At 40.3% G+C, this 72,089-nt stretch overlaps 2 protein-coding genes across 3 annotated transcripts; one reads left to right on the top strand and one right to left on the bottom strand.

Moving 5' to 3' along the window:
- Positions 1–34,551: 34,551 nt before the first annotated feature.
- Positions 34,552–42,206, bottom strand: LOC105032546 (uncharacterized). Of its 2 annotated transcripts, none has more exons than XM_073246323.1 (4): positions 41,223–42,206; positions 38,391–39,024; positions 36,814–37,508; positions 34,552–34,752 (listed from the first exon to the last, which is right to left on the bottom strand). In XM_073246323.1, exons 2-3 carry the CDS (start codon positions 38,996–38,998, stop codon positions 36,818–36,820), a joined length of 1,299 nt encoding a protein of 432 aa, XP_073102424.1. In that variant the 5' UTR covers positions 38,999–39,024; positions 41,223–42,206; the 3' UTR covers positions 34,552–34,752; positions 36,814–36,817. The 2 variants fall into 2 exon arrangements, with proteins under 2 accessions (XP_073102424.1, XP_073102423.1); XM_073246322.1 differs by having other exon boundaries at positions 38,391–39,050; positions 41,223–42,205.
- On the top strand, positions 40,330–41,048 carry LOC105032545 (NDR1/HIN1-like protein 12). Its single transcript, XM_029261048.2, has one exon. The coding sequence runs from the start codon at positions 40,351–40,353 to the stop codon at positions 40,954–40,956; it is 606 nt and encodes a 201-aa protein (XP_029116881.1). The 5' UTR covers positions 40,330–40,350; the 3' UTR covers positions 40,957–41,048.
- Positions 42,207–72,089: the final 29,883 nt, after the last annotated feature.

Genomic DNA, 72,089 nt, shown 5'->3' with positions numbered 1-72,089 from the left:
GAATTTTTTTTTAAAAAAAATGTGCCTTACTGCTAACAAACACCTTTTGTTCAGTAGATAGATAAAAGTAATATCCTTTCATTTTCTTGGGGTATCTTACATAATTACACTTATCGGACCTAGAACATAGCTTGTCAATTTGTAATCATTTAACATAAGCCGAACACCCTCAGACCCTAAAGTAAGAGAGGTTCGGCCTATATCCTGATCATATCTCATATGGTGTCTTACTAACTGATTTGCTCGAAATATTATTAAGCACAAGATAGACTGTTTCAAATGCATATCCCCAAAAAGAGATCGGCAGAATTACAAACCTCATCATAAATCGAACCATATCCAACAAGATTCGATTCCTTCTTTCTGAAACGTCATTATGCTATGGTGTCCTTAAAGGGATCCATTAAGAGAGAATCCCATTCTCTCCTATATATGTCAAAAATTCACTAGAAAGATATTCACCTCCTCGATCAAATCAAAGAGTTTTAATATTTTCTTCAGTTTGTTTCTCTACTTTATTACAGAACCATTTGAATATTTCAAACGATTCAAATTTATATTTCATCAAGTAGACATATCCATATCTAGATAGGTCATCTGTGAATGTAATGAAATAGTTATACTCTCCTCTGGCACATTTGCTCATGGGTCCACATATATCAGCATATATCAGACCCAGCACATCACTGACTCGTTCACCTTTTTCAGTAAAAGATAACTTGATCATCTTTCTAAGTAAATAAGACTCACAGATAGGTAACGATTCATAATCGTCTTTATGAAGAATTTCTTCTTGAGCTAATCTATTCATTCTGTTCTTGTTGATATGACCTAGCCTACAATATCAAAGGTAAGCATTCATGACATCATCTATTCTAAGGTATTTATTTTAATGTACATTATATTAGGCCTAGATACAATATAGATACTATTGTTCAACTGTCTACGTAAAATTGTAACACCATTCAAAATGATATCATAAAAAAAATTTTTATTGATATTTCATAATCGGAATTGATCAAAAGACCTACAAAAATAACATTTAAAAGAAAACTAAGACAGTAATAACACTTATTAAGAACAATGTACTGAGACTCGAATACAAGCTTAATGATTCCTAAAGCTAGAATTGGAACTGATCTTCCATCTCCAACATTCAGAAATCTCTCACCTTCTCAAAATCTCCTAGTGATCTGAAGATCCTGCAAATATGAATAGGGCTTCTAGTATCCAATACCCAGATCATTGTATCTATAAGAATGAAGTTATAAGATGTTATCACATAAGTACTTTGTCCAATAACTGATTGCTTCTTCTTCTTTGGCCTGTTTGGATCAAGAGAAGTGATATATTGAGAACAATTCCTCTTCCAGTGACCCTGCTTCTTGTAAAAAAATCACTCTGTCTAACTTTGATTAGCCTTGAACTTAGATTTCTGAAACTGACTCCCAACACCAGGCACCTTCTTATTTTTCTTCTTTTTTTCTTTCTTAAAAGGACGACGACTGTCTAAAGAAGATCCTCCCACCAAATTCATCGTCTTCTTGTGAAGTTTGTGATCCTTCTCAAAAGTCTGTAGCAATTCCAACAAACCGTGGTAGTTGTCTACCAGCTTCATCATTTCGATGATCGAGGAATGACGGATAGGACTTGAGTAGAGAGTTCAGGATCGCATCCTTGCTCAGCTGTTTGTGCAAGAAAAAGCTGAGTTTGCTCAATTCTTCAATCTGCTCGATCATATACAATACATGATCAGTAACAGATGCACCCTCCCTCAATCGGACATTAAAAATAGTGTAACTAATTTTGTACTACTCAACATCATCAAGAGTACCAAAAAAATCTCTCAACACTTGAAATATTTCTTCTGATTGAGCTTCTTCAAACTTCCAAATGAACTCGTCGTTCATGGAAGCCCGTATGATACAATGAACTATGGTGCGATCATTGAGCCACTTTAAATAAGTATCTCGGACCGCTCCTCAGGTGTTAGGAGTAAGTTCCTTAGGTGTCAGATTCATTATCACATAAAGAATTCGCTCGTGCTCCAAGATAATTTTTAACTTTCGATATCAATTATCAAAATTTGATCCGATAAGCTTCTCACTGTCTAACAGTGATCTGAGTGACAAGTTTGAGCTATATCTGTACACACAAGAAAAATACAAAGCCTAATTAGTATATAAATTTATTAATCCTAAAGACTTAGATTTTAGTCTAAAGATCTTCCTACTATTTTATACGAATTGGTAGTCTCTACCTCCAGTTCGAGAAATTACCTTAATTATTGCCCAGCTATGCAACCCAAAAGGGGAGGTTGAATTAGATTTTTAAAATTTTAACATTAATTTAGAACTATGAGGATTAAATAACAATGAACAGGATATATGTAGAGAGTGATTTAAGCAAGGTCTAAAAAATAAATACAAGAATGCAAGAAGATAAAAAAATTTAGAAAGAGAGAGCAAGTAAGCACAATACAAATAAATAAGATTTATAGTGGTTCGATGCCAACCTTGCACCTACATCTACTCCCCAAGCTCCTACTTGGAAATTCAAATCCACTAAACTGTATTCAACAAGAATACAATGTCAATACCTCCGACTCTAGCTATCCCAAGCTAGAACACTTATTTTTCGGATACAAGCCAACCCAATACAATCCGATTCAAGATTCGGACCAATCTTTCTAAGTTTTGGAATCCTTTTAAAACTAAAGATCAAGACAAAACAGAGTATGTAAGTTAATCATACGAAAATATAAATTTAGCTCCTTTAATGAGCAAACAAAACTTTAAATGCACTTTACACAATAAGAAGGAAGTTTTTCTGATTTTTTTCAAAGTGATTGAAGACTTGAATGAGCTCTTGAGGGGTTAGTAAACTTGAAATGAAAGCTTTTTTAACTTCAAGAGGGCTCTTTGCTTAGGGCTGAAATGAATGCTTGAAGAACCTTCTTTATTCCCTCCTTTAAGTGCCTTTTATAGCTTCAAATGATGGTAGAGAGTGATCTGGATAGTTTTAGAGCTGTTGGAGATCATTAAATGAGCATTAAATGCACCAAAACGAGCTGAAAAACTAGCCGTTACGAAATTTTTCCATCGCAGGGATCGATTAATACACATAAGTCGACTCATGGGGTCGACTTCTGTGGCACAGAATAGAAAATGATTGTTTTATAATTTTGGCGTGCACAGCAACAGAGGTCGACTCATGCACAGGGGTCGACTCATGGGGTCGACTCAATGGGATGTGCCAGCCAAAAAATAGCGTGCCGTTCAGCCCCATTTGACATGAGTCGACTCATGGAGTCGACTCAATTTTATAAATATTATTTTTTTTTTCAAAATATACATCCAAAAAGTATGAAATTTTTTCCAATAGATCACTAATCTTCTGTTCTTGTTCTTGAGACTTTCGAATTAGGACTTGATGAAATTACGATTTTATTTCTGAAAAATAATAAATCTTTTTTCAAGCCAAAATCATTAGTAACCTCCTCAAATGCTTTATAATCATCAAAATCAATTCAATGAGCAACAATCTTCCTCTTTTTGATGATGATAAAATACTTGAGCAAAAGCAGAGTATAACATATATAAGGTATTGAATATGAATTTTAAATTTATGAAAATACATCACTTAAACATCATAGCCAGTTATTTGAATGAAATGCATCATGAGTAGTTTGAAATCAATTTAAAATTTACTTATAAGATCATTTGCTTTGAAGATTAAATTAAAAATTACTGACAATTTTGGTTCTTTGACACATTAGCTTTGACAATTTTGCTTATTGCTCTCGATTCTATTTCTCTATTGCTTATTGCTCGATCTCGATTTTTGATTCTCTACTCCCCCTTTTTGACAGCATCAATTAAGATCTTAAGATATTTTAAAGAGAGAAAAAAAAAGGATAACAAAATGGACATATTTTCTCTACTCCCCCTTTTTGATACTATATTTTATTTCTTTACTCTCCCTCTTTGATTGTTTATTTCTCTACTCCCCCTCACTGTAACAATTATAAAAGATATATCAATTTACTCATTTAGAAGATATTGCTATTCAAGATATTTCATCACACATATATGAGTCATTTTTCATATCTTATAATTAAAATATTTTAATTGATCCCATTCATAAACATTAATCCAAAGATATTCATTGAAATTCAAAACTTAAAAAATGTATATATCAAAATGTGACTGAATACATTAAGTCAAAATACATAGATCATACAAAAGTCATGTATAACAACTATCCAAGAGTCAATCAGCCAACAAAATACAAAGGCCATAAGATAGATCCTAGATAAAAATAAAAAAAAAGATTAACTATTCTATATCTATTAGATATCATAGCTAGAGGGATCAGAATCTGAAGAGTCAAAGATATGATGAAAAGATGTAAGATCAAATCCACGGGTACGACCTCGACCACATCTGTCTCGACCACAGGTAGAAGTACCGACACGAGTAAAGGGGCGAGAAGATCTTGGAGCCTGAGAAGCTATGGACTGTGCTAGAAAAAAAAGTCTGATGGTGTCCAAAAGATCCAAGGCTCTCGATACAAACTGCATCAAGGTACTAAACTGAGTAGAGACAGTCTCACTGGAGCCCCTGATCTCTCTCCTCAAAAAGTCAAATCCACTCTCTAAAACTCCTCGAAGTCTAGCCACCTCTGCAGATAGATTGGATACCTCTGTGATGTCCTCATGCGGCTGAGAATGGGCTAAAGCTAATACTTGCCTCTGCAAATCTAGAACTCTGTCCGTCAGTCTCAAAACACATCCCTCAAGCTTCTCAAGTCGTATGGACTGAGATATGAGCATCTGAAAAATAGTAGAGATATGAGGGATCAAAGTCTGATCTGAGTCATCCTAAGATGTCGACCTCTGAGCAAAACCTGAGGTGGCAAACTGCTAAGATAAAATGGAGGCAACACGCTGGGACATCATCTCAATCTGATCGTCTGCCAGACTGATCTCTGAATGATCTACTCTGCTCCCAGACTGCGATATAGAAACATGCCTCCTCACAGACTCTAAAGGACCAGCCTCGTGATCAGACACGAACTGAATATCTGGAGATACTTTATGATCACAAGGAGGTGAAAACAGTCTCTCCTCCACTGCTCTCTCCTCAGCTGGCTCCTCTGCTCTTTCCTCGACACCTTTTGACCAACCGCCATCAGTCTTTGAAAAACCCATGTGGTACAGTGTGTGGCAGTTGATGGTGTCAGAATGAGATAACCTAGTAACTGTCTCTCCCTCAAAACTGACTCCGAACCTCCTAAGACCAGGATGAGTGCCATACCAAAAGGCAAGTGAGCCTTAGACCTATTTAGGATCTCTCTCATGGCCTCAATCATCAGAAAAAAAAGGTTCAAGGGGGTCTCAGTGATCACATGATACATGAAACAAATATCTCTACCGGATAAGAGGTCATGCCTGCCACTCCTAGGGACAAAAAGCTTGATCACCATGTGATGTAAAAGCCTTATTTCTACTGAAAGTATCTAGGCTTCTAATTTATTTAAACTATCAGTAAAAGTTCTACCTAAGATAGCTTTAATTCCTTCTTCTTTAATTGGGAGCTCCATATTAGTATAGCCTTCACAAGGCAAGTGCAGAATTTGTCCTAAATACAAAGGATCAAGAATAATATCAACACCTTTCACTATAGACTTTACTGTTCCATTGAAGTAACTTAAATTTAAATAAAATTATCTGACCAGATCAACATAAGTATTTTCTTTTAATAGACAGTAAAACTCCCATCCTTGATTTTTAATCTTTGATCCAATAGAGAACCTTTCTTTTTCAAAAAATTTGAAATCTATATTCTTCTCGGATTCCACTTTTCGATCAGAGAGAGATACCTTGCTTGGACTGATTGGGGACTATGTAGAAACTGAAGCAAGACCTGGAGCTGGGATTGGAGCAAGAGAGGGCTCGGCTGCTATTCTTTTCCTGTGCACACTCCCTTCCAACCTGCGAACAGATTTTTTTCTTTGCAGTAGCTTCATTTTGGGAGTCATTTGGACAAAAGAGACTTGCAAGGAGCTTAGAAGACTAAATGAGAGGTAGAGAGGAAAGGATTTTAGAAAAAAAAGCAAGAATTTTGGAGAGATAAATCACCAGTTTGGAGAAGAGGGGTAGAATCTAGGGCATGCTCGAATCATCCAAATAAGAAAGAGGAGAGGAAGTTGGTTCCTAAACGGGTGATTTGAAGGATGAAAATCAGTGGAAAGAGAGATTTGAGAGAAATCTTCGATTTGAGGGAGAAGAGAGGGAGAGCTTTTGGTTCAGTGGGAGGAAGAAGAAGAAGGGTTGAGTCGGCTCAAAAAAAATTTTTCAATAAAAAAAGAGTGCCCGAAGGATTTTGACAGAATTACAAGTTTACCCTAGGGTCGACCTTGGGGGTCGACTCATGGCATAGAAAATTTCATAAGAATGATGAAAAAATTTGAAAAAATCTAAAACTTTGAGGGAAAAGTATCTACCTAGAGATTGATCATGTGAAGTACAGTTTTGAGCTTTTAAGAGAAAAGAAGAGATAAGAATTGAGCTCAACAAATTTGGTTCAATGAATTTTTTGGTATTAAGAACTTGAAATTAGAGAGATACTTAAGCTGATGGATCAAGGATTCCTAGTTCTCTTCTAATTTCATAAAATCTATCTTCACTTAAGGCCTTGGTAAAAATGTCAGTCAATTGTTTCTCAGTACATACATAGTCAAGAATTATATTATTGTTTTGAACATATTCTCTTATAAAATGATGTCTAATTTCAATATGTTTTGATCTAGAGTACTGAATTGGATTTGTAGTTAGATTGATAACACTAGTGTTATCACATCTTATGGGAGTTTTATTGAGTTTGATGCCAAAGTTTTCAAGTTGTTGCTTAATCCACAAAATTTGAGCATAACAACTTCCGACTGCAATGTATTCAGCCTCGACCGTAGACAGTGCTACCAAATTTTACTTCTTGTTAAACCAAGAGATTAAGTTAACTCCAAGAAATTGGCAAGTTCCACTAGTACTTTTTCTATCTAATCTACATCTAGCAAAATCGACATCTGAATATCCTATTAAGTCAATTGATGAGTTCTTAGAATATCATAGTCATAGAGTTTGTGTACCATTTAAATATCTAAAGATTTTTTTAACTGCATTCAAGTGTGATTCTTTTGGATTTGATTGAAAGCGAGCATAAAGATATACACTAAACATAATATCTGATCTACTAGCAGTTAAATACAATAGAGAACCAATTATACCTTTATAAAATTTTAAGTCTACATTTTTACCTCCTTCATCCTTGTCAAGCTTACATGATGGGCTCATGGGTGTACCAATTACTTTGGAACCCTCCATTCTAAATCTTTTGAGTAGTTCTCTTGTATATTTGCTTTGAGTGATGGAGATTTCTTCTTTTGTTTGTTTAATTTAGAGTCCGAGGAAGAATGTAAGTTCTTCCATCATGTTCATCTCAAACTCCCCCTGCATGAGCTTAGCAAAATCTTGACAAAGAGTTTCATTAGTAGATCCAAAAATAATGTCATCAATATATATTTGTATAACTAAGATATCATCTTGATTTCTTTTAATGAAAAAGGTTGTGCCTACATTTTCTCTTGAAAAATCATTATTAAGTAGAAATTTACTTAACCTTTCATACCAAGCCCTAGGTGCTTATTTCAAATCATATAATGCTTTGTTTAATTTAAAAATATGATTAGAAAAAGCATGATTTTCAAAATCGGAAGGTTGTTCTACATAAACTTCTTCAGCAATATATCCATTTAGAAAAGCACTTTTGACATCCATTTGGAATAACTTAAAATTCATAAAGTAAGCATATGCAAGTAAAAGTCCAATTGCTTCTAATCTAGCAACAGGTGCAAAGGTCTCATCAAAATTAATTCTCTCTTTTTAATTATAACCCTTTGCAATCAATCTTGCTTTATTCCTAATTATATTTCTATGTTCATCCAGTTTATTTCTATATACCTATTTTGTGCCAATTACTGGATAATTTTTAGGTCTTGATACTAAAGTCTATATATTATTTCTTTCGAATTGATTAAGTTCTTCTTGCATTGCATTTATCCAATTATAATCTTTTTCAGCTTCATCTATGATTTTATGTTCAAAATGAGAAACAAATACAAAATGATTGTATGCATCTCTAAGAGAGGAACGAGTTTTTACTCCATGTGTAGGATCACTAATGATCAATTCTTTGGGGTGATTGTGATCATACCTCCATTCTTTAAGTAGATTATTTGAGCCTTGAGATTGTTCTTATTGTTCTTCACCTTCATCCTCTTGTTTGTTTTCATGTTCTTCTTCATTTTAAATTGTTGAGTCTTTTAGGATGATCTCCTTCATCCCTTCTATAAGAGGATCTGCATCATCAATACCTTCATTCTTCCTTAAAGGAAGATCGTTAGTTTCATCAAAAACAACATGTATTGACTCCTCTACTACTAAAATTCTTTTGTTGAAAACTCTAAAAGCTTTACTCAAAAAGGAGTAACTAAGAAAAATAGCTTCATCGAATTTTGTATCAAATTTTTTTAGTCTTTCTTTACCATTATTCAAAATAAAATATCGACAACCAAAAATATGAAAATATACAATATTTGATTTTCTTCTTTTCCAAAGCTCATAGAGAGTTTTCTTTAAAATTGATCTAATTAAAGCACGGTTTAATATGTAATATACCGTGTTAATTACTTCTGCCCAAAAATATCTTGGGAGGTTGCTTTTACATAGCATGGTACGGGCCATTTCTTCGAGGGTTCTATTTTTTCTTTCTACTATCCTATTTTATTGAGGTGTCCTAGGTGCTAAAAAGTTATGGTCAATACCATTTTCATCACAAAATTTTTCAAAATCTTGATTTTCAAATTCAGTTCCATGATCACTTCGAATATTTTGAATTGAAAAATCTTTTTCATTAGTGACTTTTCGATAAAATTTTGAGAACACATGAAAAATTTCATCCTTATGTGCCAAAAAGAAGATCTATGTAAAATGAGAGAAATCATCAATAATCACAAAGCCATATTGTTTTTCACCTAGACTAGTAGTTCTAGTGGGTCCAAATAAATTCATGTGCAATAATTCTAATGGCCTAAAAGTTGAAACAATATTTTTAGATTTGAATGATACTTTTATTTATTTTCCTAGTTGATATGTATCACAAATTCTATCCTTTTCAAAATTCAATTTAGATAAATGAGTAATCAATTCCTTTTTAATAAGTTTTGAAAGTGAATGCATGCTAATGTGTGCAAGCCTACAGTGCCAAAGCCAACTAGTCTCATTAATTTTGGCATTCAAGGCTACTAGGCATTGTATGTTTATCTTGAAAAAATCATTCAAATCTACCATATAAACATTACCATGTCTATGCCCAACAAATTTAGTGCCTTCTTCATTGGGATTAGTTACTATGCATAATGAAGATTCAAAAATGACTTTGTACCTTTTATCACAAAATTGACTAATGCTCAATAGATTATGTTTCAAACCATCTACTAACAAAATATTTTCAATATACTTGGAGGGAGTGATACCAATGTTACCTATACCGATGATTTTTTTTTACTATTGTCTCCAAAGATGACCATCCCTCCATCTTTTATATCAAGTGTGATGAATTGAAATTCATCATCGATCATGTGTCTTGAGCACCCACTATCAAGATACCATTTCTGATTTGTTCTTTGGGATGCAAGATACACCTGCATGCAAAAATCAAGTTTTCACTTTAGGTACCCAAGTTTTCTTGAGTCCTCTTTGGTTAGTCACAATGACTCTTTTTGGAATCTATATTTTCTTCACATTAGAATTTTCAGATTTGTTAGAGAAACAAGTATAGGATTTGTGTCCTACTATACCATATTTAAAACAAGTAGTATTTGAAAACTTGTTGCCTGATGAGTTCGCATAGATATTTTTCAAGAATTTTTATTTTTTTAAAGGGTTGTAGTCAAGACCGACTTTATCATAAATGGCCTTTTGATTGTCAAGTATTATTTGAAGTTTATTTAAACTTAAAGTAAACTTTTCAACCATTGAATTTAACTTGACAGTCTCATTTTTTAAGTTCAGATTTTTTTGAGACAATATTAATTTTTTATTTAAAATAATCTCATTTTCTTTTAGTAAAGATTAATTCTTTGATTTCAATTATTTGTTCTTTACCCCTAGCTTCTTTAGTTCATCAATTAGATCATAAAACGCTTCATGAAGTTCTTCAAAGATAAAGTCATTAGGAGTTTCAGTATTTACCTCATTTTTATGTGCCATAAAGCACAAGTTAGCTTGTTCATTTAAATCTTCTTCTTCGGAGCTTGACTCATCACTTTCGCTCCATGTAGCCATCATAGCTTTCTTCTTATACTTCTTGGAATCTTTCTTAAGTTGTAGACATTCAGACTTAAAGTGTTCCGACTTCTTACATTCATAACAAATAAGAGATTACTCCTTATCCTTCTCTTTGCTATATTCTCCTTTTGTAGGTGGCCTCTTCCTCATTCCTTGTCTTATTTTCTTCAAAAACTTCTTAAATTTTTTAGTAATGAGAGCTATTTCTTCATCCTACTCTTCATTTTTCGTATCATCGAATTCCTCATCAAGTTGAGCAGTGGATTTGAGGACGATTGTCCTCTTCTTTTTAACATCTTCTTCTTGATGTTGTTTCATGCTTAACACATGTGTCATTAGCGATCCTAGAAGCTCCTCCAAGAGTAAGATATTCAGATCTTTGGCTTCTTGAATTGTGGTCACTTTGACCTCCCAAGTCCTTGGTAAAGACCTAAGAATTTTTCTCACGAGATCACTGTTAGAATAAGACTTATCAAGACTTTTTAAATCATTAATAATATCAGTAAAATGAGTAAATATTTTAGTTATGGATTCATCATGTTCCATTTTAAAGAGTTCATATTTATGCACATGCATGTTAATTTTTGATTCATTCACTTGATTAGTTCCTTCATGAGTTCCTTCTAATCTATCCCATATTTTCTTAACTGACATACATGTTGAAATACGATTGAATTCATTAGCATCTAGAGCATAATATAAAACATTCATGACTTTTGCATTAAGTTGAACCATTTTCTTGTCATCCTCATCCCATTCTTTTTCGAATTTGGTTGATTCCACACCATCAATTATTTTAGTGGATGTATGTGGTCCATTTACTATGATACTCCATATATCATAGTCAAGTGCTTGAATAAAAATTTTCATCTGAGCTTTTCAATAGGTATAATTTGATCTATTGAAAAGTGAAGGTCGGTTTGTGGACTGCCCCTCGGCTAGTGAAGTACCAACTTGAGTTGCTATAGATCTTTAGCTCTTTGATAGTTAAATCAAAGTAGGGCTAGAGCACCGGACTCTGATACCACTTGTTGTCCAGCTATGCAACCCAAGAGACGGAGTGAATTAAATTTTTAAAATTTTAACGTTAATTTAGAACTATGAAGATTAAATAACAATGAGCAGGATATATGTAGAAAGTGATTTAAGCAGGGTCTAAAAAATAGATGCAAGAATGCAAGAAGATAAAAAAATTTAGAAAGAGAAAGCAAGTAAGCACAACACAAACAAATAAGATTTATAGTGGTTCGGTGCCAACCTTACACCTACATCCACTCCCCAAGCTCCTACTTGGAAATTCAAATCCACTAAACTGTATTCAACAAGAATATAACGTCGGTACCTCCGACTCTAGCTATCCCAAGTTAGAATACTTATTTTTCGAGTACAAGCCAATCCAATACAATCTGATTCAAGGTTCGGACTAACCTTTCTAAGTTTTGGAATCCTTCCAAAATTAAAGATCAAGATAAAACAGAGTATGTGAGTTAATCACATGAAAATATAAATTTAGCTCCTTTAATGAGCAAATAAAATTTTAAATGCACTTTACACAATAAGAAGGAAGCTTTTCTGATTTCTCTCAAAGTGGTTGAAGATTTGAATGAGCTCTTAAAGGGTTGGTGAACTTGAAATGAAAGCTTCTTTGACTGCAAGAGGGCTCTTTGCTTAAGGCTGAAATGAATGCCTGAAGAACCTTCTTTATTCCCTCCTTTAAGTGCCTTTTATAGCTTCAAATGATGGTGGAGAGTGATCTGGATAGTTTTAGAGCTGTTGGAGATCATTAAATGAGCATTAAATACACCAAAACGAGCTGAAAAACTAGTCGTTACGGAGTTTTTTCGTCACAGGGGTCGACTCATAGGGTCGACTCATACATATGAGTTGACTCATGGGGTCGACTTCTGTGGTATAGAATAGAAAATGATTGTTCTGTAATTTTAACATACACAGCAACAGAGGTCGACTCATAGGATCGACTCATACACAGAGGTCGACTCATGGGGTCGACTCAATTGGGTGTGCCAGCCAAAAAACAGCGTGTCGTTCAGCCCCATTTGACATGAGTCGACTTATGGGGTCGACTTAATTTTATAAATATTATTTTCTTTCAAAATATACATCCAAAAAGTGCAAAATTTTCTCCAATAGATCACAAATCTTCTATTCTTGCTCTTGAGGCTTTCGAGTTAGGACTTGATAAAATTATGATTTTGCCCCTAAAAAACAATATATTTTTTTTCAAGTCAAAATCATTAGTAACCTCCTTAAATACTTTATAATCATCAAAATCAATTCAAGGAGCAACACTAATTCCTTAGCAGGTACTGAAATCCACACAAACTATATATAGGCTCGAGGATGGCTCGGTTAACTCATATGCACCTATACGTAGGTTCTCAACTAATTATTTCTTCAAACAACTTCTAGTATTTAATTTAGCCCCAGATTTTATTTCAGTAGGCGATGGGCCTCCACTGAAAGTTCTGATTAGATCAAACCATTAACATGAACTTACTTAGTGATTCTACTTAATGAGTGATCAGGTCCGAGGATGACTTGATCGATCCAACCATCATCAGATAGTTCAACAGAGTCATCATATGATGAATGATAATTCCATCATTCACAAAGAACACTAGATGGATGGTGCCTGCAATATCAATCAAAAATAATAGATCCATTATCACTCACCTTAATAGGAAACTATGATCTAGTTATCACCATAACCAGCTCATTTTAGGAACCTAATAATTTAGAGAATTTAATCAATTTAGAGAAAAGAGATGAGAAAAAAAGATCAATCAGTAGACCACAATCCTCTCACTGACTTCTCCAAGTCACTAAATTGAGTTAGGTCATGCTGATTAAACTGATATCTAGATCAGTCACATTGATCAACCTTAATGATATGGGCTAACTTGAATCACTTAACGATCTAATCAAAATCTAGTTCACCAAATTGGTCAGATAAGTGAGATCAATGGGAGCGTCTGCTAAACTTGTCTTAGACACCATCGAAATGACCAGATAAGCTGCTCCCAATTAAAAACCATCGATCGAAATACCAAACTTACCTTAGACACCAATTGGTTAACTAGTTTTGATTTGACCAATCTAATGATTTCGGTTCAACCACTGAGCTACAATCAAGGTCCATTTGGTCTAATTAAAGACATAAATTTGACCATCTATAACTATTGTACTAAAAAAATTCTGATTAATCTAATTCAACATTTGGTTAGATTTAATCAATTTATCTACATGGTCAATCAATTCTTTGATTCTAACCTTAGGTCTAACCCAATTAAAGAGAAGGATCTGATTTGAGCTAACCCATGCCCCATATTTTATGCTATATCATTAGATCTAAATCATAATTCTAAATCTAATCAGCTTGATACTTAATTCTCAATTAAGTTTTGCATCAATATGGTTAAGATTTTGAAAATAATTTTTCATGTAAATTTTTTACATCAGATCATAAAATTTTTTAGATCAAATCTAAATTTTTATAATTTTAAATTAAAATAATTTTGATTAAATAAGATTAGATGTAACTAACCATCTTCGTAACTTGCATCATATACAACAACACCTAAAGTTTCAAGATCTAAGATTTTGCAAGAAAGTAAGTTTTTCTCTTTTTGCTTTCTTCTTCATGGGACCTCACAGTAGCATCCCTACACGCCATAAGAGTATCCTATTGAATAAGAAGAGATGATCATGAAATTTTACTTGCTCCTATGACCGGACGACCTGGTAATTATCCAATCTAAGTACTTTACTACTCAGAGCATCTAATCTAAAAATTAGATCTGAAAATAAATTAATTTAGATCTAATTTAAATTATAAATAATCAGATCTAATAACAAAAAAATCAGATCTAAAGTCATATTATTTTATATCAAAATAATCTGACTCTGATACTAGTTGAAGAAAATATGCGGTAGTACAGTACATGTAATTTTAAAAAAATTATGCAATAAAACTAAAAGATTAAATAATTTAATCCTAATCATATGTATAAGATCTAATCTTAGACTACCACGTCATGATTTTTGATATAAAAATATATGCTTTAGATCTGAAAATAAAAATTATATCAATTTCATCGATGCTGAAATTCAAGATCTAATTATTAGATCTACTATAGGAATCAAAATAAATTACAGATCATTACCAAATAAATTTTGATCTTGATCTTCTCTGATCCAATGATTGGAGAGGGTGTTCCTCAGATTGCTCGCAACGACACAAAGTCGTCTGGCCTCTATAGGCAAATCCATACAAAGACTGGTGCAGATCAGGGGCTCGGAGATGCTAGTCTGCGAATAACTTTGATAGCTGATCTCTTCTTTCTTCTACAAGCATCTTGGACACTCCAAAGTGGTAGGAGATCTGGAGGAAGAAGAAAGGAGGAGGAGAAAAAGCTCTAAAAATCAAAAAAGAAGCAAGAGAATTGATCATGGGACGTCCAAGAGAGGGGATCCCTTCTTATAGACTAGAAATTAGAATTTTTCAAGAAAAGGTGCAAAAAGTCCATGCCAAAACCTCATTTTGGCATCCCAAAAAATTCCAAAAAAAATATTAGGATATGGAGAAGGATTCAGGAGTCTCACATGTCAAAGGATTCTTTAAAAAAATAAATAAAAAAATAATATGGCACCATCAATATACCATATATGAAAATTTTCTTTTCTAGTCTGCATCTTATCTCTAATTCGGATCACATTCGAATTAGGCAAGAGATAATATTATGGCTCATCAGCTATTGCTACCTACCCTTATTGAATCCTTTCTCATGATGTCAAAAATCACAACCCAAATCTATTTAGGCGTGGAGAAATTGGCATGGATCCAGATATGGTGCAAAAGATAAGGATAGAGTCCTAATTTGACTTGGACTCTTCATTTCTAATTCAATTCTAATCCAAATCAAATTTGGATTAAACCCACTAATAGAAATGAACCTAATCCAATTAGAAATCTAAATATCTCACCAAATTTTTAATCTAATTAAGAATTAACCGAGTCTAAACCATGATCGAATCAGGATTAAAATTCTCTTGTAATCGAATTTGACCATATCAATTCCAATCTAAGTCGAACTGAATCTAATTCAATTAGACTTATTCCAAAACTCTTTACTCAATCAAATTAAATCATTTAGTAATCTAATTACTAATTAATTCTCTATAAATAATAGAGTCTCAGTCCCAGTGGGACTCTCCCACAGTGTCCTAGTCCAAGTAAGACTCTTCATCAGAGTCACAATCCAATTAGACTCGTCAGCCATCAGATCTGATCAAATCTTCTAATACGTATAATCTCATAGATTTGAACCTAAGTCGGTAGCATAGGAATAATTTTCTATACCAATCGATGTAACCATCTAGCAATGATGATCCAACGACCAGATAGATCGAAGTATTGCAAAACAATCTTCTAGAACCTACTGACGTATGGTTACTGTATAATTCATCCCTTTAATCCAAATGCTCAAGATGATCTAGAGTTTAACTGTCAACCCTAATTAAGTCGATCACATTGTATTTTAATCTTTCAAATCCATCTCATAGATTATCCTGATCCAGATTTTGCTAAATTGAAAGACACTGATGCATATCTCCTACCAATTTAGAAGGATCAATTCCATCTTATAACACACACCGACTTCATAAGTACTTGACTGCATCTAGTATCCTTCCATCACTGAATTAAAAACTCAGATAGTTTGGTATTAAAGTACAGTGAGTTACTTATAAGTCACCGTAGTGGTCTCAAATCGGAGGGACACTTATATCCATACCTTTCACGAGCTACTCTTGACAGCAAAGTGCTCGACACATGATCACGTTCGATGCGAATGTATTCCTACATTCCATCTGTATGTCATAACAGTGTCTCCACACTCCTTGGTTAAGAGGACAACTAACTCATATGGCACATAACGACCTACACTTGATATCACTATCGTTCTAGTAATAGCATATCATTTGGTCATGAATATTTTTAAGGACTTAACGATAAATCCTCCTTTATCGATTAATAATAGTCCTAAGAACTCATTACAATACAAGAGTTCAAAGATGGTCAATTTGTAATGAAAATATCAAATATTTTTTATAATAAAAATTCATGTACAATTTACAAGATGAGCACAATCGTCTAATGATTGGCTTTGAAACATATTTTCCAATAGGTTTGGCTTACATCCTAACCATATCTTATATGGTATTTTACTAACTGACTTGTACAGAATATTATTGAGTATAAAACAGGCTGTCTCAAGTGCATATCCTCAAAAGGAGATCGATAGACTTACAAACCCCATTATAGACCGAACTATGTCCAACAAAATTCGATTCCTCCTTTTTGAGACACCATTATGTTGTGGCATCCCTGGAGGAATCTATTATGAGAGAATCTCATTCTCTTCAAGATATGTCAGAAATTTATAGGAAAGATATTTACCCCTTCGGTCAGACTAAAGAGTCTTAATATTTTTTTCAGTTTGTTTCTCTACTTCATTATGAGATCATTTGAATATTTCAAATGATTCAAACTTGTGTTTCATCAAGTAGACATATCCGTACATAGATAGGTCGTCTATGAATGTAATGAAATAGCTATACCCTCCTCTGACACTAATATTCATAGGTCCACAAACATCACTATGTATTAGACCTAGAATTTCACTAGCTTGTTCATCTTTTTCAGTAAAAGGTGACTTAATCATCTTTTTAAGAAGACAAGACTCACAAATCGATAATGATTCACAATCATTGATACTGACGATACCCTCTTGTGCTAACCTGTATATCCTGCTTTTGTTAATATGATCGAGCTTGTAATGCCATGGGTAAGCATCTGTGACATTATTTAACTTTAGGCATTTATTTGGAGTGTATATTACACTCACAAGTTGTGACAAAATATAGATGCAATTTTTTGATTATTCTCGTATTATTGTAATATCATTCATAATGATATCATAATAATAATTCTTTATTGATAAACTATAATCATCTTTGACCAAAAGACCAATAGAGATTATATTATCAAGAGATATGGACAATAATGATAATCACTTAAAATGACACTATTAGATTTGAAAATAAGCTCGACGACTCCTAAAGTCCGAATTGAAATTTGACTTTCATCTTCCATATTTAGTAATCTCTCATCGTTTTCAAATTTTCTACTAACTTGAAATCCTTACAATGAATTGCATATGTGAACTGCACTTCTGATATCCTATACCTAGATAGTAATGTCACATATAGAGAAATTACAAGATGTTATCATATAAGCACATTGACCAGTAACTAATTGCTTGTTTATCTTTAACCTATTTGGATCATAGTCTGCTTAACTTGATTCAGTCCTAAATATTTTAGCTAGATTGGGCTCAAGACAAATATTCAACTTCTGATACTGGTTATCAAAGTTGGATCCAATAAGCTCATTATTGTCAAACAATGAGTAGAGCGACAAATTACTAGCCATTTTTGAAAAAAAAAATATAGACCTAATTAGTATATGAATTAATCAAACTTAAAGATATGGACTTTAATCTAAAGATTTTTTTACTATTTTATACGAATTGATAGCCTCAACCTTCAATTCAAAAAATTATTTTAATTCCTTAGTAGGTACTAGAATTTACACAGGCTACATATAAGCTCGAGTATGGCTCGATCAATCCATATGCATCTACTAGTAGGTTCTCAACCAATTATTTTTCAAAATAATTTTTAATAATTAATTTTATCTTAAATTTTATTTTAATAGGTGATAGGCCTTCATTGAAAGTCCTGATTAGGTCTAACCATTAACATGAACCTACTCAATAATTCTAACTAATGAATAATCATATTCGAATATGGCTCGGCCAACCCAACCATCCATCAGATAGTACAATAAAGTTATCATATGATGAATAATAATACCATCATTCACAGAAACACCAGACAAATGGCGCCTGCAATGTCAATCAAAAATAATGGATCCAATACTATTCACCTTAATGGGAGGCTATGATCTAATTATCACCATAACTAGCTCATTTTATGGATCTAATAATTTAAAAAATTTGATTAATATAATTTAACAAAATTAAATGCACAGACCAGCTAATCTCAATCCTCTCACTGACTTCACCAAGTCAGATCAGAGTGGACTAAAAATAAGTCGATCCAACTGACAAATTGTCAATCCTCCTACTGACTTCACTAAGTCATGTCGAGGATAAAGACAAATCGAACTAAAAGCACCTAAATCAGTCAATTGATTTTCTAGTAAGCATGGATCAATCCTAATCATTAAGTGATCTGATCAAAATTTGATTCACCATGTTGGCCAAGTAAGTGAGATTGGTGGGAAGGATATGCCATTACTCGTCATAGACTCAATCTATGTGAGTAGCTCCTAATTAAAAATCATCGATGAAGACTGCCAAACTTACCTTAGATACTAACTGATTAATCAGTTTCAATTGGATCAACTTATGGATTTGGGTTTAACTGCTGAGCTCAAGATCAAAGTTCATTTGGATCTAATCAAAGACATAGACTCGATCAATTACAACTATTGTATTGGCTCTAGAAAAATCCTGATTTAATCTAATTTCTCTCCTTAGTCTATTTAATCTTTGATTCTAACCCTAAGGTCTAATCCAGTTAGGAGGATCTAATCAAGCTAACCCATAAACCCATCACCTAAATTTTATGTGAATGATATTAGACCTTTAATTCATAATTTTAGATCTAATAAGTTCAACTTAATTCTTAATTAAGTTTGAGACTGTAGATAAGGATTTGATATTTAAAAATAATTTTAAATTTTATAAAATATTTTTATAATTAATTTTTATACATAATTATTTAGGTCTGAAACTTAAATCGGCTTATTCTTGGATTGAGCCGATTCATCATAATAGGTCGACTAAATTTTGAGACTTAGTTGACTCATTGATGTTGCATTATTAATCATAATTCTTAACCTATTTTATGGAGTCAACTCAATAGAAATTAAGCTAACTAATCAAAATCCTAAGTTGATCCAAACAATATTGAGTCGACTCAACAAGCAAACTACAACAATTGTATTAATTTTAGATCAAAATAATTCTATATAAACAGTAATAAAATTAATCATAAATTATTTTAGAATAATTCTAAATATGTTTATGATTCTAGATTTTATTTACAAAGATTAGATGCAACTATTTTTCATACAATGTATCACATACACAATCCTAAGATTTTGCAGAAAAATAAAGTTTTCTTTTCGTATTCATCTTCATGGGATAAAGTCATAATCGCATCCCTACACATCATAAGAGGATCCAATTGAATGAAAAAAAAAAATCTAATCTCTATTACCTCCTATGACCGAACGACCTAGTGACAAATCTGATCTGATTACTTTGCTACTCAAATCATCTAATCTAAATAATTTAGATCTAATCTAAATTATTTTAGATCTAATTATTACATTTTGATCATATCAAAATTAGATAATAATCATCATAAATAAAAATCATATATTTCAATTTAAAATCAGATTTTATAAGGATCAGCATAAACTAGGACAATCTTTATATTGTAAGGGATAAACCTTACAGCAGAACAACCTTATATCAGTTTGTACGATCAGATCTATAATTAATTTTAGATATAAATATCATATATTAGATCTAATCTAAATTAAATTATAGATTTAAATGTATATAATATCATGTCATATCAAACTGTGGCTCTGATACCACTATTGGAATGCACAGGAGTTTCATACATGCATTTCAAAAAAATTTATAGTGAAAAATATTAGATTAAACTATTTAATTTATAAATATATACATAAGATCTAATCTTAAAATTCTTACAAATAGATCTATGAATTTATATGCATAAAAATCTAAATTTAAAATAATAAGAATATGAATCAAAAATTAGTATTTAAAAACAAATCTGATCTACTGCTATTAGGGTTTCGAACCCAATATCTGAGTATGGATAGTCGAACTCCATGATCGAGAACATAGATCTAGAAGTCCTCTCTGATCGCTCATAGTTGCACAAGCATCTGACCTTTACAGATGGTCCACACGAAGTCCTATGATCGATCAGCCCTCTACGAGAGTGCTAGCTCGCACAGTCAGCTTCTGATGGCATATCTGATTTGATCTCCTTCTTTGACCGCCTCGAATCTTTCTGATGTCGAAGATGGATCAGAAGAGGATGCCGGATAGTGAAGAAAAAATAGACAAAGATACTCTTCTCTTTGATTTTTTCTCACCCAGAAACCCTAGAATAGTTTTAGGTTTCTCACTCGAGAGGAAATAGATCTTCTCCTTTATTCACACTAAAGAAGATAGAAGCCCATCCAAAACTCACACCCCAAAGAAGGTATTCAGCCCCTCTTTCCCTCTGATGTTTCACAGCAAAAATTAAAGAGTGGTTGGTACACAAAAATGTGAGCTTTTTATGGTTATTGCACAAATCGATTAGATAGGATAAGAGCTGAAGTTTGTTGCAATTCAAATCATTTTGAATTTCAATTTAACTTCAACTTTTTTTCACTCTTATCTGATTTAAAAAAGGACTTACCAGAGAGTTTTGGGCATAGAAAACAATCAAGAATACTTCCTTTTGATCGTACATAATAGGTGCCTTCATAAGGAGCCAACGTGTGGAAAGATAGGAATAGAAGTTTAAATTTAATTCAAACCATTTTGAATTCAATTTAAAACCAACAAAATCATATCCCTAATGGGTGACAAAAGAAGATTTTTGGTATAGATTTTTCAGCACACAAATCAATTTGTGCAAAAAAAAGGCGTAGAGAGAAAGGAAGGTGCAAGGGAAAGAGTTCCATTCATTTGAGACTCTAAAATTTAGCCAATTCAATTTCTTTCAAATCCAATCCAATTAAACCAACATAAAACATGATGAATCTAATCTGATTAGACTCCCATAACCTCAATTAAATCTAATTACATCAGTGAATTAATTGAGCCATAGACCCGATCAAATTAGGATCATTTCTCCCTTACCGATTAAGTCATCTCATAACCACCTGACCTGATTGAATCCAATTCAATCAGACTTGATCCAAACTTTAATGCTTAATCAAATTGAGCTAATTAGTGATCTAATTGTTGGGAAATATGACCCAAAAAGCCAATCATCAAGCTATTGACGGTTGAGCAACCAAGTATTGTAATTGATTTGTTAATAAATAAAATATATTTGGCATCTTCATCATAAGCTTTCATCTTCTAATGAACTCTGTTGTTATGATGAAGTCCTTAGGACTATTTAAGTTCGATAAAGAGAGAATTTATCGATTAGTCCTTAAAACTGTTCACGACCAAATGATAAGCTGTTAATAAGGACGACAGCTTCTATCGAGCATAGGTCGCTGTAGGCCATATGGGTTGGTTGTCCTCTTAACCAAGGAGTGTGGAGATACTGGTATGGCATACAGGTGAGATGTAAAGGTACATCATCATTGAACGTGACCAACTCTAGAGTATTCTGCTGTCAAGAATGTCTCTGATGGGATATAGGTATAAGTGTCCCTTAGACTTGAGATTGCCTCAGTGACTTGCAAGCAACTCACTGTGCTTTGGTACTAGACTAACTGAATTTCTAATTCAGGGATGGAAGGCTTCTAGGCACAGTTAAGTACTTGCAAAGTCAGAGTGTGATCGAGATGAGATTGACCACTCCAAGAGTTGGAGAAGAATGAGTCGCTGTATTTCAATTTAGCAAAACCTTGGCCAGAATAATCCATCAGATGGATTTGATATTTTGAAATACAATGTGGACAACCTGATCAGAGTTGACAGTTGAACTCTGGGCTGTCCTATGATCATTTTGGTCAAAGAGATGAATTATATGAAAACTATATCCGCATAGGTTCTAAGGATGTTGTTCTATACATTCGACCTATCCGGTCGTCGGGTACCATTGCTAGATGGTCACTTCGATTGGTACAGAAATTTATTTCTGTGCTACCGACTTAGGTTCGGACCTATGAGATCACACACATTAGAGTTCATGATCTGATCGGATGGTTGATCAACGATTAAGAATCGTTCTAGGGTTAAATGATCAATATGATTGACATTTAACCCAGTGCAAGTGTTGCAGGAGGATCGATTAGCAATTCGATTGCTAATTGGCTTAATTTGATTAAGCCAATGGACTAAGATTAAGTCTAATTAAATATGATTTAATTAGATTTGATTTGGACTTGATTGGATCAAGTCCAATTGGTTTATTGGATAAGCCAAGTACAAGAAAAAACTAGTCCTAGTTCAACTAAGACTTGGGTCAATCTAATTTCTAATTTGATTAGAAAATTAAATCAGGTTTAAATCTAATTTAATCTGATTAAATTAGGTTCTTAATTGGGTTAAGACCTATTTTAATTGGGTTGATCTAATTTTGGTTTGATTTGGTTTGAGAAACCAAATTAAAACAAGTCATAAGATAGAATCCTAGTAAGACTAGGATTCCACCTTGCACCACATAAGCCTTCCCCACGCCCTCTCTCTCATTCAACGCCAATCTCCTCTTATTTTGTGCGACAAAAGCCCTCTCCCAGGTCTCTCCCATGTTCACAAAAGGTCTCCTCTCTTCTTTCTTACATGGAAGGTGGTTTGGATCAAATCAAAAAGGAATAAGTTTGGATTTCGAATTCTATGAGATAGAGTTTTAGAAATCCAAAACTCTTTCAATTTTGCACCGAATTTATCCATTTTTTTTTTGAAATTTTCATGATTTTTAGGGTATACATTGTGCACCCTTTGCTGGTGATCCATGCATGAAAATAAGGAGAAGGTGCTCAAGAGTTGGGCGCCCCTTATCTTGCCATGTTTGGATAAGCCTTGACTAGGTATTTGACCTAGACAAGGACTCTATCATATCTCTCTATATAAAACGAGTTTCTTCATAAAACTTTTAAAAAAGATAGAGATTTGAGAGATCTTTGGGCCATCCAAAACTTAGAGAGAAAGAACTTTGGGTCGTGGAGATATAAAAGACACAAGTTAGGGTGTCTAGAGAGAAAAATGAGAAGAAGAAGAGGATCTTCTTCTAGGGTTATTTATTTTCATATCTTTCCTCCCTCCATCTTGAGTTTTCTGAGAGCGTCTCAGATCTGAAACTCCTCCTTCTACTTTTCATCTTTGGAAGAGTCCAAATCAAGAAGAAGGAGGCACCTGATCAACCATCAAAGAAGAATCAGCGTAGTACTAGCATACTGTGCTGATTTCCTGAAGCAGGATTTCTGATCGAGATTCGTGGGCTCGTGTGGATGACTCCTAGAGGCTGGACGCGTGTGTGGCTTGCAACATCATCCTCAAGCCTGGATCAGCGAGGTTAGAACGTCTAACTTGCAAGGTAATATATCTGATCTATTGTTTAATATATACATTAGATGTAGTATAGAAACATGTTGATATGATCAACATGTAGTTCATGCTATATTTATATATTTTAATTTCTGATTTAATGCTATGTAATAATCATATAATAGGATCTTAGATCTAGGGATTCTCTGATTTTAAAAAATAAATTTTAATTTATTTTAGTCTTTCGCTGTATGATCTTGAAAAAATTTCAAGATCTAACCCTGAAACCCTAGATCTGGTTCCTACAATTAGTATCAGAGCCTAGGTTCTTTATTACATGATTATTTATACATGCTTAGATTATTTCTTAGATTAGATCTAATTTATAATCTGATTATTAAATCTAAAATTAAAATTTTAGATCAATCACGAACTGCAAGGTTGTCCTGCTGTAAGGTTTACCCCTTACAGTGCAAAGGTTGTCCTGATTTGTGTAGATCTATCTTTTATCATAAATTTGTTAGATATGATCTAGATTAAATTTATAATTTATTAGATTTAAAAGATATTTAAATCTGAAATAAAATCTCTTTGTTAATAATTTTTGTGCAAAGAAATTGTTTAAAGTTGAAACTGTTTCAATTACATGAACCTGTTTAGATTAGATCTAAAGTAGTTTCATGTTTGTTTCACTTGTATCTTGATTATGAATCAAATATGCAATATGGTTGGTAGAATCATATTGTAAAATTATTTTACAAATATGAAAATTATTTTTTGAAAATCCGAACCCAACCCTCAGCCCAAAACTTAATTAAGAATTAAGAAGTTGTTTGATTAGGTTCTAGAATTGTGAATTGAAGAACCTAAGACACAAACCATAACACATTGGGTTAATGGGTTAGTGGGAATTAGGTCCATTAATTGGGTTAGACCTATGGTTAGATTAAAGATGGACTTAATTAGAGAATTGACTAAATCTAATCAATTGTTGTCTTAGATTAGGTCAAGGATTCTCTAGATCAATTACAATAGTTGTAGTTGGTCAAGTCCATGTCTTTAACGAGAACCAAATGGACTTGATTCTTGGCTAAGCGGTCTAGCATGAACTGTTAGGTTGATCTAATCGAAACTAATTAAACCAGTTGGTGTCTAAGGTAAACCAGACTGGTGGTTTTTAATTGGGAGCCCGCTTACCTGGCCATTTCTAATGGTGTCTAAGGCAAGCTTTGGCAGACCCTCCCACTGATCGAACTTACCTGACCTCTTGGTGAAATTATGTTTTGATCGGATCACTTGACTATTCGAGCTAACCCATGTCAGCTAGGTAAATCAGTGTGACTGATTTAGGTGCTCCTAGACCAGCCCTTTTAATGGTCTCCCTTAAGCTGACTTGGTGAAGCCAGTGGGAGGATCATGATAAGCTGGTTCATCTGACCTCATCCTCTATATTATTTAAATCTTCTAAAATTATTAGGTCCTTAAAATGACAAAGTTATGGAGATAACTGAGTCATAGCCTCCCATTAAGGTGTTTGATAATGAGTCCATTAACTCAATAATCATTGCAGACCCAAAGGCCTGGTGCTTGTTGACTAATAGAATTATCACTCATCATATGACGACTTGGAAGTGTCTCTCTAATGGTGGTTAGGTGAGCCAACCAAAGTTGGGCTTAATCATTCGTTGGTTAGATACACCAAGTATGATCATGTTAATGGTTGGACCTAACCGGATCCTTACAGTGGAGGCCAAAGCCTACTGATTAGGTTTCTAAGGCAAAATTAAAATTACTAAAAATTATTTAGAGAAATAATTGGTTATGAACCTACCCTTAGATATACATGGGTTGGCCAACCAAAGTTGGACTTGTGTGCAGTCTAAGTGGATTCTAGTACCCACTAAGGAATTAGGGTAATTCCTCGAATTGGAGGTAGAGGCTATCAATTCGAATAAAATAGTGGGAGAAACCTTTTGATTAAAGTCCAAATCTTTAGGTTTAATGAATCAATTACTAATTAGGTTATGGTTCTCCTTTGTGCAAATATGGCCACTTCCCTATCGCTCCGATCATTGTTGGACAATGATAAGTTGGTGGGACCTAACTTCGGTAGCTGGTACCGAAAGTTGAAGATAGTCCTGAAGCATGAACGGATCCTATATGTGATAATGGATCCTGCACCTGAGGAGCCAGCTGTCAATGCACGTGGAACAGTCAGAGACACTTACCAGAAGTGGCTCAGTGACCGGACCATGGTGCGCTGTATCATGCTGGCTACCATGAGCGACGAGTTCAGTCGCAGATTCGAGACAGCTCAGCCAAAGGACATGCTTCAAGTGTTGGAGGATGCCTTTGGCACATCCGATGACGTCGAGAGGCACAAGACTAGTTGTGCCATCTTCAACGCCAAAATGCGGGATGGTGCCTCTGTCACTGATTATGTATTGTACATGATCGAGCTGATGGAATGATTGAGCAAGCTCGGCTTTCCCTTGCATGAGCAGCTTGGGAAAGATGTATTACTGAACTCGCTGTCCAAGTTTTATCTCCCATTCCTCACTCATTATAGAATGACAAAGTCTGAAGTAAACTACCACGGATTACTGGGGTTGCTTCAGAACTTTGAGAAAGATCACCAACTCCATAAGGAGTCGGTGAACTTAGTGGGAGGTTCATCTTCTGGTTCTCAACCCTTTAAGAAAGGAAGAAGAACAAGAAGAAGAAAGTGAAGAAGGTACAAATTCAGGCTGGGACATCAGTGCAGAGCCAGACCAAAAAGATCAAGCCCGATAAGAGTCTATTCAACTGGCAAGCACCCTAGATTAGATAGTGTGTCAGATATCTACTTATGGCACTGTAGGCTAGGTCATATAAACAAGAACAGAATAAACAGGTTGACTCAAGAGGAAATCTTCGAAATCACTACTTCGAAGTCAGTGATTGTGAATCACTTCCAACCTATGAGTCCTGTCTTCTTGGTAAAATGATCAAGTCACCTTTTACTGGAAAAGGTGAGAGAGCTACTGAGCTCTTGGGCCTAATACATACTGATGTATGCGGGCCCATGAGCACAAGTGCTAGAGGTGGATATTTCTACTTCATAACTTTCACGGATGATCTATCCAGATATGGATATGTCTATCTGATGAAACATAAGTCGGATAAATTTGAAATGTTCAAACGATTTCGAAATGAAGTAGAAAATTAAACTGGGAAGAGTATTAAAACTCTTCGATCTGATCGAGGAGGAGAATACCTTTCTAGTAAGTTTCCCACATATCTAGGAGAGAATAGGATTCTCTCCCAATGGACTCCTCCAGGAACACCACAGCATAATGGTGTGTCTAAAAGGAGGAATCGGACTCTGTTAGACATGGTCCGATCCATGATGGATTTTGCTAGCTTGCCGATATCCTTCTGGGGATATGCACTCGAATCGGCCTGTTATCTGTTAAATAAGGTTCCAAGTAAGTCTGTAATTAAGACTCCATATGAGATATGGATGGGATGTAAGCCAGCACTTTCACACCTTAGGGTTTGGGGGTGCCCAGCCTATGTCAAACGATTAGTCACAGACAAACTTGGACCTAGGTCTGACAAATGCTCATTTATAGGGTACCCCAAAGAGACAAAAGGATATTTTTTCTACCATGCTAATGAACAAAAGGTGTTCGTCAGCCTTAAGGCAATCTTTTTAGAAAAAGAGTTCCTTGGTGAAGGAACCGTTGCCTCTAAGGTTGAACTTGATGAAGTTCAACAGGTAGAAGGAATGACACCCATAGCTGAACCTGAGTCAGATATGATTAGATCAGATCCGGAGCCTAATGTACCTGCACCATTAAGACGATCCGGTAGAGTACCACGTCAGCCGGACAGATACTACAGTTTCTTGGTCCGGGACGGTGATCCCATCGAACTTGATGAGAATAATGAGGATCCGATCACCTATATGGATGCAATACAGAGACCTGATTCCGAGAAATGGCTTGAAGCCATGAAATCCGAAATGGAGTCCATGAAGGTCAACGATGTATGGACATTGGTTGACCCACCTGAAAGGGTTAAACCCATTAGGTGTAAATGGGTCTTCAAAAGGAAGAGAGGCACAGACGGAAAGGTGGAGACCTATAAAGCCTGTCTGGTCGCCAAGGGGTATCGTCAACATTATGGTATTGACTATGACGAGACATTTTTCGCTGTGGCAATGCTCAAATCCATTCGGATAATGCTTGCAATAGCTGCCCATCTGGATTATGAGATCTGGCAGATGGATGTAAAGACAGCTTTCTTGAATGGAAAGCTGACCGAAGAGGTGTATATGATACAACCTGAGGGGTTTACATCCACAGATGAATCCAAGGTGTGCAAGCTTCAGAGATCCATTTATGGATTGAAGCAAGCTTCTCGGAGTTGGAACATGCGTTTTGATAAGGTGATCAAAATGTATGGCTTCATTAAGAATGGAGAAGAGCCCTGCATCTATAAATGGGCAAATGATCCAGTTGTGGTATTCCTTGTCTTGTATGTGGATGACATTCTCTTAATTGGGAATGACATCCCCGCACTACAGGGAATAAAAGTTTGGTTGTCATCACAGTTCTCCAAGAAGGACTTGGGTGAAGCATCCTACATCCTAGGGCTGAAGATCTATAGGGATAGATCTAAAAGGATGCTTGGGTTATCCCAGTCCATGTACATAGACACTGTGCTGAAGAGGTTCAGCATGGAGAATTCCAAGAAGGGCTATCTACCGATAGGCCAAAAAATTTCTCTCTCTAAAAAGGATTGTCCGACAACTCCTGAAGAGAGAGAGCGTATGAGTAGAGTCCCATATGCTTCAGCCGTGGGATCTATCATGTACGCCATGACATGTACAAGAGCAGATGTGGCATACTCACTAGTAGTGAGTAGATACCAATCTGATCCTGGAGAAAATCATTGGAAAGTGGTTAAAGCCATCCATAAGTATTTGAGAAATACTAAAGACCAATGGTTGGTTTATGGCGAGTCAGATCTGAAACTTGTGGGGTTCACAGACTCTAGCTTTCAATCTGACCATGATGACAGCATGAGTGTGTCGGGTTATATCTTTACTCTGAATGGTGGAGCCATCTGTTGGAAAAGTTCCAAGCAACATACTATGGCAGACTCTGTTTGTGAAGCGGAGTACATCGCAGCATCAGATGCTGTGAAGAAAGCTGTGTGGCTGAGAAAATTCATCAACGAGCTCGGAGTAGCACCCTCCCTCGATGGTCCAGTCCTGCTCTACTGCGACAACACTGGTGCTATAGCTCAAGTGAAGGAACCCAAAGCATATCAGCAGACGAAGCACATCTTGCACCGCTTCCACCTGGTCTGAGAGATCGTGGATCGAGGTAACGTCGACCTTCAGAAGATCGACGGAAAGGAGAACCTAGCCGACCCCTTCACTAAAGCCTTGACGATAAAGGAGTTCGACAACCACAAGTCGAAGATGGGTATTAGATACTGTGCCGAGTGGCTTTGGGACAAGTGGGAGTTGTTAAAAAATGTGTCCCAAAAAGTCAATCGTCAAGCTGTTGACGGTTGAGCAATCAAGTATTATAATTGATTTGTTAATAAATAAAATATATTTGGCATCTTCATCATAAGCTTTCATCTTCTAATGAACTCCGTTGTTATGATGAAGTCCTTAGAACTATTTAAGTTCGATAAAGAGAGGATTTATCGATTAGTCCTTAAAACTGTTCACGACCAAATGATAGGCTGTTAATAAGGACGACAGCTTCTATCGAGCATAGATTGCTGTAGGCCATATGGGTTGGTTGTCCTCTTAACCAAGGAGTGTGGAGATACTGGTATGGCATACAGGTGAGATGTAAGAGTACATCGTCATTGAACGTGACCAACTCTAGAGTATTCTGCTGTCGAGAATGTCTCTGATGGGATATAGGTATAAGTGTCCCTTAGACTTGAGATCGCCTCAGTGACTTGCAAGCAACTCACTGTGCTTTGGTACTGGACTAACTGAATTTTTAATTCAGGGATGGAAGGCTTCTGGGCACAGACAAGTACTTGCGAAGTCAGAGTGTGATCGAGATGGGATTGACCACTCCAAGAGTTGGAGAAGAATGAGTCGCTGTATTTCAATTTAGCAAAACCTTGACCAGGGTAATCCATCAGATGGATTTGATATTTTGAAATACAATGTGGACAACCTAATCAGAGTTGACAGTTGAACTCTGGGGTGTCCTATGATCATTTTGGTCAAGGGGATGAATTATATGAAAACTATATCCGCATGGGTTCTAAGGATGTTGTTCTATACATTCGACCTATCCGGTCGTCGGGTACCATTGCTAGATGGTCACTTCAATTGGTACAGAAATTTATTTTTGTGCTACCAGCTTAGGTTCGGACCTATGAGGTCACACACATTAGAGTTCATTATCCGATCGGATGGTTGATCAACGATTAAGAATCGTTCTAGGGTTAAATGATCAATACGATTGACATTTAACCCAATGCAAGTGTTGCAGGAGGATCGATTAGCAATTCGATTGCTAATTGGCTTAATTTGATTAAGCCAATAGACTGAGATTAAGTTTAATTAAATATGATTTAATTAGATTTGGTTTGGGTTTGATTGGATCAAGTCCAATTGGTTTATTGGATAAGCCAAGTGCAAGGAAAAACTAGTCCTAGTTCAACTAGGACTTGGATCAATCTAATTTCTAATTTGATTAGAAAATTAAATTAGGTTTAAATCTAATTTAATCTGATTAAATTAGGTTCTTAATTGGGTTAAGACCTATTTTAATTGGGTTGATCTAATTTTGGTTTGATTTGGTTTGAGAAACCAAATTAAAACAAGTCATAAGATAGAATCCTAGTAAGACTAGGATTCCACCTTGCACCACATAAGCCTTTCCCACGCCCTCTCTCTCATTCAACGCCAATCTCCTCTTATTTTGTGCGACAAAAGCCTTCTCCCAGATCTCTCCCACGTTCAAAAAAGGTCTCCTCTCTTCTTTCTTACATGGAAGGTGGTTTGGATCAAATCAAAAAGGAATAAGTTTGGATTTCGAATTCTATGAGATAAAGTTTTAGAAATCCAAAACTCTTTCAATTTTGCACCGAATTTATCCAAATTTTTTTTGAAATTTTTATGAATTTTAGGGTATACATTGTGCACCCTTTGTTGGTGATCCATGCACGAAAATAAGGAGAAGGTGCTCAAGAGTTGGGCACCCCTTATCTTGCCATGTTTGGATAAGCCTTGACTAGGTATTTGACCTAGACAAGGACTCTATCATATCTCTCTATATAAAATGAGTTTCTTTATGAAAATTTTGGAGAAGACAGAGATTTGAGAGACCTTTGGGCCATCCAAAAATCAGAGAGAAAGACCTTTGGGTCGTGGAGATATAAAAGACACAAGTTAGGGTGTCTAGAGAGAAAAATGAGAAGAAAAAGAGGGTCTTCTTCTAGGGTTATTTGTTTTCATATCTTTCCTCCCTCCATCTTGAGTTTTCTGAGAGCGTCTCAGATCTGAAACTCCTCCTTCTACTTTCCATCTTTGGAAGAGTCCAAATCAAAAGGAAGGAGGCACCTGATCAACCATCAAAGAAGGATCAGCGCAGTACTAGCATACTGTGCTGATTTCCTGAAGCAGGACTTCTGATCGAGATTCGGAGGCTCGTGTGGACGACTCCTAGAGGCCGGACGCGTGTGCGGCTTGCAATATCATCCTCAAGCCCGGATCAGCGAGATTAGAACGTCTAACTTGCAAGGTAACAGATCTGATCTATTGTTTAATACATACATTAGATGTAGTATAGAAACATGTTGATATGATCAACATGTAGTTCATGCTATATTTATATATTTTAATTTCTGATTTAATGCTATGTAATAATCATGTAATAGAATCTTAAATCTAGGGATTCTCTGATTTTAGAAAATAAATTTTGATTTATTTTAGTCTTCCGCTGTATGATCTTGAAAAAGTTTCAAGATCTAACCCTGAAACCCTAGATCTGGTTCCTACACTAATAACTAATTAATCCTTCATTAATAATAGAGTTTCAGTCCAGTGGGACTCTTCACCAGAGTCTCTGTCTAATGGGACTCTTCAATAGAGTCTCCATCCAATGGAACTCTTCATCATAGTCCCAATCCACTGAGACTCTTCAGATTAGCCATATGATCAGAGAGAAACTTCTAATGTGTGTGACCCCATAGATTCAAACCTAAGCTGGTAGCACAAAAATAAATTTCTGTACCAATCGAAGTAACCATCTAGCAATGATACCCGACATCCGGATAGGCTGAATATATGCAAAACAGCACTCAAAAATCTACTTGAATATAGTTACCATATAATTCATCCGTTTGACCCTTGATGCTAGGATAACTTAGAATTTAAACTATCAACTCTTAACAATACATCCATTATGTGTCTCAACTTAATAAATCCTATGACTCTTTATAAGGACTGCCTTGACCAAGATCTTACTAAATTGAAATGCAAAACATTCTCTCCAATCTTTTAGAATAGTTAATTCCATCTTAACTCACGCATAGACTTCACAGGTACTTGACTGTGCTCAGAAACCTTTTGATCCTGAATTAGAAATTCAGATAGTTTAGCACCAAAGCACAATGAGTTGCTTGCAAATCACCGTGGTGATCTCAGATCGGAGGAACACTTATACCCATATTCCTTTGAAGTGACTCTTGACAGCAGAATGCTTCAGAGTTGGTCGCATTCAGTGAAATATACTCTACATTTTACCTACATGCCATACCAATGTCTCTACACTCCTTGCTTAAGAAAACAACCAACTTATATGACACACAATGACCTATACTTGATATGTCTATCGTCCTACTAATAGCATATCATTTGATCGCGAATATATTTAAGGACTAAATGATAAATCCTCCTTTATCCATTTAAAATAGTCCTAAAAACTTTTATTATAACACAAAAGTTCAATATAGAAGATATATAAACCTACAATGTAAATTACTCAATAAATATTTTATTAATTAATTTATATATAATTATATCAATTAGTACAACCGTCAACAGACTGACGATTGACTTTAAGATACATTTTTCAACAACTATTACTCTATTTAATTATTCTTTTAAAAATTATTAGAATTTATAATTTCTAATCAAAATAAGAGCCAAACTTCTATCCACATGGTACTCTATTTAAAATTTTTTTTGATGTTTTCTTAATGCGTAGAGAAGGATATGAAAAATTATGTGGGAAAAAAGAGAATAGAGTAATTATTTGTATGCTAGAGACTTTTTCGTAAGACATCTTTGTGACATTTTGATATTTATTTTTTTTTAATAAATTTATTTTTCTTTCTTTTTTTCTTCCATACTTTTTTTTTTTTTTGCTCGTTTTAGATCTTAAGTCAACATGATTAATCTACTCTATGTAGCTTGCCATCCTACAAAAGATGAGTTGTATTAGATTCTTCCTCACTCTAATAATTATAGAATATATTATTTAAAAATTTTACTTGACTTTTAACTAGAGATTTTGTAATATCTTAAAATTTCAACAATATTAAATGTGAGAGAAATGGATGGTTTAATTGGTAGGTTATAAAAAAAGAGAGTGAAAATGAATTTTGGTTAAGCAATTTGTGGATTTGTTTTTAATGAAGTTTTAACGTTTTTATGCTCCTCTTGTTTCCCTTCTTTTTTTGTTTTACTTAATTAGTTCGTAAGTAAAAATTACCCATTTTAAACATCTTAATATTTCTTTACCAAAACAAAAACATCCTAACATTTTTATTTATTTATTTTGTACGTCAACGAATGAAGTGGTTTTATGATTGATGGTTTATAGAAGGATACTCTTTATTCCATGGATATGTGAAGGATTTGAGCGAATAATGAATGTCCCTTTTAGGACAATATGTTAACAGCCGAATAGCACTTCCATTGAATCATTTTTCTCTTTTACTACAAACAAAAAAATCTTAATTTTGATAACCTTTTTCCTTTCTATTTTTGGTACACTGTTTTCCTCATAAAATACTATTATAATGCAAAGTGACATATACCACAATGCTATAGCATCATCAATTCCACATTTTCTTTTTAAAGCATGAACTGCTGAATTGATCAAGGACACTACTCTAATGACTTATTGTGAGTGTTCATTTATATATTAATATCCTAAATTGTTGGCAACATTGAAAAGGATTAAGGTAAAGAGAAGGGGAGGAAGAAGAAATCCTAATTTCTTAATAATAGGATTAATTACACGAGAGTTCTCTCCCAATATTTTATACATGATTCTATAGAATCAAAATCAACATCCCATCAAAAAATCTTATATTAAGAACATTATAAATCCTAGACAGCCCTGAGATCGAGAAACATCCCAACCATAAAGAAGGTGAGATTTCCCTGATCACAATCCAATAGACCAGATCTACTCCATTCAAATACATAAAGAGTAGAAGTCCGACGGATCAAGATTATAGACAGTTGATTGCCAACATAAAGTTTGTCTGCATTGGCCTTTTATAACATTATCTTTTTTACTTTGAATAAAAAAAGTTATCCATCATATCAACAAGATATTCTGACAAACTTGTGATAAGATCCTCACCACGCCACCTGATACTGATTACGTGGCGATAGTATGATACAAGCACAGGAAGTATAATTGCGGCTTGCACATTACTAATACGGTTGTAATGAGTTTCCTAGAATTTTTTTAGTAAAAAAGTTGCAAAAAGTAGCGAAACCAGAGAGAGAGAGAGAGCGCAGAACCATTTTATTCACAAAGGAGTTACATAAGCACAGATGCCCGCAATTGAACTCAAAATAAAGAGGCCTGATGACAGTCAACAGCAGAACCCCAAAAGTAAGCTGTGCTTAAAGCAATTAAAGGGATACATGGCAACCATGGAGTACAATAATTTCAATGTGTAGAACTGCCAATAGTCGCTATCCTGCAAAATTGTCACACTACCGCTGTGAGGGATGGTACTTTCGGCCTTTAATCGTAGCAAAGCTATAGGATAAGCTTCCAGATTTTTCAAATAGTGATTATGAATAACGTAACTTGTAATTAGGCATCGTTCACTAAGCGGAAGGAAGATTTCAGAATTCAAATCAAAGAAACAGAAACAAAAGAATATTTGGATTCGACCAAATGCCACCAAATACTTCCATATTATTAAAAAAGCAAGGATGAGAACAGAATGTTTTAGATAGCACTGCAACAAAAGATTACGTGCCTTGGCTCAAACATATTAAATTCTCAAATTTCAATATTCCAAACTGCAAGTAGGAACGGTAACGGGCAGGATACCCGCAAAACTTGCCCTACTATATCCAAATTTGTTTAAAATTTTACCACCCAAACCCATCCTACACCTGATTACAAAATTATCCAAAAATTCCGAACCTACCCCATTAAAAATTAGTAAACTTATCGGATACCCAAACCCATCCGATTAACCTTCATTCAGTTCAAGTTATTCTGATACCTGAACCCACCTGATCAATTGAAATATCATGTAAATTAATAGCTAGAAGCAGTCTAATCCAAGACGTCACAAGTTATTCGAGAACAATTCAACAAGGTTTTCCATTGATTATCAAGAAAATAAATCCAAGAAAGGAATGCTTCAAACAGAAATAAATTAATCCAAGCAATGCTTAGACATTCTAAAGATATGGAGTTCGAACCCTCCCATCCATCGATTATGGATATATTTTTATAAAAAATTATATATATATATATATATATATATATAGAGAGAGAGAGAGAGAGAGAGAGAGAGAGAGAGCACACTTCAAATTTGATCAGGTAAAAACTCTATGATAGGAATCCTATATCAATGATCCAAACCATTGAATATGATCTATTACCTCAAAACTAATTGCATACCAAAAATTATATAATTTGTAAATCCCTAACTTATGCATCAAATAGTTAAAAATTGGACAGTCTAAATAAAATTGAATTTAGACGTATTTTTTGATCACTTGATACATAGGTTATGAATCTTCACATCGTATAATTTTTTGTATGCCTATAATTTTGAGATAGTAGACCACATCCAACGGTTTAAATCATCTATGTAAGATTTTCATTATCCAATTTTGACCTGACCGCATGTGAACCCAAATTCGATCAATCTTACCCAAGTCTGCTTCTATATATATATATATATAAAGAGAGAGAGAGAGAGAGAGAGTATTGCCAAATATATCCTATTAGGATTCTGGACAACTCAACTACCCAAAAAAAACCTGCCAAACTGGATCCCTAGCTACAACCCACTCCCAAAGCCCTAATAATAATTAACAATGCCAAAGAAATTGTTCATCATGCACTCCATCCAATCATGGATTAAAATAGATTAGATAATATCCATCTAGATCCATTTTCTAATCTGAATCTATCCAATTGTCGAAACAAGTTTTAGCATCTAATTAATATCCATATCCGTATTCGTCTTAAAAATGTGGATATAGACATAGACAATCCATTATCTGATCCATATCTAGACATCCATATTGTCAACATCAAATTTGTACCTATGCCCATTTTAAACAAACATGGATACGAGTTTGAGAATCTGATTTAAATCCATTCCCCCAATCCTCCAGAACCAACTGGCATCGGATCACTGACTTATTAGAATAAGAAAAATGCATTGCAGAATCCCTAGGCATGATGTAGACATTTTCAATAAGTTCGTGCAACTAAAAACAGTTAGTGTGAAAATCTATATCATTTTCACGCCTTAAAACTTTTGGAGTGCATATTTGAAATCGTTTGACCAGACCAATTCAAATCTAGATAAAAGGCCTGATATCAGCAATAAGGATAGATGTGGTAAGGCAGCTTTTGTAGCTTTTGCAGCTAGTTGTTGTCAATGATGATCTACCTAAAAGTCACGCTACAGCTCTCTCCCTTTGTTATTTCTGGACGCGTATGCATCCATGTGTGTTGCATTTGTGTATTTAACATTAAATAGCATTAATAAGATGCGATATACCTTGTTATGTTAGGAAAGAATGACGAAACCCTTTCCTGGCATTCCTCCTGAATGGCCTGCAAGCCTTGATGCTCAGGTCCGCTGCAGCTGCAAGAGCCATGAAGATAGCAGCATCCTCCACACATGTCACATGTCGCATGGCAAGCTGCACTGATGGCTTGCTGATCTTCCCTTCACCCTGCACCCTGCAGTTCATCACAAATCCACCGGCCAGGGATCCTGCAAGGGATGTTGTGAAGTAGTCCCCTGTACCGCCTTGTGAGCTTGGCACTGGAGTCCCTACTGGCGTCTGCCTGTCCATATCTATATAAAACTCCCCTCCCTTTTCGCTACTAATCAGTACTTCTGAAACAAGGACACCAGCTTCCTGGCCATCAGGAAGCAGGTGAAGGCGGAGGCAAACAAAGTCACGGGACCCAGTTTCTCGCCATGCCTCAAGCCGGCCCCATGGATACCAGCCAGAGGAGCCTGCAGCGTCAGGACGCAGGATGAGCCAAGCACCAGGGTTGGAGCGGGCAACTCGGTCACAGCCCATTGAGGGAACAAATGGGGTTGCCATGAAAGCAGCAGCAACAGCTGAGCCAGAGAGGTCATGAATCATTATTTTCCAGCCTTTCCTCTCCCTCCTGTCAGCATCTTGATCTTCACGATTGGAACTCAACCAGTAGTTGCCCACTGTGTCAAGCTGAGATGCCCTGTGATAGTTATAACAACAAAACCACCTAACTCAGCATCCAAAATCCATCACAACAAGAAATCCAAAACTAGATAAAATAAGACCCCCTGGTAGATGGTTAGTAAGGTGCTGTCTTAAATGACACACAAGCGCATGCGTCAAGAAAATTTATCAGGCAAAAGCTATGATGATTGTGAGCACAGAGCATATTAAAAAAGCATAATGGGTGAAAATCACCAATAGAATCTCAATTTAAACTTGGGGGGTAGATTAAATTTCCCTGTCTGTTTATATCACACTATTATCAAAAATATTCATAAGGGAAACTTCTTTTGCTTTTAGAAGCAAAGTAGATACCACATTGAAATTAATGATAAAATATGGGACTAAGGGAATCAGGAATCTGCATAAAGCACAAGGCGGCTAGAAGTCGGCACTCTAGAATTGAATTCAAGCAAGGAAGATTATCGCACTTAGTCTCTCTCTCTCTCTCTCTCTAGACAGACAGACATATATATATATATATATATATATATATATATATATATATATATATATAGATGGATTGATCTTCTCAAATACTAAAATAATAGATTCACAGAGAACAGAGCCGCAAATGGGACTTCAGCAAAGAATTATTAACCCACCAGCGCATCATAGTACATATAACATCAAGAAAACCGCATCCCTGCACTTTGAAAGAATTAGGACTTCAACGACACTGCAACAAAAAAAAATTCTGAAGAGCTATGACCATAGTTTGAAAAAGAGATAATGTAATTTCTTATGGCTCTAGTCTGGTCGAGAAATGGACAGCATTGTCCATATCAACTTAGAAGTATAAAACAAAAACAAGAATGGAGATTTAACCAAACAAGAGAGAGAAGATTGCACTTCTTACCGCCTGTCTCTGCTAAACTTGCAACTGAATATAGGCTGCTTAATAGTTCCCTGAAGCTGCACTATTTGTGGACTCAATGCGGTCTCATCTTGGAACTGGAAAACATATCTTGGATCTGGATCCAGCTTCACCCTTAAATGCAGCTCAGGTCCTGGTTTGCCTGCATCTTGTTTGTTCTTCCCAATCCCAATCCATCCATTGTGAAGCAATGCAGACTTCCCTTCACCCCACTCAGGCCCTACCACCACCCTGAATGTCCCGATCTGCTGCTTCCTGCCAGTGACACCACAATGGGACCCTTGCCTCCCCATGAAGACCACGATTTCAAGGTATGCTTGAGGTGGTTGGAAACATCCTGGGGCCATCAATGCCTTGACATCAGACTTTTCAAGATAAAAAACTGTATCATTGCCGTGCGGATCAGGACTGGCTTCAGGGGTGGATATTAAAGGGACTGATGCTGTCTGAACAGGGAAGCCTCGGAGTCGGATCTCACACAAGCATTGAGAAGATGAATGGGTTACCCCTCGCAGAGCCTTTGAAGCTTCCACTGGGATTCTCAGTCCCAGAGACCCAATTGACAGTCTGACAAATGCTTGGGGATCCATTGGTGTCACAAGCAGTTCTTCATGTTCTGGAGACTTAGCTGGTCAGATAATCCTATTTGAAAAGGCATAATAATCAGCAGGAAAAACAAAGGGGGGGAAGGAGCTGAGAGACAACATTTGGAGTTTGTTCCTTGATAAGGGCATAAGAACCACAAAAGAAAATAAGCATTTTACTTCCACTAGCATTTTACCAAAATGAACACTGATAATGGATGAAATGTTAGTCTTGTGCTAGGAATTATCAAGCTTTTCTTCCTATTGCTTCAGAAGTACTTGACAAGATTATCAATGATCTTTCGAAACAAAACAAGATATAGTAGAATTATATGCAAGATCTTTTCTACCAAAAATAAAGCACAATAAAGGTAAATAAACTGCATTTTATCAGCAATTATTTGCAAGTACTCCAAGTATCTAACAATGATGAAAATGAACCATTTACATGTAAATCATCCATATATTCATCACAAACATAGTTGCAAGATGAATCTGAATTCAGCCCTTTAGACTTGTAGCATCAGTTCCATTCCATTGGAAAAGCAATGAGGTAAGTAGCAGACAGAATTCTTTAGAGGACAATTTTCAGAATAATATAACTCAAACAGAAATTCAACTGAGAAGTGAGGTTTGTCAGAATAAACCAAGCTTCTCTATATGCTTTTCTATTTCGTCACTGATGGATAAGTGCCACCACCTCATAGCATCATGTACCACAATCAATGAATTAACTGAAAACCACATTAGACACCAAGGTGAGCAATGAGGACTGATTCTATAGAAAGACTCTAGAGATTGCATATGTGCCTGAGTGGGTTGTTCTTTAGAATCCCAGTGAACTGCTTGGCAACAGCAGTAGGATCAAGACGCAACAGTCAAAAGAAGATGGGTTAAAAGGTTCTAACAGTGAACAATGGGTCATCCGAGGACCAAATTAGTGGAAGTGGTTTCCAGAAAGTGGTGATGTCGAGGTAGGAGAAAGGAAGACCTACAGAGCCAAAAGGCTCTCCAGACCTACAGCCAAAAGGCTCAGCTCTGTTATGTTGGAGGAAGAGCTGTTGATGATACCTCAAAAGTGAAAGGCAGAACTGGGGCACAACAATGCAAGTATGGTATCTCCTTTACCAAATAGTAAAGCTACCGAGATTCCAAAACAATCACTTTCCTGGTAGAAAACCAATAGCCCTTCATCCGGGCAAAGAAGATACCAAACCTCAGCCCATTAACCCAGAGCCAGGCAGAGCCTCCTCCCTACACCCAAGGCATCGAGACACCTACGGCCCGATCCTGCAACATAAGACACAGAAAAGGGCAGCGGCTAACATCTCCCCTGATGCTGTTTCTGGAAACCCCTCATGACAAGGCCAATGCTCCCCAGCTCACCGCGGCGCACCAGTTTGTGGGGCTGGGCAGCTGCAACCGTGTGTGCCATCCTGGCCATCTCGGTGATCATCACAGGCATCGTCGTCTTTGCGATCTACATGATCTACAAGCCTAAGATGCCCTACATCAAGGTGGCCGATGCGCACCTCAACGCTCTGGGCTACGACCAGTCCGGGCTGCTCAACATCGAGATGGCCCTCACCATCCTGGCAGAGAACGACAACTTCAAGGCCCATGCGAGCTTCTCCGATGCCAGCTTCAACCTCAGGTTCCATGGGATAAAGATTGCGGTGCTGCAGGCTGCCCCATTCGACGTGCCCAAGAACAGCTCGTTCCCGATCTACTACCTTGTGTCATCCTCATCAATCCCTCTGGACCAAGGGGGGATGGAGGCGATGGACATGGCCTTGAAGCAGGGCATCGTGCCATTCCGCTTCGATGGGCAGATGCGGACCCGTTGGAAGGTGGGAATTTTTGTGTCGGTGAGGTTCTGGACCCATCTCACGTGCGAGCTCCGATTCTTCTGGCCGAGCGGAACCGCCATGAACCCGTTGAGTTGCACCTCTAAATCCCACTGACTTCCATTACTTCCTAATTCATGTCATGGTGCTGGTGCTATTTCCACAGAATTTTTTTTTCCCCCCCTAAGTTTTTCGTTATCTAGCTTAGTTCTTTTCTTCTTGTTGTTTTTTTTCTTCTTTTGGTATAGTTCTATTAAATTCTTATGCGTACATTCCTCTGATCATATTGATGATTTTGAGACGTTCAATTTAGATATCAAAGAGATATGGAAAGGAAGAAAATCCAATATCTAGAACTGATAACAGTATAGAGGCATACTTACTTGTTTCTACAATTTTTTTTGGGCAGGACTCTCTTGCTTTCTCCAAAATGGCTCCCGTCGCCAGAACTCGAACCTCTCCAAAGGGAAGAAGATTTTTAATAGAACAGGCCCTTTCCCTTGGAACGGTAAAAAAAAAAACTTTTTTTTTTCCCACCGCCTTCTTTCTTTCGACCGGAGGGTTCCCTTCTTTTCTCCTGAATAGCTCAAATCCCTATAACACCCAATCTCTCCATCGGAGAAACCTCAGAATAGAGACATTTCGAGGCATGATACCCTTTAAAATATTTTTACCTCCTTCTTCGTTTCTTTCTTCTTCGACCAGGCTCTGTTCCTTCCTCCGGGACAGCTCAGATCCCCAGAACCCAACCCAGCCTCACCTCTCTCTCACACGGTAAGTATTTTAAAAAGACTCTGTCACCCCTCTATGAGAGGCAAATAAAAAGATCTATCTTCCACTTTCGCAATTCAGCTTTCATCGCCTCCACAGAAAAAAAAAAAAAAAAAAAACAGCTCCAATCTCTGCGACCCCGAAGCAGAGGCTGAGGCCTTGGCTAAAGAAACCCCTTCGAAGCACGAACGCCTAGACAACAAGCCCCAAGCGGAAAAGGTGGTAAAAACTGCATCTTTTCTCTGCAGGAAACCCCCTCCGTACCGTAATCCGCGAGAACTAAACGTTTTCCACTCGATCGAGTGCAGTATTTCCGAGAGCGAGGAGGAGGGGGAAAACTGAAGACTTTGTGCCTTCGGCGGCTCTTTCTTATTCTCGTGGAACGGACGGGGAAACAACCGCCAAACTCCGGACAGCCGTGAAGCCCCTCCGATCGGGGGAGAGAGCCCGGAATTCCAGCTCGGATCCGGACACAAACCCTAGAGCTCCGCCGCCGGAGGACCGAGCGAAGAGCCGGGGGGAGGACTAAAGAGAGCGAAGGAAGACGAGGAGGAGAGAAGAGCTGGAAGGGCCGAAATGATATTTACTACCATTATTCATTCTATAAAAAATTCAAACAGTAAATAAAAAAATAGTATAAAAACGGATATAAAATAGTATAAAAACGGATATAAAATGGAGTTGGAATTGGAGACAGCTGTAATCGAGCTTCGGCAGTTCGCTATCGGACAGGCAATGCGAGAGCGATAGGCATAGCCCCTTCCCGTTTTATTAATTCTTATTACTGCCTCCCTTCTCTCTTATATATATATATATAATAATAACCCGTCGACAAGACCCCCGGCCCCGGGACTCTTCTCACAGGTCCCTAAGGCTACGGTCAGCCCTATGCTTGACGATAAACGCTATTAGCGGGATAATCAAAGGGTTATCCGGAAGGAAAAGATTATTTCAGTGCGGCCCGGAGCAGGTACCCAAAGCGACCTTATTCTGGCATGGCACGGCGTGATTTTTTTTTTTGGATATTAACAGATAACTTGGCACGGCGTGATTGCAACGATTCGTGAGACCAATGTGGTCGATGCAGGATTGACCTTTCCATGTGAAGAAATTATATCGTACGTCACGTGCATATAGTGGTGCATCAGATCAACCACAACCGTGGATTTCTATACATCTCATTCATCAAATATTCATCTCAACGATTCGCCTTTGATGGAGGGGTTTGGATATACCAACTTGTTTTTATTTATTTATTTTTTTTAACGCATTTAAATGAATACACCACCTTTTTCAACAACCCCCAAAGTAGGCTCATATGACCAATGTGAGGCTCCCCTTTTTCTTTTTTTGGACTCTACATGTCATCAAAGCATCAGACTTGCTCGGATGGGTTATATGCTGCATGTGGCCCGGACCATCGGAAAAATTCTATTAAGTATGAAAAAATTATTTGCTATATTTCAAGTTCTTATCATCCAAAAGAAATAAAGGCACTTGAAAATTTTGCACTAACGTTGTATCTCATAAATTTTTGAAATATGTGGAGTATATAAAAGTCTTTGTTGTTTCTAAATTATGAAGGTATATGTTCTTGTCATTTGTGAGTTCAAAGAAAATGACGATGGTTGAAGCCTATTCTGCCCTTCACAAAAGACTTACCATCTTGTTGTCTCTTCCTTTGCTGCAACAAGCAGGGAGACAATAACGAAATAAGAAGAAAAAAAAAAAAACAAACGCACGTATAATATTTATATAATCTAATCTATTGAGCTATGTTTATAAGTAAAGGCAATGCAAAAGCTTCATCATTAAAAAACAAAAAAAAAGAGATTACAAAATATAAAATTACTTTACAAACTCTAGCCCTAATGCACTAGATCTCTGAGATACTCATTTGCATTCTTTTTTTTTAGGATTATAAGGAATACATATATAACTGAGTATGATAATTTAGACTCAAACTGTTATTTTTACAATAATCAACTAGATCAATATATAATCATTGTCCTAAATTGATATGGATTTGACCCGCCGCCGACTTTCTATAATTGATAGGGACTTGACCTCCTGGGACTTATAAATTTAAGAATTACTCAATAAATTTCTATCTTTGCTTCAAGTTTATTGAGTTAAATATATCAAAACATTGCTCATCATCTTTTCCACACTTGCTCCTAAGGGTATCTACTTTTATAAAGATGAATCAAGTCCAAACAATGTTCAAACTTGTCAATTGGAAGTAGTCTATATAACATATTAGCTTGATTTTTTGTGGTGGTTATTTTTTGGACTGTAAAAATATTATTATTGATGATCTTCTAAACAAAGTGATATCTGACATCAATATGCATTGTGTTGGATATAAAATAATCCCAGTCGAAGTTCGTAAGAGGCCAACCCTCCAAGGGCTCTTCTGGCTTCCGACCTTGTGCGGCATCTTTCTGAACTTTTCCGACCGTCCGAGCTTCCACAGTACCGTCCGAACTCCTCTAGCAGTCAGCCTTCCACAGTGTCCTCCAAATTCCTCCAACAGATGAACTCATATCGTGCCATCCGAACTTCTTCAATAATTGAGCTCCTTCATTCATCCACCGAACTGCTCCAAATACTCTCTGGGCTTCACTATCAGCTGATCTTCTACAGTAATCGACTACTCTCCGAATCTCTTCCAGACTTTCTCCTGTCACGATCGACTTTACTCCGAGCTTCTTCCAAACTTCGTCAATGTCTGAGCTTCTCCAGCAGTAGGACTTCTACAATAACCGAACTCCATCCAAGTTTCTACGGCGGTCGACTGCTTTCCGAATTTCATCCGAGCTTCTACAATAAGAAGTCTCCATCCGAGCTTCCACGGCAACTGATCTTCGTCCGAGCTTCTACAGTAAGCAGCCTTCTTCCGAACTTCTACAAGAACCGGACTCCATCCGAACTTCTACAATAGAGTTGAATTCCAGACTCCTCCATCAGCAGACCTCCCACAATGTCCTCAAGACTCCTCCAGCGGATGAACTTTCACAATGCCTTCTGAATTTCGCTACCGGTCGACCTTCTATCAGATTCCTCATGCAACCGGACCTCTCCAGCGGACAGTCTTCAGACGAGCTTCTACATCTGACAAATTTCAGACAGACCTCTCTAGCAATCAGACTCCAACCGAATTTCTCCAATAGAAAGTTTCTATCCGGGCTTCTACAGCAGATGACCTCTGTCTGCAACACCAACAGCATCCAACCACAGTTAACCCATCTGCAAGCTTGGAGACATCCGACCTTCTCTTAAATTGCTGAGACAGAGAGATATTTCGCTCCATACCAGACGTCCTAACTAAGCTTCAGCCGTCCGATCCAAACTCTCCAGCAAGTCACGACAGTGGACACCACTCTCTGTAACAGACACCACGTGGCCCCACCACTCTCCGACAAATCACGACAACATACACCACTCCACTCTCTGTAACAGACTCTACGTGGCCCTGAACGGCCCACTACTAGGCAGTTACAGATGTCGCTGTCAATCAGTTACGCTCTCCCGTCTATAAAAAAGACCCCCCAGATACGTTCTTCTCTAAGATCAAAACTCTATCTCGAAACTCTGCTAAAATTTCATTCGAGTGCTCCATTTCTGTTGAAACAGAATACTGACTTGAGCGTCGGAGGGTCTTGCCAGAGCACCCCCAACTCCGGTTTAGACTTTCTTTGCAGGTCCCGACGGCGGTCGCGATCCCCTCGACTCTAGCTTCTCCGGCATCGACAGAATTCTGCACCAACAGAATTGGTGCTAGAGGAAGGGCGTGTGTCTTCGCAGGACCCTTGTTCTTAAAGGAGTACTCAACGGGACTATCTCCGATCATCTTCTTCGACATCTTCTTCTTCTTCTCTGACCATATCCCAACCTGATGCCTCCCCGAAAGGCATCCACCAGGCTATCTACGGCCTCCGTGGCCAGATCTCAACGAGATCCGCAAGCTCTAGCTCCATCTCTAGTTTTTCAGACTCCTCCTCCTCCGACAACGGCAGTCGGCATGGAGCAGTTTGACCTACTGGTTCAGCAGGTCAAGGGCCTCACCGAAGCGGTACAGGCCATGCAGCAGCAGCAGCCGCAGGTATCTGTGCGGTTGGAAAGAGCATCGTCGAAGTTTCAGAATCCAGCGATCGGGCAGCACAGTTGGGCCAGTCGCCCTGTGTTCCTCGAAAAGGGGAAGCAGAGGGCGGAGAGCCCTCTGTCTGATCATGACTCCACCCTCGGAGGGTCCCTATCTCCGTTCTGCCAGAAGATCCTCGAGACTCGCAGTCGAGAGGATCTCCTGGATCAAAGGTTCCAAAAGATGAACCGACGGATCGAAGAGCTCCGTCATGCTCCCCTTGCTTACGGTGAGGATATCTGTACTGACCCTCTTTTTTCTCAAATGATTATGCAGGAATCGATCCCATCGAACTTCAAGCTCCCCCAATTTAAGAGTTACAATGGGACCTCAGATCCGGTTGACCACCTGAAGGCCTTCCGAACAATGATGCTGCTCTATGGCATGCCAGACACCATCCTGTGCCGAGCTTTCCCATCTACCTTGAAGGGAGCAGCAAGAAATTGATACTCGACACTGAAGTCGGGTACTATCTTTTTCTTTGATCAAATGAGCCATCAGTTTGTGGCTCATTTCATCAGCAACCGACGTCCCCGGAGAGGTTCGGAGTCCCTCATCAACATCAAGCAAAAGGAGGAAGAATCCATCTGAACTTATGTCAACCATTTTAATGCTGCTGCATTGGAGGTCTAGAATTTGGACCAATCAGTTGCAATGGCCGTCCTGAAGAGCGATCTTCAAAAGAATGATCTTTTATTTTCTCTGAAAAAGAAATATCCCAGAGACTTTGCTGATTTGCTGGCTTGGGCCGAAGGATGTGCTCGAGCAGAGGAAGCCTTCAAGCTGAAGGACGAGGAGGCCGCGAAGGAGCGACAGGCTGGTGACTCCAGCAAGCCCGCAGCTGAAAAAGGGTCGAATGAAGCTCGACCACATTCTCGAACTCCCTCCGGACACAAACGTGTCCAAACTCCTCTCCGAGCTCGTAGGCAGAGAAGCCCAGACCGCAGAGTTCGACGGAGCTCTCTCCCAGGAAGATTCCACAGCTACGCCCTTCTCAATGTCCCAAAAATTCAAGTACTGATGGAAGTCAGAGAGCAGCTGCCAAGGCCGAAAAGGATGCACACACACCCCGAAAAGTGCAACCCTAACAAGTTCTGCCTCTATCATCATGACCACGGCCATGACACGGAGGAGTGTATTCAGCTCCGAGATAAAATCGAAGAGCTCATCAGACAAGGTCGGCTCGACAGATTTATCCGACGCCGGCCTGAAGGTAGAAAAGATCGATCGAGGGCTCTATCACAACCAGAGCTGTCAAGGAGGGAAGAACAGCCTGAAGATCAGCCTCCAATTAGGATCATCAACACCATCTCTGGAGGACCCCAGCGGGGAGCAGCCAGTGGATCGGCCGGACCGCCCAAGCGGCAGAGGACTGGAGAATCTATAACCTTTACTGAAGAAGATACCCGGGAGATTCAATTCTCCCATAATGATGTGGTTGTAATTTCTTTAAATATTACTGACTATGATGTACGCCGCATTCTTGTTGATAGTGAAAACTCGGTCGATATTTTGTTTTATGATGCATTCTCAAAAATATCCATTTCGGATGGTTGATTAGGGTCGATAAGCTCTTCGTTGGTAGGATTCATTGGCGATGCTGTGCTAGTGGAAGGAGTAATAACCTTGACTGTAGTTGCAGGTCAGTATCTGAAACAATCTAGAGCGCAAGTGAATTTTCTGGTAGTAAGGGCGTCGTCTGCCTACAACGCAATACTCAACCGACCTGACCTCAATGTCCTTCGAGCTGTGGTATTGACCTATCATTTAAAATTAAAATTTCTTACTAGCCAAGGGGTCGGAGAGGTCAGAGAAGATCAAGTCCTGACAAGACACTGCTATAACATAGCCTTACAAAGAAATGGCCAGTCTGACCCCTGTCCGGTTGATGGATTAGACACCCACGATGACCTTGCTAAGGAACGGGGTGAGCCAATTGAAGATCTTATCTCAATTCTTTTGAACGATGGGAATGAGGAGCATGTGGTGAAGATCGGCTCCAACCTGGGGGAAGAGGTACGGATGCGGCTCATCAATTTTCTACAAAAGAATGCGGATGTTTTCACTTGGGTTCCGACAGATATGTCGGAGATTGATGCAGAAGTCATGGAACACCGTCTAGCTGTTGATCCCAAACATCGACCGATGAAGAAAAAAGTTCGAGGTCATGTACTGGAAAGGTAGAAAGCAATAGCTGAGGAAGTTGATAAACTCTTGAAAGTTGGGTTCATCAGAGAAGTCAACTACCCGAACTGGGTTTTCAATGTCGTTCTCGTCAAGAAGGCGAACGGCAAGTGGAGGATGTGTATAGACTTCAAAAAGCTGAACAAAGCCTGCCCGAAGGACAGTTATCCTCTGTCCAGAATTGATCAATTGGTAGATGCAACCTCGGGCCACGAGCTTCTCACTTTCATGGATGCATTTTTTGGCTACAATCAAATCAGGATGGCACCAGAGGATGAAAAAAAAACTACTTTTATCACTAACCATGGTCTTTATTGTTACAGGGTCATACCTTTTGACCTCAAAAATACAGGGATGACCTATCAATGGCTGATGAATAAGATCTTCAAAGAGCAGATCGGCCGCAATATGGAGGTCTACGTGGATGACATGCTTGTAAAAAGAAAATCCTCAATGAACCACATCGCCGACCTTGAGGAGACCTTCAGCACCCTCCGAAAATACAAGATGAAGCTGAACCCAGCCAAGTGCGCTTTTGGAGTAACTTCAAGAAAATTCTTGGACTTTATGATATCGGGGTGTGGGATCGAAGCAAATCCAAAAAAGATTCGTGCCATCCAGGAAATGACCGCTCCGAAGTCAATAAAGAAAGTTTAGCGCCTTACTGAGAGAGTAGCAGCTCTGAACTGCTTCATCTCAAGGTCAATCGAATGGTGCCTACCTTTCTTTCAGACTCTCAAGCAGTCGAAGAACTTCTGTTGGACCACTGAATGTCAGTAGGCGTTCGAAAAATTGAAGAACTACCTCGGCTCACCTCCGCTATTGGCAAAGTTCGAACCCGGAGAGGAGTTGTTCCTGTACCTAGTGGTCTCCCCTGTGGCTCTCGCAGCAGTTCTGGTTAAGGAAGAAGCAAAAATTCAACGATCGATCTATTACATAAGTCGAGTATTGAGAGATGCCGAAATCAGGTATACTAAGTTAGAGAAACTAACTTATGCCTTGTTGATTGCAGCTCGAAGGCTCCGACCTTACTTTCAAGGACACACCATAACACTGCTCACTGACTAGCCGATTAAGGCAGTTCTGCATCGAGCAGATGCTTCCGAAAGGATAGAAAAATAGACAGTCGAGCTCACGAAATTCGACATCAACTATCGACCTCGGTCGGCGATAAAAGTCCAGATATTAGCAGACTTCATAGTGGAATGCACTATCCCAAAAGAAGCCAAACTTGAAGAAGGTTAAGCTGATGACCCCGGGCTCCAGCCGAACTCCCATAAGGAAAGAACGGATCTTTCTGATGATTTTTGGATCCTCTATGTGGATGGTTCCTCCAACATGTCAGGCGCAGGCACGGGCCTGATCTTGGTCAATTCGGAAGGAATCATCGCAGAGTACGCACTGCATTTCGAATTTTTTGCGATAAATAACGGAGCAGAATATGAAGCTCTGATTGCAGGACTGAGGATCGCCAAAGAATTAGAAGTAAATCAGCTCCAAGCCTACAGTGACTCCCAACTGGTGGTGGGGCAAGTCAGCGGAAGCTATGAAGCTCGAGAGGATAGTATGGCCAAATATCTCGAAAAGGTAAAAGAGATCATCCCTGCCTTTGACAGCTTTGACATCAAGCAGATTTCAAGAGCAGAAAATATCGAGGCCGATCTTCTCTCCAAGTTGGCTACACTGGCTCGGACTGAACTACCCAAGGAAGTCTTCTTCGAGGTTCTGAAGTGTCCATGTACGAAAGAACCACAGCTTGTGATGGAGATCAGCTACGAACCCAGCTAGATTGATGCATTGGTTGCATACCTAAAAGACAGGGTTCTTCCTCATGATGCAAAAGAGGCTCAGAAGCTTAGGAACAAGGCCTCCCGATATATCCTTTATGAAGGCAAGCTGTACAAGATGTTGGGAATAGTGTCCCAAAAGCCAATCGTCAGCCTGTTGACGGTTGTGCTCATTTTTGTATTAGTACATGAATTATGAATTAATAAATTTTTTTTTTGACATTTTTTATCACAAAATGTTTCATCTTCTAATGAACTCCTATGTTGTGATGAAGTCCTTAGGACTATTTAGACTCGACAAAGGAGGATTTATCGTTTAGTCCTTAAATCTGTTCGCGACCAAATGATACGTTGTTATCAAGGATGATAATGTTTATCAAGCATAGGTCATTGTATACCATATAGGTTGGTTGTCCTCTCAACCAATGAGTGTGGAGACACTGGTATAGCATACAGGTGAGATATAAGGGTACATCTGCACTAAACGTGACCGACTCTGGAGCTATTTCTGCTGTCAAGATTTGCTCTGATGGAATATGGGTATAAATGTCTCTCTGATCTGAGACCACCACAGTGACTTGCAAGCAACTCACTGCACTTAGGTACTGGACTACTTGAATTTCTAATTCAGTGACGGAAGGCTGCTGGGTGTAGTCAAGTACTTAACTTGTCGGTGCGTGTGTCAAGATGGGATTGACCACTCCAGTTTAGAAGCTGTGTACAGTTGTGTTTCAATTTAGTAAAATCTAGGTCAGGGTAGTCCTTGTGAGGAGTCACAGGACTGTTTGAGTTGAGCACGATTCGGATGATCTGATCAGGGTTGACAGTTTAATCCTGAGTCATCCTAAACACAAGAGTCAAAAGGATGAATTATATAGTAATCATATTCATGTAGGTTCTGAGTGTTGCGATTGTGACTCTTTGACCTATCCAGATGTCGGGTACCATTGCTAGATGGTCACTACGATTAGTACAGAAATTGGTTCCTGTGCTACCGGCTTAGGTTCGAACCTGCGGGGTCACATACATTAGAGGTTCCTATCTGATCTGATGGCTGATGTAGAATCCTACATGTTTGAGACTCAGTGATCGAGAATCAGGATTCTCCGATCATGAGTTCCACTCATTATGGGTACCGAGGTCAAGAGTCCCACTGGTTAGGACTTTTCGATCAGGGTTACATATCGATGAATTCTGATGCCCGATTGCCCATCGGATTTGGACTCAGTATTTATGAGAAGTTTAATTAGTGATTTTATTACTAATTAACTCAATTTAATTGAGTAATTATTTTTGGATTAAGTCCAATTGAATTGAATTCAGTTGGGTTTGACCCGATTAGGTTAAGAGTTGACCTAATCGTCGAGATGGTTTGGTCCCTGATTTGATCAGGGGTTGGGCTTAATCAATTCCTGATTTGATTAGGATTTTATTGAGCCTAATTAAGCCTAATTTAGTTGGATTTAAATTAGTCTAATTGAACCTAACTTATTTGGTTCAATTAGGTTGGTTTAAATAATTAAACCACCTTGACCCAATCTCCATGCGCCACCTCACTTCCATTGCACCCATTTGAATTCATGAGAAGAAACTTCTCATGAATTTTTTTCTCACGCCAAGCCCTCTCCACGCCTTACTTTAATGTGCCATTTGAATGGATAAGGATGATTGGTTGGCCATTCAAATTCAAAATAAAGTTTGAATTTGAATGGACAATCAATCTTTGCACCTTATCTCTTTTTTTACGCCCTATTTATTACATGAGAAAAGGTTTCTCATGAAATCACTTCATGCATAATTTAAGCCATGCCTCACACCTTTAGTGGATAAGGGATGAGTTGGTGTCCATTTGAATTCAAAATTTGATTTGAATTCAAATATGCAATTACTCATCTTTATCCTTTCTTTTGGATAAGATGTTTGACGTTGTTATAAAAGGAGGTGAAGAGTGGAGCGTGCAAGAAGAAGATTTTTGGAGAAAAATTTTGGGGTGTGAGAAGTCTTGTGCATGAGAAGGAAGTCCATATCCTTCCAAGAGAAAAAGAAAGAAAAGTGAGTGCAAGATTTCCGGTGAGTTTCCTAGAGTTTTAGCCTGGGGTTCGAAAAGTGAGAAAGTGAGCTACGAGTGTCGTGAGCCCACAAAATCTTAGGAAGATCTTCAACATCCTCTCAAGCACGTCTGTTGATGATCTGGAGTATTCAAAGAATCGACAGACATCGATCGAAAGAGTTCGATCAGCATCGACCGTCAAAAGGGCTCTACAACGAGCTAGCACTCGTGAGGAGTCGATCAAACCGGAAGCTTCATGTGGATGATCCACAGAGGTCAGACACGCTGTGTGGCTGCATCGCAATGATCAGACTCTTCCAACGGTGATCAGATTGCGGCGATCTACTACCCGCACAAAAGTATTATGTTCTGAACACATTACAGTAAAGTGTTTACTATTCGAATTTGAATTTTAAATTTAAATATATGCATGCTATATAACATATTTAGATCCTAATGTAAGATAAATTTATATTAATTAATTAGATTAATTAATATTTTTTCACTGTAAAATTATAATTTAGAAAAGTTTTAAAATTACCATTTTACCCCTGCACTGAATTTTCCCATAAATGGTATCAGAGCGGGTTCTTAGATATGATATATATATTTGCATGCGTAGATTAAGTTGTAATTTAAAAGTTTAAATTTAAAATTTGAAATTTAAAATTTAAAATTTAAATTTTGAAAGTTGTTCGAAATTCAAAATTCAAAATTTGAAATTTGAATTTTGAAAGTTGTTTGAAATTCAAAATTCAAAAATTTAAAATTCAAAATTTAAATTTTGAATTTTAAAATTTGAAATTTGAAATTTGAAATTCAAAATTCAAAATTTTGAAATTTAAAATTTAAAATTTGAAATTTGGTTAAAATTTCAAATTTGAAATTCAAAATTTAAAATTCAAAATTTGAAATTCAAAATTTGAAATTTAAAATTTTAAAATTTAAAATTTGTTTGAAATTTGAAATTCAAAATTCAAAATTTAAATTTTGAAATTGATATATTTAGATATACTTGATCCAAATAGCAAGTAATCGAATTGGGTTGGTTATCAAGACCGTCCGATCATAGGAGAAAAGTAGGGTTTAAAGGCCCTCTCCTCCCATTCGATGGGGTCTCCTATGGCGGTAGGGGTGCCGCTGCAATTATATCCCATGCAGATGAAGCAGCGAAAGAAATTAATTGTAAAGGTTCAATTGTGAAATTTATCATGAATGTGTTAGATTAGATCTAAAGGAATATTCATGATTTATTTTGATTGAGTTATTTTCTGTTATGTAATTAGCAATAGGATTACTATTTATGAAATGTGCTGATCTATTTGTGAAATGAGTCAACATATTTGGTGAACAAAAAATAAAATCTTTCAAATTTAAAAATTATTTTCAAAATGCCAAACCCTGACCCATCAGCCCAAATACTTAATTAAAAGAATTAAGTGTTGTCTAGTAGGTCTAGAATTATGAATTAAGACCTAAGATAATTGCATAAATTTGTGGGTCAATGGGTTAAATGGATTAGGTCCATAATTGGGTTAGACCTAAGGTTAGCTTAAAGAAATGGACTAAATTAGAGTAATTGATCAAATCTAATCAAAAGTTAAATTAGATTAGGTCAAGGATACTCTAGACTCAACTCCAATAGTTGTAGTTAAATGGGTCCATATCTTTAACTAGACCAAGATGGACTTAATTCATGGCTACGCGGTGGAACCCTATTTACTAAGTTGATCAAATTAAAACTAATGAACCGGCTGGTGTCTAAGGTAAGTTTGGCAGTTTGACCAGTGGTTTTTAAGCGGAAGCTACTCGCAGTGATTCGATCTCTGACGAGTTAATGGCTTATCCCCACCACTGATCTCACTTACCTGGCCAACCTGATGAATTAGATTTTGATTAGATCACTTGGTGATTAGGGCTCACCCATGTCATTAGGTAAATCAGTTTGACTGATTTAGGTGCTCCTAATGCCAGCTTTAATTAATTAATTTTTTAATCTGACTTGGTGAAGTCAGTGGGAGGATTGAAATTGGCTGGATATTTTCTTCTCATCTATCCTTTAATAAAATCCTCAAAAATTGTTAGGTCCCTAAAAATGATTAAGTTATATTGATAACTAAGTCATAGCCTCCCATTAAGTGAGTGATAATGAGTCTATTAGTTTAATAATCATTGGAGGCCCAAAGGCCTGGTGCTTATTGACTAATGCAATTATCATTCATAATATGATAATTTGGTTTGAGTCTTTCTGATGGTGATCAGGTTGGCCGGCCAAAGTCGAGCCTGATCATTTATTGGTCCGATTCACCAAATCAAATTATGTTAATGGTTGGACCTAACCAGATCTTTTCAGTGGAGGCCAAAGCCTACTGATTAGGTTCTGTGGTAAAATCAATTACTAGAAGTTGTTTAGAGAAACAACTGGTTATGAACCTACCCATAGATGCACATGGGTTGACCAACCAAAGTTGGGCTCGTGTGTAGTCTGTGTGGATTCTAGTATCCACTAAGGAATTAAAGTAATTCCTCGAATTGGAGGTTGAGGCTACCAGTTCGTAAAATACTAGGAGAAACTTTAGACTGAAGTCCAAGTCTTTAGTATTTATAATTTATGTACTAATAGAGGTCTGGTTTTCCTTTATGTAGCTATGGCCACTACCCTGTCCCTCCGGTCATTATTAGATAATGACAAGCTCATGGGACCTAATTTCGATAGCTGGTATCGAAAATTAAAAATCATCATTGAGCATGAGTGGATCCTTTATGTAGTAACGGATCTGGCACCTGAGAAACTAGTCCCGAACATTAGAGGGATGGTCCGAGACACTTATCAGAAGTGGCTTAACGACCGCACCACCATTCATTGCATTATGCTGGCGGCAATGAATGATGAGTTTAGCCGCAGGTTTGAGAACGTCCAGCCACAGGAGACGCTTCAAATATTGAACGACTCCTTTGGCACGCCTGACGACGTTGAAAGGCACAAAACTAGTTGTGCCATTTTCAATGCTCGGATGAGGGATGGAGTCTCAGTCACTGATCATGTACTGTACATGATCGAAATGATTGAGCACCTAAGTAAACTGGGCTTTCCCCTGCACGAGCAGCTCGATAAGGATGCGATCCTTAATTTATTGCCCAAGTCCTTCCTCCCCTTCCTTACTCATTTTCGGATGACAAAGCCTGCAGTGAACTACCACGGCTTGTTGGGATTGCTGCAGAACTTTGAGAAGGATCACCAGCTCCATAAAGAGTCGGTGAATGTTGTGGGAGGGTCTTCTTCTGGTCATCAACCCTTTAAGAAAGGGAAGAAGAAGAACAAGAAGAAGAAGAATAAGAAGGTGCAGCTGCATGCTGGGACGTCTGCACAGGGTCAGACCAAGAAGCGCAAGCCCGACCAGAGCTAGGCGAAGTGCTTCTTTTGCAAGAAGCAGGGGCACTGGAAGAGGAACTGTCCTCTATACATTGCCTCCCTAGACCCGAACAGGCCGAAGAAGAAGCAAAGTACTTATATGATAACACTTTGCAACTTTTTTATTTGTGATACTACTACCTGGGTATTGGATACCGGAAGTCCTTATCATATTTGCAATTCGATGCAGGGTCTGCTGGTCAGTAGGAGATTTGATGAAGACGAAAGATTCCTGAACGTTGGAGATGGAAGCAAAGTTCCAGTTCTAGCATTAGGAATCATGAACCTTGTAATCAATTCTCGAAATATAATTCTGAGTGAATGTCACTATTGTCCAAGCTTTTTATTAAATATTATTTCTGTAGGCCTTTTGGCCATGAACGGTTATCAATTTTTAATAAAAGAAAATGTTTGCAATATCATTTTGAATGGTGTTACAATGTTTGTTGGATAACTTAATAATAGAATTTACTTTCTATCACAACCTGTTAATGTGGTTCAAACCTCCGGTAAACACCCTAGAATAGATAATATGTCAGAAGTCTACCTTTGGCACTGTAGGCTAGGTCATATCAATAAGAATAGGATAAACAGGTTAGCTCAAGAAGGAATTCTTGAAGTAGGTGATTATGAATCACTTCCAACCTATGAGTCCTGTCTTCTTGATAAAATGACCAAGTCACATTTCACTGGAAAAGGTGAGCGAGCTAGTGAACTCTTGGCTCTGGTACATTTTGATGTATGTGGACCCATGAGCTCAAGTGCAAGAGGTGGATATTTCTACTTCATAACCTTCACAGACAACCTATCGAGGTATGGGTATGTCTATTTAATGAAGCATAAGTCGAAGTCATTTGAAATGTTCAAACTATTCCGAAATGAGGTAGAAAAACAAACTGAAAAGTGTATTAAAACTCTTCGATCTGATCAAGGAGGTAAATACCTTTCTAATGATTATCTGACATATCTTGGGGAGAATGGGATTCTCTCTCAATGGATACCTCCTGGAACACCACAACATAATGGTGTATCTGAAAGGAGGAATCGAATCTTGTTGGACATGGTTCGATCTGTAGGAACCAGATCTAGGGTTTCAGGGTTAGATCTTGAAACTTTTTCAAGATCATACAGCGGAAGACTAAAATAAATTAAAATTTATTTTCTAAGATCAAAAAATCTCTAGATCTAAGATCCTATTACATGATTATTACATAGCATTAAATCAAAAAATTAAAATATATATAAATATAGTATGAACTACATGTTGATCATATCAACATGTTTCTATACTAGCTACATCTAATGTATGTATTAAATAATAGATCAGATCTATTACCTTGCAAGTTAGATGCTCTAACCTCACTGATCCAGGCTTAAGGATGATGTTGCAAGCTGCACACGCATCCGGCCTCTAGGAGTCGTCCACACGAGCCCACGAATCTCGATCAGAAGTCCTGCTTCAGGAAATCAGCACAGTATGCTAGTACTGCGCTGATCCTTCTTTGATGGTTGATCAGGTGCCTCCTTCTTCTTGATTTGGACTCTTCCAAAGATGGAAAGTAGAAGGAGGAGTTTCAGATCTGAGACGCTCTCAGGAAACTCAAGATGGAAGGAGGAAAGATATGAAAATAAAAACCCTAGAAGAAGACCCTCTTCTTCTTCACGTTTTTCTCTCTAAACGCCCAAACTTACATCTTTTATATCTCCACGACCCAAAGGTATTTCTCTCTGATTTTTGGATGACAGAAAGGTATCTCAAATATCTATCTCTCCTTAAAATTTCACGAAGAAACTCATCTTATATAGAGAGATATGATAGAGTCCTTGTCTAGGTCAAACACCTAGTCAAGGCTTATCCAAACATGGCAAGTAAAGGGACGCCCAACTCTTGAGCACCTCCTTCATATTTTCATGAATGGATCAACAGAAAAGGGTGCACAATATAAACCCTAAAAGCCACGAAAATTCCAAAAAAAATTTGGATAAATTCGATGCAAAATTGAAAGAGTTTTGGATTTCTAAAACTCTATCTTATAGAATTCGAAATCCAAACTTATTCCTTTTAGATTTGATCCAAATCACCTTCCATGTAAGAAAGAAGAGAGAAGACCTTTTGTGAACGTGGGAGAGATCTGGGAGAGGGCTTTTGTCGCACAAAATAAGTGGAGATTGGCGTTGAATAAGAGAGAGGGCGTGGAGAAGGTTTATGTGGCGCAAGGTGGAATCCTAGTCCTACTAGGATTCTGTCTCATAACTTGTTTTAATTTGGTTTCCCAAACTAAATCAAATCAAAATTAGATCAACCCAATTAAAATAGATCTTAACCCAATTAAGAACCTAATTTAATTATATTTAAATCTGATTTAATTTTCTAATCAAATTAGAAATTAGATTGACCCAAGTCCTAGTTGAACTAGGACTAGTCTTTCCTTGCACTTGGCTTATCCAATAAACCAATTGGACTTGATCCAATCAAGCCCAAATCAAATCTAATTAAATCATATTTAATTAGACTTAATCTCAGCCCATTGGCTTAATCAAATTAAGCCAATTAGCAATCAAATTGCTAATCGATCCTCCTGTAACACTTGTACTGGGTTAAATGTCAATCGTATTGATCATTTAACCCTAGAACGATTCTTAATCGTTGATCAACCATCCGATCGGATCATGAACTCTAATGTGTGTGATCTCATAGGTCCGAACCTAAGCCGGTAGCATAGGAACAAATTCCTATACCAATCGAAGTGACCATCTAGCAATGATACCCGACGACCGGATAGGTCGAATGTGTAGAACAACATCCTTAGAACCCATGCGGATATAGTTTTCATATAATTCATCCCCTTGACCAAAATGATCATAGGACACCCCAGAGCTCAACTGTCAACTCTGATCAGGTTGGCCACATTGTATTTCAAAATATCAAATCCATCTGATGGATTACCCTGGCCAAGGTTTTGCTAAATTGAAATACAGCGACTCATTCTTCTCCAACTCTTGGAGTGGTCAATCCCATCTCGATCACACTCTGACTTCGCAAGTACTTGACTGTGCCCAGAAGCCTTCCATCCCTGAATTAGAAATTCAGTTAGTCCAGTACCAAAGCACAGTGAGTTGCTTGCAAGTCACTGAGGCGATCTCAAGTCTAAGGGACACTTATACCTATATCCCATCAGAGACATTCTCGACAGCAGAATGCTCTGGAGTTGGTCACGTTCAATGATGATGTACCCTTACATCTCACCTGTATGCCATACCAGTGTCTCCACACTCCTTGGTTAAGAGGACAACCAACCCATATGGCCTACAGCGACCTATGCTCGATAGAAGCTGTCGTCCTTATTAACAACTTATCATTTGGTCGTGAACAGTTTTAAGGACTAATCGATAAATCCTCTCTTTATCGAATCTAAATAGTCCTAAGGACTTCATCATAACAACGGAGTTCATTAGAAGATGAAAGCTTATGATGAAAATGCCAAATATATTTTATTTATTAACAAATCAATTACAATACTTGGTTGCTCAACCGTCAACAGCTTGACGATTGGCTTTTATGGGACACATTTCCCAACACGATCCATGATGGGGTTTGCTGGTCTGCCGATCTCCCTATGGGGATATGCATTCGAATCGGCTTGTTACCTTCTGTTGGTGCAAAAATCTGCTTGCGCCGGAGAAGCTGGAGTCGAGGGAGTCGCAGTCGCCGCCGGGACCTGCAAAAGAAGTCTAAACCGGAGGTGGGGTTGCTCCGGCAAGACCCTCTAATGCTCAAGTCAGTTCTCTGCCTCAACAAGAATGCAGTGCTCGAACGGAAATTTTAGCAGAGTTTCTAGGTAAAACGAGAGCTTATGGAATAACGTATCTGGGGTTCCCCCTTTTATAGGCGGAGGGGGCAACAAACTGATGGTGACGCCTGTAACCGTCTGATAGTGGGCCGCCCATGGTCAGGAAAAGTTTGTTGTGGCTAGTAGTGGGGTGGACCCATGGCTATTACCGGGGCGTGCCACGTGGAGTCTGCCACAAGAAGCGGAGCGGCGTCCGTTGTCACGACTTGCCAGAGGATAGGAGAATCGCGCAGTATCTGTCGCAGGAAGTGGAGCAGGACCGTGGCCATTATTGCAGCCTGTCAAGGAGTGATGGAGCCACGTGGAATCCATCGCAGGAGGTGGAGCAAGGTCGTGGAGTGATGGAGCCACGTGGAATCTACCGCAGGGAATGGAGCAGAATCGCGGCTGTTACTACAGTGCGCCAGGGGGCGAAGGTCAGCCGGCTGAAGTCCGGTTGGAGTGTCTGGCGGAGAGAGGTGGTTAGCCATCTGTCCAAGAGAAGCTCAGAATCCAGCTTTCGCAGGGGTTCGGATGAATTCTTCCTTCAGTCACAGCCGGGGGTGGGGCCTGACTCCCGTGGGAGTCCGGACGGAGCTTACCAGTAGTTGAAGTTGGCGATGGAGCCTGGCTTCCGTAGGAGTCCGGGCGGAGTCCTCCTTGCAGTTGGAGTCGTGGACGGAGCCCGACTCCCGTAGGAGTTCGGGTGGAGTCTTCCTGCAATTAAAGTCGGGTGCGAAGTCCAGCTCCCGTAGGAGTTCGGACGGGGTTTACCAGCAGTTGAAGTTGGCGACGGAGCCCGACTTTCGTAGGAGTCCGGGCGGAGTCCTCCTTGCGGTTGGAGTCATGGACGGAGCCCGACTCCCATAGGAGTCCAGGCGGAGTTTTCCCGTAATTAAAGTCAGGTGCGAAGTCCAGCTCCCGTAGGAGTCCGGACGGGATTTATCAACAGTTGAAGTTGGCGACGAAGCCCGGCTCCCGTAGGAGTCCGGGCGGAGCTTACCAGCGGTTGAAGTTGGCGACGAAGCCCGGCTCCCGTAGGAGTCCGGGCGGAGCTTACCAGCGGTTGAAGTTGGTGATGGAGCCCGGCTCCCGTAGGAGTCCGGGCGGAGTCCTCCTTGCGGTTGGAGTCGTGGACGGAGCCCGGCTCCCGTAGGAGTCCGGGCGGAGTCTTCCTTGCGGTTGGAGTTGGCGACGAAGTCCGGCTCCCATAGGAGTCTGGGTGGAGTCTTCCTACAATTAAAGTCAGGTGCGAAGTCAGCGGTTGAAGTTGGTGACGGAGCCCAGCTCCCGTAGGAGTCCGAGCGGAGTCCTCCTTGCAGTTGGAGTCGTGGATGGAGCTCGACTCCCATAGGAGTCCGGGCGGAGTCTTCCTTGCGGTTGGAGTTGGCGACGAAGCCCGGCTCCCGTAGGAGTCCGGGCGGAGTCTTCCTGCAATTAAAGTCAGGTGCGAAGTTCGGCTCCCGTAGGAGTCCGGATGGGGTTTATCAACAGTTGAAGTTGGCGACGAAGCCCGGCTCCCGTAGGAGTCCGGGCGGAGTCCTCCTTGCGGTTGGAGTCGTGGATGGAGCCTGTCGGGGTCAATCCCGCTAAGAATTTTGGTTGAGGGTATTTTATACCCAACACCAGTCCTCCTACTTCCAAGTTTGAATTTCGAATGAAGAAAGTACAGAGAGATTGGCATAGCCGAAGTTCTCCCCTCGAATCTTGCGCACAGCCGCTCCCAGATATTTTGGCATTAAATGTGCGCGTGTTGGAGTCTTTTCGAATTGGGGCGATACGAAGGGACCCTTCGAAATTTCTGCTGGTACACTGGCTCAGGTACGGTACAATAATGGCCCTACCAACCGTCAGCTGCTTTTAGCCGCCTGTCGGGGCGAGTGGGACACATGTCGGGCGCAGGCCGGTCTGAGGGGATTCGCGATCATTATGGCGTCGGATCCCAGGGTCTATTTAAACCCGTCCATCCCCCCTTTGGGGCCCTATTCCGCTCCAGAGTTCTATCAGTGTCTGCCCTTCCTTCGAGAGCCCTGTTTCTGTTGGCGTCTTCTCGGGCCATAGGCGTCCTTCGAGTCATCCCTGTCCTCGCCCCTCTGCATCCTTCTGAGCGATCTAGGTTAGTCCCAGAACCTTCATCTTTCTTCCCGCCACTTAGGAGCCTTTTCTTTGCCATTTTTTTTGTTGTATTCCATTTTTTTTTGTTGTATTCCTTTGAGTTAGTCTCCTCTGGCCTCCCGTCCTTTGTCCTGTCCGTCTTCTTTGGGATCTTTAGAGTCTTCATTCGGAGTTATTCGAAATATCTTCCGGCTCTTCTGCTCCCAGCGGTCCCGGGAGTTCTTCCGCCTCAACCCCCCAGGTCCCTCGTTCTGTAGACGAACCCGCACCTGGGGCTGGGCTCTGTCCGATTTTTGCGTCGGGCATCATTCCATGCTCCCTGACTCTAGATGAACTCCTTCTGATAAGGGTTCAGTATGGAGTTTCTCCGGAGTATGACCTGGAGCTGTCTGGCCCCTCCGATCGGGCTAGCACTCCCCCACCCGATCATTTTTGCTTGTATCAGGAGGCATTCCGTGCCGGACTCTGGCTTTCGCTTCTGTCCTTTGTTGTCACCCTCTTCCGCTTCCTAGACATCTCTCTGGTTTCTGTTGCTCCAAATTCTTTTAGGTTTTTGATAGGATTTCTCTCCCTTTGCCTCATAGTCGAGGTCCAACCATCCCTCTCTCTGTTTAGGCACTTCTATACCTTCAAACGTCATCCTTCAGCGAAGGACTGGTGGTATTTCTCTCCTCAGTTCGACAAGAAGGGGTTGCTGAAAGATGCCCCTTCTTCAATCCATAACTGGAAGGAAAAATATCTCTTCGTCCACTATCCGACCCTGAGGCTGGGCCTGCCCCCTTGGGGCTCCCTGAGGGATTCTGTTCGTCGGGCCCCCAGCCTAGGGGAGGATGACCTCCAGGCTGCCCGGAAGCTTCTCGCCTATTCTGCTCTTTCCCTTCCCAACCTTCTGAGGGAGCAATTTTTGTTCAACATTGGCCTGAGCCCCCAGGATCCTGCGAGTACTTCACCTTTTCTTTTCTCTTCTTTTTCTTCTGTCCTTCTTCTTTCTCTTTTTTCCCCTCTCTTTTTTTTTGTGCCACTCCTTTTTGATCCCATTATTGATTTCTGATCTCTCTCCTCTTTCTCTTTATCTTTCTTTTTTTTTTTTTTTTTTTTAGGAATGGACGCCGAAGCAGCACGGATGCTTGCTAGGGGCCTCAAGGCCCACAAAAGAAAGGGTGCCGCGGCCTCCGAATCGGTAAAGAGGGTCAGGGCGGAGGAATCGAGCTTGGCCACACCCGCCCAGGCAGCTCCAACGATTGACATTCCCTCAGACGCCGAACCCACAGCCCCTCGGGCCTCTTCGAGGAGTCCACCGACTGGGGCTCCCGTTTCGGGGGTCCGCCCCATGGAGGTGCCAGTAGTGAAAAGGGGAAAGAGAAGGAAGTCGGTGGCCCACAGGGTGAGCAGTCGTCGAGCCACCACTGACGAGTCCCTCTGTTCCGAAGAGGAGCCGGAGAATCCCTTCAATGACAGGGGCTTGATCAGACAGTTGATCGACGGCTGCATCCTGCCCGAAGTCGTCGAGAGGATCGACCGCGCCGACCCTGAGCAGCGGGTCTGGGACTCCCTAGGGTCCTTCCTTGAGGTAAACAAATCTTCATTTAACCAGCTATTCAACCCTTGTTCTGATCCCCTTGTCGCCCTTGCAGATTGGGCATCAGCTCCTCGCCAACATCGAGGCGACGAATCGGGCGAGGAGGGACGCCGTCCAGGTGGAGGAGCACTATCGGGCCGAGGTCGCTCGCCTTAAAAAAAAGGCAGTCGAAGTAGTCACCCTCCAAGAGGCCTTGGAAAGAGAGAAACAAGCCCGGGAGGAGGAGAAGCAGACCTTGGAGGAGATGGTGAGAAAGGCGGAGGCCGAGGTCGCCAACTTGGCTGAGAAGATTCCAGTCCTGGTCTCGGAGGCCAGGGTCCTTGCAGTAGAGGAATTCAAGACCTCCACGGAGATGAGGGATTTGAATGTCCAATTCGGCCAGGAGGCGTTCATCAAGGGGTTTGAGCTCTGCCAGGAGAAGGTGACCAAGAAATTTTTGGAGCTCGACCTCAGCTTCCTAGGTGAGGAGTCCGAAGATGAGGCCGGTCCCTCGCCCGCTGCCACTGCTGCCGTAGCCCCCCCTCCATGGATGCCAAGCTCTCCAACCCCTGCCCCCGAGGTCTGAGATCTCCGACCTTGTATTTTCATTTTACCGCAACTTTTCTTTTCCTTTTTGTCTTCAAGAATCATCCAATCAATAAAGTTGAATTTCTTATCATGGGTGGCTTCTCTCTCCTCCCTTTCTTCTCTCTACTTTTCTTTCTGTGATGGGTCGTATCTTGACACTTTTGCCTTCCGATGGCAGTGTCCTGCAGAAGCACTTCCCCTGCCCCTGGGGATTCCACTGAAGTCGACGATCCAGCAGCTGGAGAAGGAAGTCCTTCACTTGACAAAAAAGATAAGGAAGATGGAAGGCGAGCTTCGTAGATTGAGAGAGGGTCATTCTGAAGCCACTGTGGAGGCCACCCGCTTTCGAAATCTCCACGTGAAGGAGATCATGGAGTACAGCCAGAGGAAGCGGACTTTGCGAAGGAGCTTGAGGAATGCAAGAAGAGTGTCAGTAGCTGAATTTGGGCTCAGGCTGCCAAGATTAGCGTTCTCAGGGTGGAACTGTCGACTGCGATGGAGAAGATCGGCCAGCTGGGAGGAAGTTCATCCCGGCCCTTGGCTCGGGCCGACGGTGACCGGGAGTGGTCGAAGAGGGTCTCCGACCTTCAGCAGCAGCTTCAGGACGTCGAGGTGAGCTACGACGTGCATCGGGCCGGTTGGCACAGGCAGGTAGAGAAATATAAAGGGAGACTCAGGGTGGCGACCGACGAAGTCGCCCGTCTTCAGAGGCAGCTGGCTGACAGGGCTCAGCTGACTTCTGCCCGGGATTCTAATGAACTCCAGTCCCTGAGAAGAACCGTCGAAGGGCTTTCTGTCGCCCTTGGGGAAAGAATGGCTGAGCTACAGCAATTGAAGATCCAGCTGGCATACGAGCAGCAGGCCGTCACGGACGCGGAGGTGAAATCTGAGGTCCTGAGAAAGAGGCATCGAGAGGCGGAGACCGAGAGCCAGCGACTTCGTCGGATGCTCTAGGACGTGCTGCTGAAAAGGAGAGAGCTAAAAGAAGAGATTGAGAATCTAAGACAGTCCTGGATGAGGGGTTGAGCGAATAATTCTAGGTCGGAAAGAGCAGAGCTTTCCTAGGGCTCTTTCTGTCCTTCTGTCTTTTCATGTATACATTTTCCCCTTTGTTGTTTCGTCCCGCTTTTGTCGTTTTGCTTTTCTTTCTTTGGCCTTTCGGACTTTATAGTGTACATTTCGCAAATGGAATGAAAAGAGAATTTTGTGTTACCTCGTCTGCACGTTGTATTAAATTGTCATCCGCCGAACTTCTCTTATCGTTCGACTTGTCTGACGTTGACGTCGTTGGGAGGTGCCCAGTCGTTGATGCGCTGGTTTGCTTTCCCCATCGTTCATGGCCGCAGGCCCGAGCTTGGTGGTCCAAACTCCGCATTACTTCGGAGACGTCGCCGTCTTCTTGACCTGTGTCGAGAGCCTTCTTAGAGATCGGGGATGTTTGGTAGGAACTCCTCGTCTTTGTTGAGACGAGGTTCCTTAGGTCTTTGGTGTGGTTCGTCCTTCATTTGTTTCCTACGTAGCTCGTCGCTCTTCCTCTTTAATTTCTCTCCTCTTTTCAGAGTGAGGGCCCTCCCCTCGCTTTTTGCGGGGTTGCGTAGGAGTGTGAAGGTGCTGTTGAGGGGCCTTTTCCCTTCATCCGATCTTGTCGGGTGGTCGGATTTCGTCACCGTCAGGACGAGGTTCTTCTCCCATTCCCAACAGGGCCATGGGGGCACATAAGGGCCATCACAAGGGTCTCTCCCTCCATCCGGTCTAAAAGAACCGGGCCTTCGACTTTGCTCATGTCAGGACGAGGTTCTCCTCCTGTTCCTGACATGACTGTGGGGGCACATTAGGGTGCTGTAAGGCCTCTCCCCCCATCCAGTCTAAAAGAACCGGGCCTTTGACTTTGTTCATGCCAGGACGAGATTCTCCTCCTGTTCCTGACATGGCTGTGGGGGCGCATTAGGGCGTTGTAAGGCCTCTCCCCCCATCCGGTCTAAAAGAACTGGGCCTTTGACTTTGCTCATGCCAGGACGAGGTTCTCCTCCTGTTCCTGACATGGCTGTGGGGGCACATTAGGGTGTTGTAAGGCCTCTCCTCCCATCCGGTCTAAGAGAATCGGGCCTTTGACTTTGCTCATGCCAGGACGAGGTTCTCCTCTTATTCCTGACATGGCTGTGGGGGCGCATTAGGATATTGTAAGGCCTCTCCCCCCATCCGGTCTAAAAGAACTAGGCCTTTGACTTTGCTCATGCCAGGATGAGGTTCTCCTCCTGTTCCTGTCATGGCTTTGTTTTAAGCATTTGAAGGGATTATACCCAGTCGTGACAAATCCATGCCAAATGAGAAGAGTATGTCAAGTCGAAAGGAATTTAGATTCAAGGCGAAATCGTAAGAGATACATTTACAAGTTTTTTGAGTCCCATGGTTGTGGAAGGTCTGCTCCTCCTTGAGGCCCTCCGGCGATGGAGTCGATGGTCCCGATGGGAGGCCGATCTCCGAGCTGCTCCTCCCTTCTTGGTGGTTCAGGTTGCGGCAGGGCCCTTGGCCGATCTCCTCTACCCTCAGACCGGCGTCGGATGAACCTGTCGAGTCGACCTCGCTGGATGAGCTCCTCGATCTCATCTCTGAGCTGGATGCATTCCTCCGTGTCGTGGCCGTGGTCGCGGTGGTAGAGACAGAACTTGTTGGGGTTGCACTTCTCGGGGTGTGTGCGCATCCTCTCCGACCTAGAGAGCTGCTCCCTGACCTCCATCAGTACCTGGGTCTTCGAGGCATTGAGGGGGGCATAGTTGTAGAACCTTCCCGATGGAGAACCCCATCGAACCCCATGATCCGGACTCCTCTGCCTGCGCACCCGGGGTGGAGTATGGGCATGCTTGTGCCCAGGAGGGGATCGAAAATGCGACCGAGCTTCTCTCGACCTTTTTTCGACTGTGGGCTTACTCGAGTCCCCCGCCTGCCGCTCTCTCGCGGTCTCCTCATCCTTCATTTTGAAGGCTTCTTCCGCTCGGGCGTATCCTTCAACCCGAGCCAACAAATCAGCAAAATTCTTGGGGTACTTCTTCTCCAGGGAGAACAAAAGGTCATTCTTCTGAAGGCCTCCCTTCAGAGCAGCCATTACGACTGATTGGTCCAAGTTTTGGACCTCCAGCACCGTGACGTTGAAACGATTGATGTAGGCCTGAATGGACTCCCCTTCCCTCTGCTTGATATTGATGAGGGACTCCAAACCCTTCCAGGGGTGCCGGTTGCTGACAAAATGGGCCACGAATTGGTGGCTCATTTGATTGAAGGAAAAGATGGTACCTGGCTTCAGAGCTGAGTACCAATTTCTCGTCGCTCCTTTCAAGGTGGACGGGAAGGCTCAGCATAGAATGGCGTCGGGAGCACCATGAAGCAGCATCATCATCCGGAAGGCTTCCAGATGATCAACCGGATCCGAAGTCCCGTCGTAGCTTTCGAACTGGGGGAGCTTGAAGTTTGGCGGGATCGGTTCCTGCATGATCATTTGAGAGAAGGGAGGGTCAGTGCAAATATCCTCACCATAAGCGGGGGGAGTATGGCGGAGTTCTTCGATCCGCCGGTTCATCTCTTGGAGTCTTCAGTCTAGGAAATCCTCTCGACTTCGAGTCTCGAGGATCCTCTGGCAGAATGGGGGCAGGGATCTTCCAGGGGTGGAATCATGGTCCGATTGAGGGCTCTCCACCCTCGGGTTCGCTTTCCCAGGAAGGACAGGGCGGCTGGCCCAAGTGGCCCACCCCACCGTCGGATTCTGGTGTTCCGACGATACCCTTTCCAGACGCACTGATGCCTGCAGCTACTGCTGCTGCATAGCCTGCACAGCTTCTGTGAGGCCCCTGACCTGCTGTGCTAGCAGATCAAACTGCTTCGCGTCGACCGCCGTCGCCGGAGGAGGGGGAGGAGGTTGAGAAACAGGAGGGGAGGCCGGAGCCTGAGATCTAGCCGCGGAGGCCGTGGATCGTCGCATGGATGCCTTGCGGGGAGGCATCGAGCAAGGACCAAATGGAGAAAGGAGGGTGAAGGGGACGTCGGAAGAGATGCCCGGGGGCGGTCCCATTGAGCGTTCCTTCAAGAACAAGGGTACTGCGAAGACACAGCCCCCCTTCCTCTAGCGCCAATCCTGTTGGTGCAAAAATCTGCTTGCGCTGGAGAAGCTGGAGTCGAGAGAGTCGCAGTCGCCATCGGGACCTGTAAAAGAAGTCTAAACCGGAGGTGGGGTTGCACCGGCAAGACCCTCCGACGCTCAAGTCAGTTCTCTGCCTCAACAAGAATGGAGTGCTCGAACAAAAATTTTAGCAGAGTTTCTAGGTAAAATGAGAGCTTATGGAATAACGTATCTGGGGTTCCCCCTTTTATAGGCGGAGTGGGCAACAAACTGATGGTGACGCCTGTAACCGTCTGATAGTGGGCCGCCCATGGTCAGAAAAAGTTTGTTGCGGCTAGTAGTGGGGTGGACCCGTGGCTATTACCGGGGCGTGCCACGTGGAGTCTGCCATGAGAAGCGGAGCGACGTCCGTTGTCGTGACTTGCCAGAGGATAGAAGAATCGCGCGGTATCCGTCGTAGGAAGTGGAGCAGGACCGTGGCCATTATTGCGGCCTGCCAAGGAGTGATGGAGCCGCGTGAAATCCGTCGCAAGAGGTGGAGCAGGGTCGTGGAGTGATGGAGCCGCTGGAATCTGCCGCAGGGAATGGAGCAAAATCGTGGCTGTTACTACAGCGTGTCAGGGGGTGAAGGTCAACCGGCTGAAGTCCGACTGGAGTGTCTGGCGGAGAGAGGTGGTTAGCCATCTGTCCAAGATAAGCTTGAAATCCAGCTTTCGCAGGGGTTCGGATGAAGTCTTCCTTCAGTCACAGCCGGGGGTGCGGTCCGGCTCCCGTGGGAGTCCGGACGGAGCTTACCAGTAGTTGAAGTTGGCGACGGAGCCCGGCTTTCGTAGGAGTCCGGGCGGAGTCCTCCTTGCGGTTGGAGTCATGGGCAGAGCCCGACTCCCATAGGAGTCCGGGCGGAGTCTTCCTGCAATTAAAGTCGGGTGCGAAGTCCGGCTCCCGTAGGAGTCCGGACGGGGTTTACCAGCAGTTGAAGTTGGCGACGGAGCCCGGCTTCCGTAGGAGTCCGGGCGGAGTCCTCCTTGCGGTTGGAGTCGTGGATGGAGCCCGGCTTCTGTAGGAGTCCGGGCGGAGTTTTCCTGCAATTAAAGTCAGGTGCGAAGTCCGGCTCCCATAGGAGTCCGAACGGGGTTTATCAACAGTTGAAGTTGGCGACGAAGCCCGGCTCCCGTAAGAGTCCAAGCGGAGCTTACCAGCGGTTGAAGTTGGCGACGAAGCCCGGCTCCCGTAGGAGTCCGGGCAGAGCTTACCAGCGGTTGAAGTTTGTGACGGAGCCCGGCTCCCGTAGGAGTCTGGGCAGAGTCCTCCTTGCAGTTGGAGTCGTGGACAGAGCCCGGTTCCCGTAGGAGTCCGGGCAGAGTCTTCCTTGCGGTTGGAGTTGGCGACGAAGCCCGGCTCCCGTAGGAGTCCGGGCGGAGTCTTCCTGCAATTAAAGTCAGGTGCGAAGTCAGCGATTGAAGTTGGTGACGGAGCCCGGCTCCTGTAGGAGTCCAGGCGGAGTCCTCCTTGCAGTTGGAGTCGTGGATGGAGCCCGGCTCCCGTAGGAGTTCGGGCGGAGTCTTCCTTGCGGTTGGAGTTGGCGACGAAGCCCGGCTCCCGTAGGAGTCCGGGCGGAGTCTTCCTGCAATTAAAGTTAGGTGCGAAGTCCGGCTCCCGTAGGAGTCCGGACGGGGTTTATCAACAGTTGAAGTTGGCGACGAAGCCTGGCTCCCGTAGGAGTCCGGGCGGAGCTTACCAGCGGTTGAAGTTGGCGACGAAGCCCGGCTCCCGTAGGAGTCCGGGCGGAGTCCTCCTTGCGGTTGGAGTCATGGACGGAGCCCGACTCCCGTAAGAGTCCGGGCGGAGTCTTCCTTGCGGTTGGAGTTGGCGATGAAGCCCGGCTCTCGTAGGAGTCCGGGTGGAGCTTACCAGCGGTTGAAGTTGGTGACGGAGCCCGACTCCCGTAGGAGTCCGGGCGGAGTCCTCCTTGCGGTTGGAGTTGTGGACGGAGCCCGGCTCCCGTAGGAGTCCGGGCGGAGTCTTCCTTGCGGTTGGAGTTGGCGACGAAGTCCGGCTCCCATAGGAGTCCGGGCAGAGTCTTCCTGCAATTAAAGTCAGGTGCGAAGTCTGGCTCCCTTAGGAGTCCGGACGGGATTTATCAACAGTTGAAGTTGGCGATGAAGCCCGACTCCCGTAGGAGTCCAGGTGGAGCTTACCAGCGGTTGAAGTTGACGACGAAGCCCGGCTCCCATAGGAGTCCGGGCGGAGCTTACCAGCGGTTGAAGTTGGCGACGAAGCCCGGCTCCTGTAGGAGTCCGGGCGGAGTCCTCCTTGTGGTTGGAGTCATGGACGGAGCCTGCCGGGGTCAATCCCGCTGAGAACTTCGGTTGAGGGTATTTTATACCCAACACCTTCTAAATAGAGTTTCGAGTAAGTCTGTAACTAAAATGTCATATGAGATATGGATAGGATGTAAGCCAGTACTCTTGCACCTTAGGGTTTGGGGGTGTCCGACTTATGTTAAACGTTTAATTACGGACAAGCTTGGACCTAGGTCTGACAAGTGTAATTTTATAAGGTACCCAAAAGAGACCAAAGGGTATTACTTCTACCTAGCTGATGAGCAAAAAGTATTTATCAGCCTTAAGGCAATCTTTTTGGAAAAGGAGTTCCTTGGTGAAGGGACTGTTGCCTCTAAGATCGAACTTGATGAAGTTCGGCTGATGGAAAAATCGACACAAGTTGCTGAATCTGAATCAGATTTGGTTAGATCAGATCCAGAGCCCATTGTTCAAGCACCCTTAAGGCGATCTGGTAGAGTACCACATCAACCGGACAGATACTATGGTTTCTTGGTTCGGGACGGTGATCCTATCGAACTTGATGAAAATGATGAGGATCCGATCACCTACATGGATGCAATGCAGAGACCCGACTCTGAGAAATGGCTGGAGGCTATGAATCCGAAATGGAGTCCATGAAGGTCAACGATGTGTGGACATTGGTTGACCCACCCGAAGGAGTAAAATCCATAGGGTGTAAGTGGGTCTTCAAGAGGAAGAGAGGCGCAGACGGAAAGGTGGAAACCTATAAAGCCCATCTGATTGCCAAGGGATATTGTCAACGTTATGGTATAGACTATGACGAGACATTTTCTCCTGTTGCAATGCTCAAATTTATTTGGATTATGCTTGCGATAGCTGCCCATCTGGACTATAAAATCTGGCAGATGGATGTGAAGACAGCTTTCCTAAATGGAAAGCTGGATGAAGAGGTGTATATGATACAACCTGAAGGATTCACATCCATAGATGAGTCTAAGGTGTGCAGGCTACAGAGGTCCATTTATGGACTTAAGCAGGCATTACGGAGTTGGAACATATGTTTTGATAAGATGATCAAGACATATGGCTTCGTTAAGAATGGAGAAGACCCATGCATTTATAAGTGGGCTAATGGTCTAGTAGTAGTATTTCTTGTATTGTATGTGGATGACATTCTCTTAATCGAGAATGATGTCCCTGCATTACAGGGAATAAAGATTTGGCTGTCGTCACAGTTCTCCATGAAGGATCTGGGAGAAGCTTCCTACATCCTAAGGATGAGGATCTATAGGGATAGATCTAAAATATTGTTTGGTTTATCTCAGTCCACGTACATTGATACTATGCTGAAGAGGTTCAGCATGGAGAATTCCAAGAAAGGCTATCTTCCGATAGACCATGAAATTTCTCTCTCAAAGAGGGATTGTCCGACAACACCTCAAGAGAGAGAGCGTATGGATAGAATTTCATATGCTTCAGCAGTGGGTTCTATCATGTACGCCATGACATGTACACGACCAAATGTGGCATACTCACTAGGGGTAGTGAGTAGATACCAATCTGATCCAGGAGAGAATCACTGGAAGGTTGTTAAAACCATGCTGAAGTATTTAAGAAATATTAAGGACCAGTGGCTTGTTTATGGTGAATCGAACTTGAGACTTATAGGGTTTACAGACTCTAGTTTCCAGTCTGATCACGATGACAGCAAAAGTGTGTCGGGATTTATTTTTACCCTTAATGGTGGGGCTAACTGCTGGAAAAATTTCAAGCAGCACACAGTGGCTGATTCAGTTTGTGAGGTGGAGTATGTCGCTACATCAGATGCTGCCAAAGAAGTGGTGTGGCTGAGAAAATTCATCACCGAGCTCAGAGTAGCACCCTCCCTTATTGGTCCAGTTCTGCTCTACTGTGACAGCTCTGGAGCCATTGCTCAGGCGAAGGAACCAAAGGCACACCAGCGGACGAAGCATATTCTGCGCCGCTACCATCTCATCCGGGAAATTATGGATCAAGGTGACGTCGATCTTCAAAAGATCGATGGGAAGGAGAACCTGACTGACCCATTCACTAAAGCCATTATGGTGAAGGAGTTCGACAACTACAAGTCGAAGATGGGTATTAGATACTGCACCGATTGGCTTTAGGCCAAGTGGGAGATTGTTGGGAATAATGTCCCAAAGCCAATCGTCAGTCTGTTGACGGTTGTGCTCATTTTTGTATTTGTACATAAATTATGAATTAATAAAAAAAATTTTTGGTATTTTTCATCATAAAATGTTTCATCTTCTAATGAACTCCTATGTTGTGATGAAGTCTTTAGGACTATTTAGACTCGACAAAGGAGGATTTGTCGTTTAGTCTTTAAATCTGTTCGCGACCAAATGATACGTT

The sequence above is a fragment of the Elaeis guineensis genome, chromosome 12, assembly GCF_000442705.2.
Source record: "Elaeis guineensis isolate ETL-2024a chromosome 12, EG11, whole genome shotgun sequence".
Classification (NCBI taxonomy): Eukaryota; Viridiplantae; Streptophyta; class Magnoliopsida; order Arecales; family Arecaceae; genus Elaeis; species Elaeis guineensis.
This window is presented reverse-complemented; position numbering and strand designations above follow the sequence as displayed.

Excerpts from the sequence above, each read along its gene's own strand:
- LOC105032546 (XM_073246323.1), bottom strand. The coding sequence starts at position 38,998 with ATGGATCCCCAAGCATTTGTCAGACTGTCAATTGGGTCTCTGGGACTG. Across the intron at positions 37,509-38,390 it reads AAGTTTAGCAGAGACAGGCG|GGCATCTCAGCTTGACACAG; the intron begins GTAAGAAGTGCA and ends TAACTATCACAG.
- LOC105032545 (XM_029261048.2), top strand. The coding sequence starts at position 40,351 with ATGACAAGGCCAATGCTCCCCAGCTCACCGCGGCGCACCAGTTTGTGG.